A 69,750-nucleotide genomic window follows, 5' to 3' on the forward strand; every position below is an offset into this window, starting at 1 on the left:
AATGGACAATTTTGAAAAACAAGACTTCTTTATTCCAAAAATTCATCTTATACCAAAACTAAACTTAAATTTACTTTCCGTTTCTCAACTCTCGAACTATGGTTGCGATATAAAATTTTCTTCTGATAAATGTTGGATACAGGATCGCCAGTCCGGGAAGTTGATTGGGGAAGGCTCTAGGAGAGGAGACCTCTACTATGTTGATTTTCTCAAAATTCCCAAGAATCAATTTTGTAATGTTGCTCAAAACAAAGATATTCATGTATGGCATAAGAGATTGGGTCATCCCAACATTGTTAAAATCTCTTATTTGCCTTTTATTAAGCATCTTTGTAATGAAAATTTTGTTTGTAATGAATGTATTCTTAGGAAAATGAAAAGTCTTCTTTTTTCTCAAAGATCCATGTTTACAACAAAATCTTTTGAAATTGTTCACTTCGATGTATTGGGTTCGGCTCCGGTGATATCTAAGGAAGGTTTCTCATACTATGTTATCTTTGTGGACGATTTCGCTAGATTTAGTTGGATATACTTTCTTAAACATAAACATGAAGTTTTTTCAACTTTTAAAACATTTCATATGATGGTTTTAAATCAATTCAATGGAAATTTAAAAATCCTTAGAACCAATTCGGGTGGCGAATATCTTTCCAATGAATTCAAAAGTTATCTTGAAAATCATGGTATTCTTCATCAAAAGTCTTGTCCTAAAACTCCCCAACAAAATGGGTTGGCTGAACGAAAACATAGGCATATTATTGAAACAACACGAAGTTTGCTCATTTCACAAAATATTCCGAAAAAACTTTGGGTTGAGGCAGCCCTTACTTTTGTCTATCTCATAAATAGACTTTCATCTAAAAACTTGAACAAGATTTCTCCATTTGAAAAATTATACGAAAAAGAACCTGATTATAGCAGGTTAAGGGTTTTTGGATGTAAGTATTTTGTCCTTACTGATAAAAATGACAAACTCTTCCCTAAGGCCATTCCTTGTGCCTTTCTTAGTTATTCTGAAACTCAAAAAGGCTTTCGTTGCTATGATATTAAAAGTGATAAACTATATGTTTCCAGAAATGTTAGTTTCTTGGAAAATATTAGTGGTTTCGAAAAACTTGAATCTAATGACAAAAATATAGACTATTCCTTTCTGTTTGATTTATTGACAGAAGATGATGATTCTAGTGATGACGAATCAAATCAAAATGACCTAAGTAATAATGAAACCTATTCTGAGCCCTCAACGCTTCATCAACATATCAACGAAGAACCGCATACAGATCCCATAACCTACTCTCATAGAGATAGGAATACTTTCAAAAGTACCCTCGAAAGATATGATGATAGCGAGACTTCTCCTCTGAGTGAGGAAAACCTTCGTAGGACCGAAAGACCAAGAAAACCCCCTTCTAGGTTCATCTCATATGAGTCTTTTTCACCTAAATATAGAGCTTGTCTAAGCGCCATTCACTCTTACATAGAACCTAGGAACTTCGAGGAAGCACGAAAATGTCCAGAATGGATAGTCGCATTTATGATTTTTTAAATATTTAACTCTAAAATTTATGATTTTTTAAAAAATCACATTAGAATTACTTATTAAAACTTTGGTTAAATAGATTGGGCGAGTTACAGGTGATAATAGTAAATTCTATTCTATTAGACAAAATAAAAAATCAATGTCTAGCATTATTACATGAAAATCATAATTAATACAAAAATAAATGTCATCAGAGTTTCACAAGACATTCTAAGAATTATGCGATCTCATGACTCCATCCCTTGCGATACCCGCAATTGCTCCATGAAGTTTATTCACTTCCTGAAAAAGAATATAATTGAGAGGGTCAGACTACACCCAGTCTGAGTAAGCAGCATACTATCAATATGTGTGTGCGCAGTGTCAAAATATTTTTTTGGTTTGCAGACCTGATTTGCTCCCAAACCTGCCTGATTGATTTTTGTTTTCTACGTGCAACGTGTTAGTTGAATTCTTTTCTTCGTTCTTTTAGTGTTTAGATTGCATTGTAATTTAGATTTCAATTTTTTTTAGTAAATATAATTAGATTTTTTCCTGAAATTTCTATATATTTGATATTTTTTCCTGCAAACTAGTAGTTGTTATTTTGGAAATCTAGTTGGTGTGTGCGTTTTGCGTTGCTTGTTTTGTGTGTTTTGCATGTGGATTCATGTGTACGAAAAAAATGTCATCACTAGGGTCACACCCTTGAAAAGTAAAAAGATCTAGTCCGTCAAAAAAGGAGCCTTGCAAATTTTTGCTTTTCTTTATTTTTACTTTTTAGGGCCACTAGTCATTTAATTGGGTTGTAATAATTTCTAATTTCTACTCGACTATTATAATAGGGTAGAACATTTTTTTTGTTCTTTTACTTAAGGCAATAAAGATTTTGTCATTTTGTGGGATTCAAAAACTTTTAAACACATTTCCTATGCTCGACCTAGACTTCACCACTAGTGTGAACCAAAATTTTAAGATTTGGTGCACGGTTTACATAAACGATTTTCATTGAAAAATATTTTTAAAAAATTACTTTCATGAATAGTTGCATCAAATTTTTGGCATCGTTGCTGGGAACGGCGATTTAAAACTCAGTACTCACTTTATTGCCTTTTTTGTGTATATTTAGGATTATTAGTTTGCTTTTGCACTTTATTAGGATTGTGTAGTTTAATTTCCTATTGATATTTAGGATTGCTTAGTTTGCTTGTGTTTATTATTTATTATTGCCAGAACCACGCTGAGTATAAAACATAGAGCCTGTTTACTTTTTTTGCACAACCCACCTATTAGGGTATCATCTTAGGTGACTGTGCATGTAATTTGCTTTGAAGTTCTATATCTGCATTGAGTGATGGTTGTTTATTTCTAGTTTTATTTTACTTTTACTTGCTTTTGTAGTGTGCTTTGATCGCGATTGCGTGCTAGGATAATTAGAAAACTAAACTTTTAGAACGTTTGTTGCATTGGGTCTCAATTCTATGGTTTATGCAAGGGCGACGTTCTTCAGGCTCAGAGCTTATAGATGCTATCGAGAATCTTGAACTCATCCTTAAGAGAGCTCATAGGACCAGAACTATGGCAAAAAATTTGCTTTAGTTCATCCCCTAAGAGAGTACTTCGTCTCTACATAGTACAATCCAGTGTCCTGCATAGTGAGACCCACTATAAAAGCACCACAATATAAAATTAAGGCCAGCATTATCCAGAAGCTGCCCTCCTTCTATAACCTTAGCAATAAGGATCCTTAATGTCATCTCAATAAGTTTTTAGAGATCTACTCTACAATGCAGATCAATAATTTTGGAGATGATGCATTGAGGTTGACTCTTTTCCTGTTCTTCCTCAAAGATAAAGCGAAGCATTGGCTGAAGTCTTTGGATACAGTCCATATTACCACTTAGGACATAATGCAAAAGGAATTTCTGAAGAAATATTTCTCAATTTGTAAGACGAACCAATTTCATAAGGCTATCACCAGCTTTACGCAAATTGAGGGAGAATAATTTTATAAAATATGAGAGAGGATAAAAGATCTTCTCTGAAAGTGCCTCCACCACGAGGTGCTTCGATCACAACTGGTGTAATATTTCTATGATGGCCTGACTGAAAAGAATCGACAGATGGTTGATGAAGCCTGTAGAGGCACCTTCACGCTAAAGAGTGAGGATGAAGTGTGGGCCTTATTCGAGACCCTGAGTGAAAATTCTATGCACCACGCTTCAGCCTCTTGAGTAAAAAAGGCAGCACCTGCCATTGTTGGAGCAAAGAAGGCTGACATGTATGAGATAGGGATACACCTTAAGTTGCAAAACAAGGTTGGCCTACTGACCTAGAAATTGAATCAGTTGTTGTCAAATCCCTCCCAAACCATGCAGGTGTGTGCATTGTGTGCTAGCTCAACAGACCATGTACTTGATTGCTTTGCGGCACTATAATACCTTAAATTTGTGCAAGAGCAAGTTCAGGTGGCATAAGGTTTTGCCAAGTCCGCGAACAACCCATTTTTAAAGACCTATAACCCAGGTTGACGAAACCAACCCAACTTCTCGTGGAGAAATCCCTAACAACTCCATGCCCCTTCCCAAACCCAAGTCAGACCAGGTGGCTACTAATCAAGCTACCAAAGGCCTAGTTTTCCTCAGGCTCAACCCTTGTTTAGCCAACCTCAGTCCCAAGAGCCTACATCTAGTCAGACCTTTGAGGATAAAATGCTTCAGGCTTTTGCGGACATCAAGGCAAACCTGAATTCCCATACCCAATCCATAGCAAAGTTGGAAACACAGATGGGACAACTTGCCGAGACGCCAAGCAGGCAAAGTGAGGGGGACATTGCTTAGTCAACCCATGGTCAACCTTAGGAGAAAGGAATTGATTCATGGCCTGCACTTGACTGTTGCACACCAAGAGCAGGCTCAGGCTATTGCCATCTTTAGGAGTGAGAAGGAGTTCCATGGAACAAGGGAGACTGCAGAAGAATTTAAGAGACAGACTAGTGAGTAGTCGGTCCCTTTGGATATGCCACAGGAAAGTGGGAGGGCTCCTCTACCTGAGCCTTCCAGATCATATATATCCAAGGCCCCCTTTCCTGAAGCGTTAGAGAAGTCAAAGTCGTTTGACAAACAAGGGGTGAAGATGCAGGAGATGCTTAAGATTTTCAAGCACGTTCAGATTAACCTCCCCTTGTTGAATGTCATTCAACAAGTCCATGTATATACAAAGTTCTTGAAAAAACTTTATATGTAGAAAATGAAGTTGAGGGCCAATGTATCGAAGAATATTTATTTGACTAAGCAGGATAGTGTGGTGTTACAACACCAAACTCCTCCTAAGTTTAAGGACCCAGGGGCTTCGATTATCTCGTGTGTCATTGGAAAGATCACTGTCGGACATGATTTGCTTGACCTTGGGGCAAGTGTGAATATCTTATTGGGTTTCTTTTATGATGCATTCGGGCTAAAGGAGATAAAATGTACGCCAATGACCCTGCAGCTGACAAATAGATCGATCAAGGTCCCATAAGAGATTTTTGAGGACGTAGGTCAAGGTAGAGGATTTCTACTTTCTTATAGACTTTATCATTTTGGATATGGAGGGAGTTGATGAGGTTAGGCAGACACCCATCATCTTGGGATGACCCTTCTTAGCTACTATCAATACATGCATTAATTGCTGCATAGAAGTGATGGATGTATCATTCGGCAACATAAAGATGCGACTAAACATTTTCAATGCAGTGATGGGCCCTACGGGTGAAGATGCTTGCTTCCAGGTCAATTTAGTTCAGGACATGGTAGAAGTAGAGTCGTTATGGACATTGAGCGATCCACCTCAGGAGGATGATGATGAATCACTCGAGGAAGATTGTTCTAGTTTGATTGATAGATTGTTAGGTGAGTTGCAATGAACCTGGCACTTTGAGCCCCTCCCAGATTTGGCAGAGAAACCTATAAAACCTTCAATTGAGAACCCGCCTGAACTTGAGCTGAAACCTTTACCAGCTTCGCTCAAGTACGATTTCTTAGGAAAAGAATAACTCTACCTGTTATTATTTCAGCAGACCTGACGAGCACTCATGAGTGCCAGCTTCTGCAGGTTTTACATGAGCATAAAGAGGCGATCAATTGGTTTGTGGTACTTCTCAAGAGGATAGACCTATTCTTTTGCATGCATTGTATCATCATGGAAGAGGGCGCTAAACCCTTTAGAGAAATGCAAAGGAGGTTGAATCCTCACATGAAGAAGGTAGTGAAAAAGGAGGTAGTTAAGTGGTTGAATGTAAGGATCATTTATTCCATCTTGGACAGTCAATGGGTGAGTCCAACTTAGGTTGTCCCCAAGAAATCTAGGCTCACCGTCACCATCAATGATAAAGGAGAGAGCGTCCCTACAAGGATTACCACAAGGTGGGGAGTTTGTATCGACTATCAAAAACTAAACAATGTAATGTGGAAAGATCATTTTCCGTTGTCGTTCATTGACCAAATATTAGAACAACTTGCTGGCCAACACTATTTTTGTTTTCTGGATGGCTATTCAAGATATAATCAAGTGGTCGTTTACTTTGAGGATCAAAAGACTATGTTCACCTGTTTATGTGGCACCTTCGCTTTCAGGAGAATGTCGTTCGAGGTCTGTAATGCCCCGACAATATTTCAAAGGTGCATGATGGCTATTTTCTCCCATATGGTAGATGATGTTCTTAAAATTTCCATAGACGACTTCTTAGTATATGGCTCTTCATTTGATGATTATATTTAGAAGTTATTGAGGGTGCTCAAGCGATGTATGAAGACAAATATTGTGCTTAGTTGGGAGAAGAGTCATTTTATGGTTTGGCAAGGGATTGTTCAGGGACACATTGTGTCCGAGAAGAGGATCGAAGTCGATAAAGCTAAAGTGAAGTCTATTGCGAAACTCTCTCCACCGACCTTTGTACGATAAGTGTGATCATTTTTAGGGCATGCAGGATTTTATAGGCAGTTCATCAAAGACTTCAGCAAAATCTCATGACTGCTTTGTAACCTACTTTCCAAGGATCAACCCTTCTATTTTGATGATGTCTATCTGAAGGCATTTCTATCTCTAAAGGAGGCTCTCACCCCAATTAGTCAGTGTCCTTTAAAATCATGTGTGATGCATTTGATTATGCGGTTAGAGCCATTCTTGGCCAGAAGATTGAAAAGAAAGTCTTATGTTATTTATTACACTAGCAGAACCCTCTCGGATGCTCAGATGAACTACACTACAACTAAGAAGGAATTGCTAGCTGTAGTTTTTACATTAAAAAAATTTTGTTCATATTTATTTGGCTCCAAGGTCGTTGTTTACTAGGATCATACCACTCTGTAGTATTTGATGAGTAAAAAGGATACCAAACCGCATCTCATCCGTTGGATCCTTCTTCTACAAGAATTTGATCTCGAGATTCGAGACAAGAGTGAATGTGAGAATCTTGTAGAAGATCATCTATCCAGACTGACAGTGGAGTCATCTACTAATCAGGTACATATTGATGATTCATTTTTTAATGAACAACTTTTGTATGTTAAGCGTATGCCTTGGTTCGTAGACATCATTAATTATTTGGTGACAGGAAGGTTTCTTGTGCATTGGAACAAAAATGAGAAAGATTAATTTATGGCGCAGGTGAAACATTACTTCTGAGAAGATCTAGAGTTATTCAAGCTATGTTCGAATCAAATGATTAGAAAGTGCATTCAAAAGGAGGAGATTGAATCAGTTTTGGCTTTTTGTCATTCCCTGGTCTATGGAGGTCATTTTTTCAGTCGAAAGACTGCAACCAAGGTCCTCTAATTTGGATTCTGATGGATGACACTGCATAGAGATTCACATGAGTTCTGCAAGAGATGCTTGTTATGCCAGCAAATGGAGAATATTTCTAAATGCAATATGATGCCCATGCTCCCCATTTTTGTTGTTGAGATCTTTGATGTTTGGGGCATCGATTTTATGGGTCCCTTTTCACCTTCTTTCAGAAATGTTTATATCTTGGTGGTAGTATATTATGTGTCCAAGTGGGTTGAAGTTGTGGCTACCCGAACCAATGATCATAAAGCAGTGCTTAAGTTTATTAAGCACATCTTTAGCAGGTTTTGCGTTCCGAGAGCTATTATCAGTGATAAAGGCAAATATTTCAAGAATGTACATGTTGCTTCCTTACTTAAGAAGTATCTGGTATATCATCGAATAGCTACACCATAACATCCGTAGACTAGTAGCCAAGTCGAGGTTTCCAACAGAGAGATCAAACAACTTCTTGAAAAGACAGTCAGGATAGACCAAAAGGATTGGTTTCAGTGCTTAAATAATGCATTATGAGCATATAAAACTGCTTTCAAGACTTCGATTGGCATGTCCCCTTACCGGTTGCTATTCAAAAAACCATGTCATCTCCCTTTTGAATTGAAACATAGGGCCTATTGGGCGATAAAGAAATTCAATTTTGACATGGCTCAAGCTGGAACAGAATGGAAGGTTTAATTGAGCAAACTCAAGGAGTTGTGAAACAACGCTTATGAGAGTGCCAAAATTTACAATGCTTGAACTAAGAATTTTCATGATAAGCATATTTTGAGAAAGTAGTACGAGCTTGGTCATAAAGTTTAACTCTTTAATTCATGACTCCAATTGTTTCCAGGGAAGCTGAAGTCAAAATGAGATGGCCCGTTCATAGTCCAGGAAGTATTTCCACATGGTGCAGTTCATATTATGGACCCAAGAATAGGCTGGAATTTCAAGGTCAATGGGCAAAGGCTGAGGCCCTGCATTTCTGATATCGCTACAAATAGGGATATCGAGGTCATTGACCTCATGGATGTGTAAAGAAGCATGCAATGTATATTATGTAAGATTAGGATTTATTTTTAGTTACTTCATAGTTTTATGAATATTTCTTTTTTTGGTTTATGTGTACGAATGATAGATCATGTATAATACATTTTACTTCTTTGATAGTGTTTATGAGTTATAGGTGATAGGACAACTTCCAACATATACATCAGGAGATATCTATCCCTTCGCTTGTGTGTCTTTTGTTTCTTAGTGTGCATTCATTTTTTTCCATATAAGCATAGAGGAGTGCCACTGAGGACTGTGTCATTCAAGCATGGGAGAGGGTGTATACCCAATTTTTTTTTTCTGTCCATGAATTTATTCTGATAAAAACTCATAAAAATTAGGCTTTTAAGAAATGAGTTTTAAGCTTATATGAATGCTTTACATAATCTAACATTTTAGAGAATTTTTAAGCCCCCCCAAAAAAAATTCTCACACTAATCTAGAAAGCGTGGACATTTATGTGGATTTCAAAAAAAGGATGGTAGATGAATGTTAGAGTTTATTCTGAATCACAAGTATGAATATGCATAAATTTTTTTGAAAAACTAAGCAAATGAAAAATATTAAAAATAAGAGCTTAAAAGAAAAAAAGATCATACGTTTAGCGGTGTGATGTCTTCAATATTTTCTAGTAGCTGGGCTCAGACACAAGTTGAAGTGTTTGACTTTCATGTCAAAAAGGATAATGAAGAAGATCACTTCTTTGTCTAAGTCAATATCTGTGGCATATTTGGTTCAAGCAAGTAGAGCTTGAGGGGTGTTTACACCTGGTGCCCTAAAGTCATTTGGTTTGGGAGCCACCGGCCCAAAAGCTCGTTACATAGACTTTATAGAGAACCTAAGAGATGTTGACATGGCACATGACAAGAAGAAAGCTATATATAGAACTATAAAAGTATAAGGTCTAGTGACTCAAACAAACAATTAAGTCTAAGGGATACTTTGTATCTAGTGTCTTAAGGTCATCTGGCCTAGGAGTCACTGACCCAAAGCTCGTTACACGGGTCACGAAAACTTGAAAATGGATATAGTGCTCAATTGAAAAAAAAATCAAAGTGTAAAAAGTGAAAGAGAAAAAGAAAGAGAAAGTATAATGTGAGCTTAATGAAAATTTCATTGCTTAGATAGAATTATGAAAAACTGTGCAGAAAATATATAAGTGAGGATAAATAAGCAATAACATGAGTGTACTTGATTATCTGAGAATAAAGTATAAATAATTATAATTTTTAGAAAAGTAAAACAAAAGGTTTTTCTTCTATGGTGGCATGTGAAAACTCTAAATATGTTGTAAACGTGTAATTGCATGAAATGTTATTTAGATGAATTTCTTAACTGCCTAATACTTTTTAAATTTAAACTTAGATATATACATGACATAAATGTTTGTGGGTAGTATCACTACAAACCCTCACGAGACCTGACTCGTCCACTAGGGTAACTCAGGAGTTTAAAGCGTTTGTTGCATATGTTAAATGCAATCGTGATTCCTACGAAAGTGAGTTAGGTTTGATTTGCATGTTTTGTTTTATTTTTGTTAAGGGGCAGTTTGCTCGAGGACTAGAAAATGATAAGCATGGAGGAATTTGATCATGCATAATTTTATGCATATTATATACATTTTTATGTGCATGATTAATTGCAAAAATAGATTAATAACCCTTGTTTATCAACGTTTGGCAGGGCATTACTTAGTTTTGAGAAAAAGTGAAAAATCACACAAAGTGAAATCCACTTGAGTGGTTTTTGAAAATTTAATTTCTTTTAACAACCTTTTTAAAATTATTTTTCTTTAATGTAGCTCTTTTGAATTTATTAAAAATTAGTAGAGTTTTAAAAAAAAATTCTAACCCTAGTTTTAGTTATAAATAATAATAATTAAGAAGAGGGGGCGTCTTCTCTTGAAAAACACGCTAGCCCCTTCTCTCCTTCCTCTCTCTCTCTCTCTCAACCGTCAATTCTCCCTCGTCTCTTCTCTTTTCTTTCTCCTATTTCTTCTTCTCCACTTCCCCTTTCCTCGTTAACGTCTCCTTGTTTCATCGGAGTGCACGCGCAAGCTTGAAGAAAGACCATCTCTTTTCTTAACCTCTCTTTCGAAAGAACCCAAGTATGTTTCTTCTCCCCCATTTCACGTTAAATTAGTGTATATAATTGATTCTTTACTTCTGCCATTTAGTTTTAAATCTACTGAAATAAAGCTTTGTGATTAAATTCCATTCACGCATAGATCAATTTTCTTCTTTTTGTTTACTTGGTTCAATGAAAAACATAAAATAAATTTTTATATCAGGCCATTAAGCATCTATGCATCTAGATCAGTCCATCTGATCGTCCAATCAGATCTGATCAAATATTCTTTTTGAAGCCTGATCGGCTAAGGAAGTGTAACACCTGCCCTGATTCGATCTGCGGATTAGACCTGCAGTGTATATCTGATCAATAGTTCGAATCAGACACACAAGAATAGCCAAGCACTGATCTCGTCAGATCAGATCACACACCCCATGGGTTGCATTAATCTGATCTGCCCAGGCCACTGCTGCAACTACCCGATTCAGATCTATCTAGTTGCAGACTGGAGAATCCCTTGCTCACTCTGATCTAGCAGATTCGATCAGATTTATCTTTAGATCTGATTGGAACCCAGCTTTTTAGCTAAGGGTTACGTAGATCAGATAAGTCGATTTGGACCGAAGCCAACCAGATCTGTCAAATTTGCATAACTTCTTAAGTCTGGTTGAAATATTTCTTTTTGGTTCACAAACTTCCAAACCTGCCTGCATTTTCGTGCGGGCTTGTTGTTAGTAGCATTCACGTGTTAGATATTTTTTTTAACAACTAGTCGTGCTTAACCTCACTGATTCCATCTCGACTAAGGTTAAACCCGATCAACAATAGAGTTACACGAATACCAGCCTGCTGAACGATGTTAAAAAGTGAATCAGACCAAATTTGGTCAGCATTGGGTTGTAGGTTAAATTGATGCATAGCTGATCCATGATTTGGGAGTATCTCAAAGTCGGAAGCCTAAGTGATTGCTGATTGATTTCTGTTTTCTACGTGCAACGTGTTAATTGAATTCTTTCTTCGTTCTTTTAGTGTTTAGATTGCATCATAGTTTAGATTTTGATTTTTTTTGTAGTAAATGTAATTAGATTATTCCATGAAATTTATGTAGATCTAATATTTTTTCCTGCAAACTAATAGTTGTTATTTTGGAAATCTAGTTGGTGAGTGCATTTTGTGTTGCTTGTTTTGCGTGTTTTGCAGGTGGATTCATGTGTGCGAAGAAAGTGTCATCACTAGGGTAGCGCCCATGCGAAATAAAAAGAGCTAGTCCGTCAAAGAAGGAGCCCTGCAAATTTTTGCTTTTCTTTATTTTTATTTTTTAGGGGCACTGGCTATTTAATTGGGTTGTAATAATTTTTAATTTCTGCTCGACTATTGTAATAGGGTAGAATGTTTTGTTTATTCTTTTACTCAAGGCAATAAAGAGTTGTCATCTTTGTGGGATACAAAAGCTTTTAAACACGTTCTCTGTGTTTGACCCGGACTTCATCACTAGTGTGAACCAAAATTTTAAGATTTGGCGCGAGGTTTACGTAAACGATTTTCATTGAAAAATATCTTTTAAAAAAATACTTCCATGAATAGTTGCATCACTCGCCCTTCCTCTTCCCGATCGCAATCAGGTATGTCGTACGATGAGAGTTGTTTAGGGTTGGTTTTGACTTGTTTTGGTTTCATTTTTGAAAGGTTTATTGGGTTTCAATTTTGGGTTTTTCGTTTAACATGAATCTTTTTTGTAAGTTATTTGATGTGGTATAAGTAGTGGGCTATTGAATGATGGCAGTTTATCTTTTGTTTCGGTTTTGGGTTTTTAGTTTTTGAAAATATTCGCTAGTTGCTTATTATTATTTTTTTTTGCATACTATTAACCGAGAATTATAATCAACATAAAGGTACAATAATTCATTGTTTTCATGCTAAGATTAGATGCCATGATATTGTAGTTCACAGTATGTAGACATTGAACTTATGACTTTGATAATTCAGATCATACTCACAGGGCTAATGAAAAAGAAAAACTGATCTCAAAAAGAAAAAACTAAGAAAAATAAGTGAATTCTTCAGTTACTATTCTCTGTTGGATGATGGTGGTTTTTCTTTTGTTTCGGTTTTGGGTTTTTAGTTTCTGTAAATATTTGCTAGCGGGTTACTTTTTTTCAGACTATTATTCGAGGATTATAATCAATTTAAATGTATAATAATTCATTATTTTCATGCCAAGGAACTATTTTTTGTTGGATGCCATGATATTGTAGTTCACACTATGTAGACATTTAACTTGGGACTTTGATAATTCAGATCATAATCATAAGGCTATTGAAAAAGAAAAACTAATCTTAAAAAGATAAAACTAAAAAAAAAAATGAATGAATTCTTAGCTATTCTTTGTTTGGCAGATGGGTCATATATTTGAGTTAGAGTCAGTCTCTCTTTAGCTGTATAATCATTGCAACTAGGATGTAAATCTTGATTCATATTAAACGAAGGTGCATTTGAGTCCTTTGCTTTGGTTCTATCTGCAGTTTCTGCAAGAAAATTTAACCGATCCCAACTTGGATCATTACCAGCTTTTGACAATGAATCCTGAATTGAATGTTCACTACCATATTCTGCAATATGAGAATATCCATCATCACCTGTGACCCGCTGAAATAAGCAGGTAGAATCAATTTTAATAGCGCAAGTTTTCATGTAATGTTTGTGAAATTCCTTATAAATGATTTATCACATTAGGAGCCTTTTACTTACCAGAACACAGATGTAAAGATATGCTTGTATATGTTTTTGTTATCACAAGGATAAAAAACATTACACGGATCATAGCCTTGAACTAGAGCTGCCTTTGACATTGATATTATTAGCTAAGGAGGAAAATGTTTTCATGCATAAACAAAGAAGCCAAAATGTTCTCATGCTACACAAACAAGCCAAAAATTTTCTTTTGGAGAACTTTTCTTAAGCAAAACTTTCTTTTCCTATCAGAGTTTTTCTCGCTTCCAAACTTGCCCTAAGAGTGCAATATTTCTAACAACCAATACAATTTCCTTAAAATGCGATATGTTCAAAATATCCCGTATTTTGAAAATATCATGCTTTTATCATGTTACTAATGCAATATTTATCAATGTTGCCGGAATCAGTATCGACATTGAATCAACCGATCGATTCCCATTCTGAACTGAATTAAATTGAATCGACCAATTTTTAACCAGTCGATGACCCATGTCACAAAAACTATATATATTTTTATGTATTTTTTAAATTTAAATGTACCGGTATTTTTTCTGAGATGTTAGCTGCGGCGGTCTTAAATTACGCCAGAGAGGTAGTCGTCATTTTAAAAGTAAGACTGCGACCAAGCTGACGCTCGGTCCTGGCTCCAAACCTTACAGCCACCACCGTCTCCGGCCACCACTAGCGGCCAATATCCGGCCACTTCCGCCGGCTGCCGAATACGATTCCTTCCCGCACCGCCACCCCATGTAATCTCTGGTAAGTCTTCCCCTTTATTCCTCCTCTCCTTTTTCTCCCCCTCTCCCCCTTCCCTTTTCGTTACCTTAAACCATAAAGTAGTCGTCGAATCTAGGGTTAGCATCTCCCTTTAGGTCCATCTAGATCAACTCTTAAATGGTGTTCAATGATCCTTGCGTCGGAGGTTAGGGTTTGGGTTGGGAATAGGGTTTCTCTCGGGAATAGTGTTGGTGACCGCGTCCCGTGGTGGGGTTTTGAGCAGTCTGTTGCACTATATGCTTCCTAGAAGGAGGGACGGAGATGGCGATGGCGACGTCAACACGGAAAGCTTGGTAAAGAAGCACCGCGTCGACTGCTTGATCGCAACGGGGAACAACAACAGCCACAGCTTGGAGACGATGGCCTGCAACGACGGGAACCCGCCCGACATCGACGAGGATCTGCACAGCAGGCAGCTCGCCGTCTACGGGAGGGAGACGATGCGCAGGCTCGCGGCATCGAGCGTCCTCATCTCCGGGATGCAGGGCCTTGGCGCCGAAGTGGGTGCGTTCTTGAACTTCTTCTCCTCTTCTTTTGCCCTTGCCCAAATTGTTTGTGGTTGATCTGAGTGATGTGAGACACTCAGGGTTATGCCGATGCTATTTAAGGGAGGTTGTGATTGTCTATGAAATTGGCCAGATCTTGGGAAATGGATATGCATAATTGCCCCTACATTTTCTCTGTATATTCCACTTTCTTGTATATCAAAACTTTTCGAGTTGTGGTCGATCAATTCAAAATCGGAAACATGCTTCTTAGTGTATTTCCATGATCTGCGCTTTGTTTTAGAGGATTGCGATTTTGTTTAAGGGAATTTTGGTCTAAAGTTTTGGACTGGAATGAACGGTGCCGTTTTATAGGGATCTTTTTATGATTTTGGGAGCATTTGTTATCTTGGAAATTATCTTACCTTCCAAATCATTGCCAGATTGCATGATGAAATGTTGCTTCTGACACTTTTTTGTTTCATGGAACTGAAAGCCGATTCCACATGATCGATACTGTTGTTTGATTACTGAATGTGTATATTTCGTGAAAAGCGAGGTAGGGCCAATCTTAACCAGTACCTAAGGCTGCACATCTTTTGCTTTATGTGGAATATGAGTTCTATAGTTTATGTAATCCACAAAAGAAAATTTTCGGGTTGAGCTTTTAATTTCACTGCAGTTGATAACTTTTCTTTACTTCTTACTAGGATGCCTTTAAGCAGAAGAAATTTGAGAATCGGTTTGGTAGTTATCAACTTCCATGGTTGTGATTCGTGCACACACATGTGTGTGTGTGTGTGTGTGTGTGTGTGTGTGTGTGTGTGTGTGTGTGTGTGTGTGTGTGTGTGTGTTTGTTTTCTCTGTTCTCCTTCTCCTTGTGTTTATTTCAATTACACAGTTTTATATACAGTGATTGTTATATGATTTTTTGGTTGGTGCAGCAAACAACCTTATACTTCTGATTGTGTCTCTCTATTCTCCTTCTCCTTGTGTGTATTTCAACTATACAGTTTTATTTACAGTAATTGTTATATTGTTTCTTGGTTGTTGCAGCAAATAACCTTGTGAGTGTGTCTCTCTGTTCTCCTTCTCCTGGTGTTTATTTCAACAATACAGTCTATGTACAGTGATTCTTATTTTGTCTCTTGCTTGGTTCAGCAAAGAACCTTATACTTGCTGGTGTGAAGTCTATCACTTTGCACGATGAAGGATCAGTTGAGCTGTGGGATTTATCTAGCAACTTTCTGTTCTCCGAGGAAGATGTTGGCAAGAATCGTGCATTGGCCTCTGTGCAGAAGCTGCAGGAGCTGAATACTGCTGTAGTTATATATACTTTGACATCACAGATCTCTAAAAAGCAGCTATCTTGTTTTCAGGCAATTTCCATCATCCCTTGGGAAAACTCAACTTTTTCTTCTTTCCTCCTTACTCAATGCTTCTTTCTTTTTTATTTTTTAGGTTCTTGTCTTCTGCAGTTGTTTATTGCGAATTTTGGTTGTAATTCCTCATAAGATATGCTTATTCCATTATACTCTTGTGGAAATTTTTATGCTTGTAACGTTCTTTGAGAGAGAGAGAGAGAGAGAGAGAGAGAGAGAGAGAGAGAGAGAGAGAGAGAGAGAGAGAGAGAGAGAGAGAGAGATTTTTGCAGTTTTATGTTTATACAACAATATATATGGATGATATCATTAATGTTTTAGGTTTATAGAGTTTTGGAATGTATGTCAACATGTGAATTGTGATTGTATGGAGAGACCTTGAGTAAGGGAGCTAGAGATTTATTTTCTCCCTTGTTGAGAATTTGGAGCTTATTTACTTCCTTTGGTGCAACTCATTTCATGTTAATCTACAGGCTATACCATGTCTTGTGTTTTTGTCACTTTAGCTGGATTTTATGGATTTGAATGGTTGACAGTACATCACGACATATGTTTGGTAGTTTGTCCAGTGTTCTATTGTAAAATTAATTGAATTCGGCTTGACATTAAACACCCATAACAATGCATAATGTTCTGGTATGTGGTAGTTTTCTTTTAATAACATTGGATACTAGAGGAATAAGCAGTTGGTACTTTTGAGCTGGTTTCAATTAAGTGTAATAAATTGGTTTTTTATTATGTTATGGTGTAATTTTCACTTGTAATATTATTCTTATTTATCACTTGTATTAAAGGTAAAACAATAAAATACCCCTAGAGGTCATTAGATTCCTTTATATACTGAAGTAGGATGTCTCTAGTGAAGCAACCTTTTGGACTCCTTTCCACCCACTTGTGTGGTTTACCTTCTTACTTCTCTCTCTTCTTTGCATCAGTAAAGAACCAAGCCTCTTGCAGGTGAAGCATAAACCCTGATACTCCTCAATAATAAAGTATTTAGCTGTTCCAGCAGTATTATCTGTATAATAAGTGAATAATCATGCTGTGGATAGTCGACTGCATCATTCAGAATTAGCACTTAATTGAGCATTTTGATAAAGTCAATGATTATTGGATATACATGTTTAAGTTACTGTCAAGATTTTTCCTTTTTTTTAACTTAATGACGATATTTGGCCTTGGTATCAAATTTGTGGATCTATAGCATTATTATACTATTTGTGGACTTGAACATTTAACTGTATCTTCACACAATATCATCTGGACTCTTATGTTTGTAGCTTCTCTGCCTTTTCCTTTGTCATGCTATACATTAAGGTGTATTCAGTCAGATGTTCTTGGCGATTCCATGGTTATCTTTTTGCTGCATGGTTACTTGGATGTTAGTTGTGGCTGAAAATCCACAATGTCTTTTTCATGATCATTATACTGTAGCTGCATGAAATACTTCTATATTCACATGATATACATAAGATTCCATTTTCCTTTAAGCGCTGTATCTTCGAATATATTATTTGCTTCTTCACATCCTGGATCATTCCTTTTTGGTCAGAATTTTGCATCCGTCTGAAGATGTAGTCAATGGAAGTTCTTGTATGTTCCAACTCATAGGAGCAAAGCGAAGTCCATGCAAAGGTAGATTTGCTTCGATATAAGATTGTTGCATTCAGGCACTAGTGAAGGTTATATGTGTATTGTCTTGAGCAAAGAAAACTTTGTTACTTGTGTCTAATGACAATATTTTTGCGTATCATGATAAACAAAAACTGGAGGATTTGTGATTCTCATGTGAAGTGGCACCTAAAATGTCTAGTTGCAACTGATTAGGGTGGTAATGGAATGAATTTATAGAAACATTGATTAGCTATATCTTGCTTAGTTTCTGTGATATTGAGATTACTGATAGCACATGGTGTGATGATCTACAAGGATAACTTTGATAACAGAGTACAAGGAGGAAACTTTTGAATGAATCTTTTGGCGTATTCTTTAGTGGCCTGAAGCAATGCCCATATAGAGTTAGCTAAATGAAGTTAAGAAATGTAGAAAACTGGTAAAGGCTTGGAGGGAGGCTTTGAGAGTTGATGGGAATGAATGTGTAATTACTTGTGGGTTGAAATCCTGAGAATTTTATTCTTACAGATACCTCTTATGTGAAAGTGCAAGGTATAGCTGTGATGGTGGTGGTGGTGATGGCAAAGAAGAAGATGATGATGAAAACACGAGCCTGAAATTTTGTGTTTGGGAATATGTTGTGAGGGTCGGCTGTAGGATTCAAGTACATTTGGGTTTTCCTTTAGGAATAAAGTAGGGGCTCTGGTTGCATGATTGCAAGGAATGATTTAGTAATGATGGCCTCATTTACTGCTTGTGTTAGAAAGAGGTTTATTGTTTTTATTCTGAGGCCTGATAAGTTTTATGCCTTCTGACCTGTTTGCATATGCATACAAAATCATGTTCACATACTGATACTGATGTAAGTTCTGCTGTTTTATTCATTTTATAACAAAGTAATGCATATTAGTCCTCTAAGTATTTTTTATAGGAAGTTTTCTAAGTACTTATTAACCATATTTCAAATAATTGTCTTCACTAGTTGACTCTTCTAGTTCTTAGTCTTCTAAGTATTTTTTATAGGAAGTTTTCTAAATACTTATTAACCATATTTCAAATAATTGTCTTCGCTAGTTGACTCTTCTAGTTCTGCAGATGGCATTGCACAGATTCTATTAGATTCTAATGTCAACCTGGACTCTACTGTTGGCACTCTAATCTGGCTGAACCTGACCATATTGTGCCAATCTAACCTGATCTTGTGCATGATTGAGTCGGGTGTTTTTTTTTTGAAGAGAAAACACTTCAGATAAACAAAAAATGGGGACCAGGTTGACTAGGAAAAACAGGGCAAACACAACACGCAGAAGAAGAAAAAAAATAGAATGCAGCAGGTCCAATTCTTATGAGTGTCCGGAGTGAATTTTCACCATCTATCTTGTGCAATAATTCGATCTCAAAATTGATTTTCCTGACAAGAGGCTGCAGGTCTGACTTTGAGTCCTAAAAGATGCCTGAACTTTTTCTCCAGGCACTTTATCCAGCAAGCTGTATGCAGCCACCACACCACAACATAGCCGAGAGAGGCTACATCATTTTCTTTCAAATCAGCCAGAAGACGGGACACATATTATGGAAATGATGATCTTATCAATCAGTTTTAACCAAGCCCTTGAAAAGTTCTTGAAAGCTGTTTCAAGTTCAAAACAAGTGGAGATTTCTCAGCCTTTCACACATAAGAAATCTGATGGCCATGAAAATACCCCTGCTTTTAAGATTATCCCGAGTTGTTGATCCAATTATTGAGATCAGCCAAGCCAACACCCTTACATGAGGAGAGGCCTCCAGTCCCCATCTTCGGGAAGACAGGCATGCCAAGTTCCAAGCCTGCATGATAGCATGACTTAGCCATTACAAAGAATTCTCTCTGTCTAATTTTAATTTAGATAGAAGAGACATGATTGAAGCATCCCCTAAGTCTGAATCATAAGGATCTTAGCATTCAAAGAACTATTGTGTGATCAACAATCAGTAGCCTTGCAACTTTCTATATTCCAATGTTAACTAGTGCCACAAACATAGATGGCAAAGAGCGTGAATCAGCCCAAGGGACGGCCAAAAAGCAATCTTATTACCCTTGCCCAAATTAGCTTCAATACTCTTTCTGAAGGATGGCAAACATTGAGCTGACCTTTCCGAACCCTTGGCCTATTAGCACATCTATATATGGATGCCAATTCTAAGACCAATCTTGCAACTAATACTTTGGTTTTAACTATGTCACACGGACTCGGCTCCAAGGTCGCCGCACTCGCGTCGACACGCACCGACACGGGTGCGGCTCGGACTCGGTCAACCCGACCCTGGGTGTGGTCAACGCACCCAGGGTCATTTTGGTCCATTTTTTGGAAATTTTTTTTTTTGAATTTTTTTTAAAATTTTCTGGGCTACAGCTGTAAGGAAAAAAACCCATCACAACTAAAAAACCTGTACACTTTCAAGTTTTAAGTACAGAATGGGCACAACTCAAGTTTTTGTGGTTTTTTCCTGTACGAAGAAAGTGAATTATTACAGTGTATGAAGAAAGTGCCCAAAAGTGAATTATTCCTGTATGAAGAAAGTGTACAGAATGCCTTCACAACTCATCACCTGTCCCCTAATGGGCACAACTTTGACTGAGTCTTATATATATATATATATATATATTTTTTATTTTTTTTTAATATATATATAGCCGAGTCCCCGTGTCCAAAATTTTTGAAATTGCGCCGCACCCGTGTCGCACTCGCACCCGCACCCGCACCCATGTGACATAGGGTTTTAATAACTTATCCCACCAGCTATCTTTTTGATACACCCTTTTTTGTAATAATTGGTTGTTCAATAGGCCCTTTTTCTTCTTCTTTTTTTCACTCATAGCCCCCTAACTCCATCATTTAACTTGTTTTGTGCAAAACAAGTGAGAACTTACTGCCCCGCCGCATCAAATTATGAAACAACATTGATGTTCTTTCTCCATTCACTTATTGAATTTAATGGCATTATAGAGAATGTGGCTAAAATGAGATCAATTAAAGTGATCCTTCCCATTTGTGATAAATAATGAGTAGGTCAATTCTGAAGCTGTCATGGCCCGATCTTCCATTTCTGCGGGAGTAACTCCTTACAATAACCAAACTGAATGGATTTCAGTGTATTTCTGCACTATGTTACCAAGACCACATTTGAAAATACACTGCTTACATTTTTATCTGCTCTGCTGTGTTGAACAGTAGCAGTCATTTGGGCTCATGCACTGCTAGCCCATACAACTCTGGAAAAATCTTTAACAAAGCTGCTTACTATGTGCAGTTCCAAACAGAAATATGTCATCATTGAACAACTAAGTGAGATAGAGGTGATATACCATGTGCTAAAAGCCCCTGAAATGAAAACTGCTATCCACTTCATTGTTCAACAAAAGGCTAAAGTAACCTTCTTCAACAATGTTGAATAGCAATGGAGATACGGAATCTCTTCTCAAAGCCCCTTTTCTGGTCTAAAATATTCCTTAACCTTTCTGTGAAGTGAAACAATGCCAATTACTTTGGAGTGAATTTCATTATATTAGGTCTCCACCAGTGTTGTGAAAAGCGTTGAGGCGTAGTGAGGCGCTCTACCAAAATTTGAGGCGAGGCGTAAAGCGTAAGCCTCAATTTTTTTTAAACTTTAAAAAAATATAAAAAGTATCTAAAATTATAAAAAAATAAAAAATGCTTTATTGATGAAGTAACTACCAACAAGAAATAAAAAATCTCTAATAAATACTGAAAAAATATGAGATTAACATGTAAAAGTAATATTAATGCAACAACTTGATCTATGGAAGTATCTAAGAAATAAAATATGAGCATTCATTCAATAAAAAATTAACATTAACAACGAAATGCATATTAGCATTAACAACACCATGTCATAATTAGAAAATGAATGTTAGCATTAACAACAAAATATTAATATATTTGTCCAAAACTCTTCAAAATGAGTGTTAACATTCACAATTACAAATAAAAGACCCCAAAAAACATATAAATGCTCATATCTCTATGATATGAATTAGGGCTTAGGCTCTTATTGTGTCTCATCATCATCAATATTTAAGTCTTCAATGTCATCATCTGAGGAATCCATATAAATAGGTTCTCCTTCATCTTCATTGTCTGACACTTCATCATCTGCACTTGCTTCCTCCACATCCTCGATCACTTCTTTTGCTTTTTTTTTTCTTCAATAAAAAATTATGTATTAAATACTTATTTTATGTAATTAAAAAAATATATTTATATTCATAGCAAGGTAAAAGGAATATAGTTTTACCTTGATCTTTTAAAGACCTATCTTGCCTAGAACCACTTTGTGAATCATGGGGTGAAATGACTTTTTCAATAGGCACATGCTCAATGACATTTATGTCGAAGTTCGGATCCAACCATGAATCCTCCAACCAATTGGGATCACTAGGCAACACTGGATCTTTCTTCTCCACAATCCACTCATCGTCTGAGTCTATATGATCTAGACATATAGGGTCTTTGGTAGCCCTCCTCCTCATATTTCTTTCTCTTAATTTCATATTGTACATTACAAAAACCAATGCATTAATCTTCGCTTGTTCAAGTCTATTTCTCCGTTTTGTATGCAACTATATTTTTAAATCATTGATAATCAATTATAAGATAATTACACTTATAAAAATATATTTCAAAAATAAAATACAAAATCATAAACCAATGAGAAAGCACTCCAATTTCTCTCACAGCCTAATGCACTGCACGTCAAACTTAGAATTCGATTTGCAAAATTCATCAACTCACTGTCTCTCTACCAAACAACCCCTTTGCTTTTTTAAATGCATCGATTTGTGTTGTGATTTTCAACCGAACATTTGCATCAGAAACCAATTTTTTAACACAATCATAAAAGCCACTCATAACTTCTCCATCCGGGTTGAAGTTGTCAACATAATGAAAATGAGGATTTAAATAATAGGCAGCTGCACGCAAAGGCTTATGAAGTTGCAAGTCCCATCGTCTATCAATGATATCCCAAATATGTTTATATTTTTTTTCAACCTTGTTAGGGTTTGAAGCAATTTCCTCCTTTGCTCTATCCGTTGCCTCGTACAAAAATCCCATAGCAGGCTCATCTGCATCTACCAATCTACTAATCACAACACTTTCACGAGCGACAGTGTAACTTTAATTGCTTATGATATGGCAACCCAAAACTTATGATCATTAAGAACAATATAAGAAATGATCTTAACATCAGATTTCTTATAATAATTAGATGATCTAAAATTTGAAGACAAGAACATCGATTTCAACTCTTTCTTATAAATCTAATACTATGAAGTGTGAGATATGTTATAGCAAAACGAGTGACGACTGAACATATTTCTTTTTTCTTTGTGAATTTTCTCATCAAATTTAATAGCCATGCATGACTATAGATATATCTTATAATTTTTTTTGCCTTTTACACTGTATTTTTAAAAATTGATATCTTTCCAATATCTTCTAGCATAAGATCCAAGCAATGTGTCGCACATGGTATCCAAAAACATGTTTTTCCTGCTATTAACATATTTTCAGCTGCCACATAATTTGGTGCATTATCTGTAATGAATTGCACCACATTACTTTCACCAACTTCTTTAACAACTTCTTTAAATAACTTACACAAATTTGCACCAGTTTTTTCCATGTCGCTGATGTCAGCGGACTTAAAAAATACTGTTTCAGATGAACTGTTCACAAGAAAATTAATTAAGTTTCTTCCTTTTTCATCTATCCAACCATCTGCTATAATGCTGCAACCAACCTTTGGTTATTTCTTTTTGAACTCTTTTAAAATTTCGTTAGTACAATATATCTCGTCTTTCAAAATCCATGTTCTGATCTCGTGATAAGAAGGCGGTTTGAACCCTCGCCCATAATTTGCAATAGCTTCTACCATTGCATCAAAATATGGAGTGTTGCAAAGATTAAATGATAAGGCATTTACATAAAAAAATCTACCAATGGTACGACATACATTTTTTCTTTCGTCCCCTTTGAAAGTAGTGTTTATTATGGTTTGTCGTGCTTCTTTATTCACAAAGAGGTCTATAGGACCACCTGTGTTTGTTTTTGCATCACTACATGATCCACTGGTTTCTTTGTGCATATTATCGTTTGATGATGATCCAAAATAAACACTCCTCCCGATATCCAACTTGTTTTGTTTTTCCTCTTGTTTCTTTTGCTTCTGATCCTTTAGATGATTCTGAAAAAATCTTTTCACATCAGGTGGAATCGCTTCGCACATGCTTACACCATGTTTTGTGTGAGATAAGTGATGCTTTAACCTATAAATGCCTCATGTAGTCTGTTTATCACAGTAATTGCAAATTACATGTCCTACGAGTTTGGGTTCTTTAGTGAGATTTGAAACTTTAACTCTATGATCCCATCCTACGTCTTTTCCCATTGTTCCACTGCAAAAATACATATAAGAAAATATATATTAACACAAAAAATTAGATTACAAGTACCATTCTTTGATAAAAGATACATTCAAAATAATAGAAGAAGATTTTGCTGCATTTTATAATTCAATAATTCAATAGTCAACAAATGCACAAACAAACAATAAACTAATAGTAGTTGCAATCTGAATAATGAATACAAACATGCTTGTGTATATGAGAAACCAATAAGTGCACAAGATCCTCTTTAACCAAAAAACGTGAACTAAGCAGAGATCATACAAAAGGAATCACAAAAGCGTGGCTCATGTAAAAAGCTTGACCTTAGCCAAATCTTTGAGTTGTTCATGATGAGTTGTGGAGCCTGATTCAGAGTTTTTGCCCTTGCAGGAAGGGGGGTCCGGGGGCTCCCCCCAGCGCGGGTTCCAGAAGAATTTTTTTTGGGCTTATGTTTGAGACCCGATTTCTTATGGATCAGAACCAACTTGTTTAGGTTTAGGGCTGTCGCCCTTTTCTTATATAAATTCTTTTTTTTCTTTCTAAAGAAATGAAGTGAATGATGACTTAGAGGATCAATCAAATTCTAAAATGTGCATTTAATACTTAAAATTTATAATAACAAACATATATCATAATTATCACAAAATATTAAAAACAAAAACAAAAACCGATTCAGGCCGATTTTCAACAAATCAGTGAAGTGTCGATTTGACTAAAATTATGCTGATTCGATTTTGTTTTAACAAAAAAAAATGATCCCACCCATGTCAATGTCATCACAAGGATGGATGATGCTCAACAAGTTGCCCTCCTATACAGACAAACTGGAAAAGAGACATGAAGAGCATCAGTATGTCAAGGAAAAACATATAATAGAATGTGATAATTCTTCATATATATAAACAAAATATGGTGCATTGAACATGGTTTTTATGTCGACCAAAACATCATATACAGAAATGCGCACTGTCAACAAAGTCTTAAGATTTGACATAGCCAATTGACTGGATGAAAATAATTTTTTTTTGGAAAGGACTCTAGTAGGATATAAGAGCAACTCAGAGCTAGATGAGCATTTGGAAATGAGTGATAAAGGTAGCCTGAGACTTACCTGCGCAAGCTACCTTGAGGAAGACGTGTAAATGGGCTGAGAATGAGAAGAAGAAGAAGAAGAAGAAGAAGAAGAAGAGGAGGAGAATGAGAGAGAAAGAGAAAAAACTAGAAACAAGAGAGAGAGCATACCTATTTCGGGGCTCCACCATGAGAGAGCGAGAGAATGCTGTGAGAGCCGAGAGCGAGACTGCTGTGAGAGCTGCTGTGAGAGAGACTGCTGTGAAAAAAAAAGAGGGGCTTAAAAATAAAGGCCCCCGACCCCTTTATGTTTAAGCCCTAATTTTGGTCAAAACCCTCATTTGACCAAAATTATTGAGGCATATGCGCCTCATCCTGAGGCGCGCCTCACCTCGAGGCGTGCACCTCAAGGCGTATGAGGCGCACGCCTCGGGCCTTTTACGCTTTACCCATACGCCTCAAGGCATAAAGCCCCTCACCTTGAGGCGAGGCACATTTTTTGCGCCTTGAGGCGCGTTTTTAATAACACTGGTCTCCACTTATACCATACACCATTTCCAGCATGCGGAGAACAAGAAACAACCACCTGATTGTGCAGAAGGCTTCCTCCATAGCTACCTTTAAAATGAAATCTTCATCCATGGGCACCTTGGTGGAGTAAATGATTTTTATTTGCAGTCATGGCAGATTCTTGAATTTTCCCTCCTAAAAATGAATTTTGTTTGAGTGGAGATGTTACATTGCTGATCACTTATTCAAGTCTATGTGTTAGGATCTTCAACGGTATCTTGTAGACTGATCCAAGACTGATCAAGGCAATAAAATTGGTTGAAATCTGGTTACATTCTATGTGTTGATTTTCTTTTGAATAAATAAATCAGGTTTTATTTTTATTGATTTCTTTTATAATCTTTTCATTTGCATGTTCTTCATCCATCATTCACCGCATCTACTTTGCTTTCATCCCACATGAAGCGAGAGAACTGAACTGGAAATCTGTTTGAATCAAGAACTTTATCAGCAGTTAAATGCTGCATTTCTGTGTTCAATTCTCCTTTTCAACATGGTGCCTCAAGCATGGTAGTCTGAGCAGTCAATAAATGGTAAATGACAACCCTTCCAAGTGACAATTACCTGCTGTATCCTTTCCAAACTAAGCGTTGAAGTATAGATACACTTTATTATGTAGAAACCTTGAAACCTTCTTCCTCCAATGACAATGGATTGCTGTGATTGATGCATATCCTTTCTGATGATGCTAAGTTGAAGAATTTTGTGCTTTGGTCCTCATTCTTCAGCCAAGATACTCGAGAAGTTGGTTCAATCGGATTTTGTCTCATTTACCATTCTTGAATGTCCTCTACTTTCTGTTGGATCTTCTCCTTCAAAGCTCCCCAGCTGGTTCTGAAATTTTATTTCCAATGATCAGATATTAGTTGATTTCTCCTAGCCTTCCAACTTAGCCCACTCTTTGCTTCTCCCTCCTATTTTCCAAATCTTCCTCATGATTCTAAATGTTGCCCAACTATATGTAAAGAAATGGAAGCCTCCAACAAGATGCTAAAGTGAACACACCAAAAGCCACAAATGGGCTCCATCACAAAACACACCAAAAGCCACAAATAGACTCACTCACAAAACCCACACAAGAGGCAACAACAAGAAGCTAAAATAAATAATATTTTATTGATAACCTTTATGCAAGAAACATACAAATGGGAAGGGGTTTCACCCCTATATATACACAAGCAGGAGGAGCTTCCAAAGAGACATTGGGAAAGACCCAACAACTCTAAATAGAGTCGTTGGACCTCCCCAATGTCTCTTTTGGTTGACTAGTTCAATTTAAACAAAAAAGAGAAAAATAAAGAAGAAAAATATATATTTATATATATAAATATAAATATAAATATAAATATATGTACAATTTTAACACTCTCCCTCAAACTTATAGTATAATAACCGAAAGTTTGTCTAATAGAAAGTGGAAACAGAGAGCAACAAGAGGTTTGGTGAAGAAATTTGCTAATTGGTATTCTAATGTAACATAAGGCAGATCGATGGTCCCATGTAGATACTCCTCTCGAACATTGTGACGATCCATTTCAATATATTTAGTACGTTAAGGAAAAGTACGATTGCTGGCAATGTAGATCGCACTCTTGTTGTCACAACACATGCAGGAGGCTCTGTCACTTGAGCTCCCATATCAGCCAACAACCTTCTGAGCTCGACTACCTCCATCGTTTTTGTTGTCATGGCCCGATATTTAACCTCAGTTGATGAAAGTGAAACATTCTGTTGCTTTTTGCATTGCCATGAAATTAGAGATTCACCTAAGAAAACATAAAAACCTTGGTTGAGTGTCTATCATTGGGATCACCTCCTCAGTCAGCATCAGTATAAGCAATTAAATCTAAAAAAGATAAAACAAACAAAAAGAGGCATAAAAAATGAAATTTTAATATATCTAATAATGTGCAAAACTGCTCCCATATGAAGAGAAGTGGGAGCATGCTGAAATTGACTAGCTGTATGTACAACGTGTGTTCTGTCAGGTCTAGTAATTGAAAGATGAGTGTTCCCTTAAGCTGTATGCTATGTCACAGGGATTCGGCTAGCAGGGTGCCGCACCCGTGTTGACGCGACTCGACGCGGGTGCGGGTGCGACACCGGGTGCGGTCAACCCGACCCTGGGTGCGTTGACCGCACCCAGGGCTATTTCGGCACACAAAAAGGCCCGCAGTTGCATCCACACGAAACCCCTCTAAAACTTCAAAATCTTTTCGATTTGGGTGTATTACAACCCATTGCAACTTGAAACAGAATACACCCTCAACAATCGTAATAAACCCTACCCTAAATCCCAAATTTTTGATTTGGGGATTCACGGCAAACCCAAACCCCCAATTTTTCGAGTTGAGAGTTACATCAAATCCAAAGCATGCTTGAAAACTCAGCAGTTGTGTGAAATCACAGTAAAACCTACCTTAACCGGCGAGGAGGCTGTTGTCGTGAGAGTGGAGGTCTGTCGGTGCCGCTACTGTCGAGCTCGGGCCGAGAAGGAGAACGAAAAAACAGAGGAAGATGAGAGGCAGGGGGAAAAAGAGATAGAGGGAAATGTAGAGGGCATCGATTGCTCCTGTTGGTGTGCGCAAGAACGAGAGCGTGGGAGGCAGAGAGTGGAATAGAAGGGGTTTGGGACCCCTATTTGAGGACGGTGGTCCATGAAAAGGTAGGAGCGATCCGTCCTCCTGGTGGCTATGCTCCGGCCCCCTCCCCCTTTGCGATTTCACCGTGCGGGAACCACCCTCGTTTTATCGAGCAACCCGTATCAGGTTGCCTTAAATTATACTTTTTTTTCCTCGTAGGGTACGGGCCGAGACCAAGACCCGGGATCCAGCAGCGAGGTGGATCCGCGGTTCTCTTGCGGTGTGGATCCGCATGTTGGATCCAACTGTGGATCCATACATTAAAATTATTTCTAGATTTTTAATATATGTTTATTATTACATTACTATTATTATTATTATTCCCTTTTCTAATATATATATATATATATATATATATATATTTATTTTTACATTTTTTGCCCCTACCGCACCCCCGCACCCAGGTTTTTTGGAAGTGCCGAATCCCCGCACCCGCACCCGCACCCATGTGACATAGGCTGTATGTAAGGAGTAGGATCTTTAAGTTCTCCATCATCAATTCACATCTTGATGTTGGCAATCTCAGAGGTATCAACTCTCCTACAGACCTAGAGACAATGTCAAAAACAAATTTAGACTGAGATAATAAATATCATCTAGGTGAGTAAGCAAATTCGATTCCTAAGAAATATTTTAAAAAGCCTAAATCTGTCATTTCAAAATGTTTTTTGAAAAGTTTTTTAATATTTTCAACTCTATGTTCATTTCTTCTAGTGATGATCATGTCGTCCACATAGAGAATAATAATAATAATAATAATACCTGTATCATAAATCTTAACAAACAGTGCAGTGTTAGTCAAACAAGTTCTAAATCCAATAGCAAGCATAACTCAACTAAACCAGTCATATCAAGCTTTTGGGACTTGTTTAAGTCCATAGATAGTCTTTTCCAAACGAAGAGCTTTACTTTAGGAATACTTATACCTGGTGGTGCCTCTATATAAACTTCTTTAACTAGGCTTCCATTAAGAAAAACATTTTTAACATCCATTTAAAATATAGGTCATTTTCGAACAAAGGCTAATGCTACTAGAGTTCTAACAATGGTCATTCTAGCGACTGGAGCAAATGTTTTCTCGTAATCAATGTCATATTCTTAAGAATATCCTTTGGCAACTAATTTGGCTTTATATCTTTCAAGAGTTTCATGACTCTTTGTTTAATATTGTATACCACCTACAACCTATATGTTTCTTTTCTTTTGGAACATCTTGAATGGTCCAAGTATTAGCCTTTTCTAAAGTTTCAAACTCTATTCTCATGGCTTCTACCAATTCAAAATGTTCTTTAGCTTGAGTATAGATTGAAGGTTCCACGTATGAATGAATTAATACAATAAATGCCTTGTATTTTGGAGAAAAAGAATCATAAGACACAAACTTTCCAGGTGGTTCAACATATTTCTCCAGTGCACATGGTTGGTTAAGGTCCCCATGCCTAGAATATTGTAAATAGTTTTTGTTCCTATGAGGTTGCTCTTCAGTAATTATATCATCATAACCATTATCAAGATTACATTCAGCTACTAGATTAAGACCACTATCCAGGTCACATTTATAATCACATTTTTCATGACTTGAACTTAAATCAAATAAAAAAGGATACTCATCTATTTCCTTCACCTTTTCAAAGTCAAAGAAGATTTCTTTTTGTAAAAAGGTCACATTACGTGAAAAATATAATTTTTTATTTTTAGGATCAAAGTACCCATAGCCTTTTTGGTTATCTGTATAACCCCAAAAGGCACAAAGAATAACACAAGGAGAGTGTTTATTATTTTTGTTAGTAAAAACAAAACATTTGCACCAAAAAATTCTTAGTGTATCATAATCAGGAGATACTGAAGGAGTTTTTCAATTGGTGTTATATTTTGCAAAGAAGAAAAAAGCATTCTATTTATGAGATACATAGCAGTTAGGGTTGCTTCAACCCAAAATTCTTTTGACACTTGATTTGCTATTAGTTGAGTTCTGGTTGTTTTCATAATATGTCTGTATTTTTGTTTAGCCAAACCATTTTGTTGTTGTGTATGAGGGCAAGATCTTTGACGTGTGATACCATGCAAATTTAGATAATCTTTAAATTCCTTTGATAAAAATTCTCCCCTGAATCTGTGTGGAAAATAGAAATATCATTTTCAAACTTATTTTTTACCAGGTTCTGAAATATTTGAAAATTTAAAAGACCTCGTATTTATGTTTGAGAAAGTAGATCCAGGTATATATAGAAAAATCATCAACAAAAATCACATAATATGCATATCCACCCTTTAATATAACTGGTGTTGACCCCCAAACATCTTAATGTATTTTAGATAATTTTTAAATTCCTTTGATAAAAATTCTTCCGCTGAATCTGTGTGGAAAATATAAATATCATTTTCAAACTTATTTTTGACCAGGTTGTGAAATATTTGAAAATGTGATAAGGCCTCATATTTATGTTTGAGAAAGTAGATCCAAGTATACATAGAAAATTCGTCAACAAAAATCACATAGTATGCATATCCACCCTTTGATATAACTGGTGTTGGCCCCTAAACATCTGAATGTATTAGCTCAAGTGGTCTAGAAGAAAAAAAGTGCTTTCTTAAAATGGTAATGTCTTCATTTTACCAAGAATACAGTCTTTACATGTAAAATTTTCAGAGTTACAATTTTTTTTAAACTTGAAAAGTGTTGAATTTTGGATACATTAGGATGAACACGTTATTTGTGCCATATATCCAACTCTAATTTCTTAACATTATAACAAAATATACCTTTGGGTATTTTCAAAAAATCCATTCAATATAGACCTTCTCTATGGCCTTCCCCAATCAACTTCTCTGACTTACGATCCTGTACCCAACATCCATCAGAAGAGGAGACATGATATCCATGGTTAGATATTTGTGAAACTATAAGAAAATTAAATTTAACTGAGGAATATATCTAACTTTTGAAATGGTAAATTGTTTGGACTTTTGTAAAATCTTTTCAAAATTCAGATAAAATTTTACTACTAGGGTACGAAGGGAAGCACCAGAATTAAGAAGTAAAGGAGTTTTACCAGGATCGGAGAAGGTTGAAACTACTTCTCCTGCTGAGGCTTTATTTGAAGAAGATACCCCTTTGAGAAGTTATTGGGGAATCTCCATAAATTGTAACATTGATACGAGTGCATCATTAGTTTCTTGTGAAGCGCCAACTGAAGCCACCTTATTTCCTCAATTTTTCTAAACTTTGGGCATTGAGGTTTAGTGTGCTCGGGTTCATGATTGTTATAACAAATAATTTTCTTCCTGTCATAATCATTGTCTTATTTTCAATAAGGCTTGTTATTATGCTCATTTCCTTATTTCCAATGAGGTGGCTTGTAGGACCTCATGTAGTTTCTTGGTCTAGAGACTGTCAAAACGAAGTTGTCTTCATGTTTCAAAGAGTGACCTTTTAGCTTATTCTCTTCCATACTCAATTCTTCAATAGTGTCAACAATAGAATGTACTTTTCCTCTATGAAGAAGAGCTGATTTTGTGCTTTCAAACTCCGGTCTCAAGCCATTTATAAATTGATAGACATGTTTCGTATTAAGTTGCTTTTGCCGGAGCTCTATATCCTCCGCGCAATGCTACTTAGGCTAAAAAATAGATAATTCTTATCAAAGTTCAGACAATTTATTGCAGTATTCCGTAATACTTTTGTCTTTTTGAGTCATTGTCCGAACTTTATTTTGAAGATTGCACAAATTAAGAATATCCTTAACAGAATACATATTCTTAAGGTATTCTCAAGCTTTGTTGACATCCTCAAATTTTGTGAGACTAGAGCATTTTTTACGCTATTGATTAACCAAGACATGATCTTGACATATCCCATTCTCCAATCTTTTCACTTTTTTTAAAAAGTGGTTAGTGCCTTGGTCTTCTCATCATCCGCAAGAAGCACTTTTTTTTCGTTTTCTACCGTTGTAAGGACTAGTCTAGGCTCCATATCGGAATCATCAATTAATCTCCATAATCCTTTTCACCATATGTGGTGTTTCATTATTGAAGACCACATTACAAAATTAATATCATTGAGTTTCATGGGTAGGATGGTGACTTTCTCATTATCATCCATCCTTACAAAGTAGAGAGAGAGAAGAAAAAAAAAGATAATAGATGAAAAAGAAAAGCGTAGTAGTACGAGCATACCACCACGAATGTACGAGCACTTGAATCATCAAGAAATTCTTTATTTCTCCCATGAGCACAAAAAATGAGGCAATACGCAATCCTTGAGAGTCAAGAGCGAACCTTGCTCTGATACCATGTAAAGAAATAGAAGCCTCCAACAAGATCCACCACAATGCTAAAGTGAGCACACCAAAAGCCACAAATGGGCTCACTCACAAAACCCACACAAGGGGCAAAAACAAGAAGCTAAAATAGATAATATTTTATTGATAACCTTTATGCAAGAAGCATACAAATTGGAAGGTGTTTCACCCTTATATATATGCAAGTAAGAGGAGATTTCAAAGCGACGTTGGGAGAGGCCCAACAGCTCTAAATAGATTCATTGGACCTCCCCAACATCTCTTTTGGTTGACTAGTCAACAAATGTTGGCTAGTTCAATTTAAACAAAAAGAGAAAAATAAAGGAGAAAAATATATATTTATATAAATAAATATATATATATATATTTATATAAGTAAATAAATAAATAAATATATATATATATATATATACAATTTTTAACACTATCTTCTTGGTTTTCCTACCACCAGTTAGCAACCAAAGTCCTCTAAGGACATGTGTTCCAATTTTGCATCTGAATAGTCGTTCCCAGACACAAGCTCCTCCCATTCTTAACAGGTGACACCATGAAGTGGTTCCAGCTGCGTCCAACCAAAAGGCAGTGAGAGATTTCTAGCATATTGATAAATGTATGAAATTTCTTCAAGCATGGTATAGAATGATTATTCAACCAAGAAAATTGTGGCCCCTCCCCCCAACCAACTAGTTCATGTTCCTCGATATTTTAGTATCCCTTCTATTTCTATATGATAATCTGTTTCACATCTTCGGAGGTAAGGATTGTGTTGAAGTCCCCACTCACATCAAGGGAGATGATAAGAACTGGTCACTAAACCATATACATCGATCATTGTAAAAGGTTTGCCCCTACATCAGAAAAAGTGCATATTGACAGAAAATTCTCTGACCAGTAAACATTTACCTTGTCATCCTTTCTTCCATGGTACTAGGTTTCCCTTGAAACTAACCACTTTCATGCCGTCTCTCTTACTCCAGTGCTAAGGTCCTAAGCTCAACTCATTCTTGAAGTGCAAACTACACTCTGTCAACATAAGTGGGCAGCTCCCCTTAAATGGTTCGAAAGCCTACTATTCTCCCTCCAAATTAGATTTAGGGCCTGTTTAGAATCTGTAGATGGGATAGGTGTTTATAGAGTTTATGCATTTGAAGAAGTGGCAGCTGCCAAATCCATGATTTAGTGTAAATACAAAGGAGAAAGGGCCTCACTTCCCATCCCAAATGCATAAACGCCCATCCCAGCGCTAAGATTCCAAAGAGGACCACCAAGGTAGTTTGACCAAGATTTTACCTCATGACCACCAAATGCATAAACACCCATCCAGTGTTGTGAAAAGTGTTGAGGCGTAGCGAGGTGCTCCACCAAAATCTAAGGCGAGGTGTAAGCCTCAAATTTTTTTAAACTTAAAAAAGCTATAAAAAATATCTAAAATTATAAATAAAAAAAATGCTTTATTGATGAAGCAACAACCAACAAGAAATAAAAAATCTCAAATAAATACTAAAAAATATGAGATTAACATGTTAAAGTAAAATTAATACAACAACATCTATCTAAGTATCTAAGAAATAAAATATGAGCATTCGTTCAATAAAAAATTAACATTAACAACGAAATGCATATTAGCATTAACATCATGCCCTAATTAGAAAATAAATGTTAGCATTAACAACCAAAACTCTTCAAAATGAGAGTGTGAACATTTACAATTACAAATGAAAGACCCCAAAAAACATATAAATGACCATATCTCTATGATATAAATTAGGGTCTAGGCTCTTCTTGTGTCTCGTCATCATCAATATTTAAGTCTTCAATGTCATCATCTGAGGAATCCATATAAATAGGTTCTCCTTTATCTTCATTCTCTGACACTTTATCGTCTGCACTTGCTTCCTCCACATTCTTGATCACTTTTTTTGCTTTTTTTTCCTTCAATAAATAATTATGTATTAAATACTTATTTTATGTAATTAAAAAAATATATTTATATTTATAGCAAGGTAAAAAGAATATAGCTTTACCTCGATCTCTTGAAGACCTGTCATGCCTAGAACCACTTTGTGAATCATGAGGTGAAGTGACTTTTTCAATAGGCACATGCTCAATGGCATTTATGTCGAAGTTCGGATCTAACCATGAATCCTCCAACCAATTGGGATCACTAGGCAACACTGGATCTTTCTTCTCCACAATCCACTCATCGTCTGAGTCTATATGATCTAGACATATAGGGTCTTTGGTAGCCCTCCTCATATTTCTTTCTCTTAATTTCATATTGTACATTACAAAAACCAATGCATTTATCTTCGCTTGTTCAAGTCTATTTTTCCGTTTTGTATGCAACTATAATTTTAAATCATTGATAATCAATTATAAGATAATTACACTTATAAAAATATATTTCAAAAATAAAATACAAAGTCATAAACCAATGAGAAAATACTCCAATTCCTCTCATAGCCCGATGCACTGCACGTCAACTCAAGATTTTTGTGCCCAAATGAACTCCACCAATCAACTGCATTCAAATAAAACCGTAAAAATTTGATAAAAACATTAAGAATGCCATAATTAATAAAAACATAAAAAATATTAACAAATAATAATATAATTTCTAACTTACTAGGACTTTTAAATTTTCTTGTTGTAACAGTTGTCTTTCTACCAAACAACCCCTTTGGCTTTTTAAATGCATCGATTTATGTTGTAATTTTCAACCGAACATTTGCATCAGAAACCAATTTTTCAACACAATTATAAAAGCCACTCATAACTTCTCCATCCGGGTTGAAGTTGTCAGCATAATGAAAATGAAGATTTAAATAATAGGCAGCTGCATGCAAAGGCTTATGAAGTTAAAAGTCCCATCGTCTATCAATGATATCCCAAATATGTTTATATTTTTTTTCAACTTTGTCAAGGTTTGAAGCAATTTCCTTTTTTGCTCTATCTATTGCCTCGTACAAAAATCCCACAGCAGGATCATCTGCATTCACTAATCGCAACACTTTCACGAGCGGCAGTGTAACTTTAATTGCATATGATATGACAACCAAAAACTTAATGATCATTAAGAACATTATAAGAAATGTTCTTAGCATCAGATTTTTTATAATAATTAGATGATCTAAAATTTGACGACAAAAACATCGACTTCAACTCTTTCTTATAACATCCAATATTATGAAGTGTGAGATATGTTATAGCAAAACGAGTGACGACTGGACGTAGAAGTTCTTTCTTCTTTGTGAACTTTCTAATCAAATTTAATACTCATACATGACTATAAATATATCTTGTAATTTTTTTTGCCTTTTCCACTGTATCTTTAAAAATCGATATCTTTCCAATATCTTCTAACATAAGATCTAAGCAATGCACCGCACATGGTGTTCAAAAACATGTTTTTCCTGCTATTAACATATTTTCAGCTGCCACATAATTTGGTGCATTATCTGTAATGAATTGCACATTACTTTCATCGACTTCTTTAACAACTTCTTTAAACAATTTACACAAATTTGCACAAGTTTTTTCCATGTCGCTGAAGTCAATGGACTTCAAAAATACTGTCTCAGATGAGCCGTTCACAAGAAAATTAATTAAGTTTCTTCCTTTTTCATCTGTCCATCCATCTGCTATAATGCTGCAACCAACCTTTGGCCATTCATTTTTGAACTCTTTTAAAATTTTGTGAGTACAATGTACCTCGTCCTTCAAAATCCAGGTTCTGATCTCGTGATATGAAGGTGGTTTGAACCCTCGCCCATAATTTGCAATAGCTTCTACCATTGCACTAAAATATGGACTATTGCGAAGATTAAATGATAAGGCATTTACATAAAAAAATCTACCAATGGTACGACATACATTTTTTTCTTTCGTCCCCTTTGAAAGTAGTGTTTATTGTGGTTTGTCGTGCTTCTTTATTCACAAAGAGGTCTATAGGACCACCTGTGATTGTTTTTGCATCACTACATGATCCATTGGTTTTCTTGTGCACATTATCGCCTGTTGATGATCCAAAATAAACACTCATTCCGATATCCAACTTGTTTTGTTCTTCCTCTTGTTTCTTTTGCTTCTGATCCTTTAGATGATTCTGAAAAAATCATTTCACATCAGGTGGAATCGCTTCGCACATGCTTACACCATGTTTTGTGCTAGATAAGTGATGCTTTAACCTATAAATGCCTCTTGTAGTCTATTTATGACAGTAATTGCAAATTACATGTCCTACAAGTTTGGGATCTTTAGTGAGATTTAGAACTTTAACTCTATGATCTCATCCTACATCTTTTTCCATTGTTCAAATGCAAAAATACATATAAAAAAATATATATTAACACAAAAAATTAGATTCAATAAGAATCAACATATATAAATTGAAAACTATCAATTACCTCTCTAGTCAAGATGCCTATCATACAGTGAATTCTACTTTCCTGATAACAGAAAATTAATGACTTTGTCTCCTATTATAAAACATGTAATCATACCCATTAGATGTGAAAACCATGCAGGCTTTAATCACTGTCTGTCCATATGGTAGAAGAAATTAAAATCCAAGTTGGGATCCAAGCATACAAATGTGTTTAACATTATATAATATCTTTAGGTTTAATCATATATGATATGCCATGCATTTAATTATTAGGATGGTGAAAAATCATACAGATCGATGAAGTTGCAAGAGTTGCCCAATCGTGTATTTCTTTTGCATGCAATTTGATGCAGTTTTGGATTTGGATGCAAGCCTTCAAATCAAAATGAACCTGATCATTAGCCAATCGTGACGGAATCCTACTAAATAAATTCAGATACGGTTGGTATCTGATCTCATATTCGAACTATTGACATCCCCACTTTAAACAAGACTATATATATATATATATATATATATATATATATATATATATATATATATATATATATTCTGGACTGTGTCATGTTTTACTCATATATTAATGGAAACAGAAAGGTGATTTATGAATATAGAACCAGGCACCCAAGTTTCAAAATCCTTTTCCTGGATCTGGTGTGAACCGGAAAGGGTTTCGTCCAATGATCCAGTCAAACTTAGATTTACATATTATTAGGGGCGTTGCAATCCGAAACAAGTTTCAAATTAATAAATGCAGCCGACTCAGATCTAAACCGCCCCCAACCGGCACCCTATTGTGTGTATCCAAAAAACTTGTGGTTCCTTGTTCAGACCAAAAGTTCAAATCCGTGGGTCAACTATGATCAGCCGAAGTGAGTCTTGAGTCATCAAAACACATTTCACGACACGTCTGTTTCAAGTGACCTGCCTTTCGTATGAAAGCCATACTCTTCGGAAAGCTCTCACGGTCGGTGGGATTACCGTGGGAAAGCCGTTTTCCCTATGGAGGAGCCATCCTAATCTCCAACCAAAAAAAAGTATAGAGACTGACAAAAGATGAAGTTGCAAGAGTTGCCCATGGGGGACTAAAACATCATACAGATCGATGGAAAACAGAGTCCTCATGTGTGAACATGAGAGAATGGATCCTCCCTCCTCTAGTGACCGTCCTGCCGGGCCTCCTTCCCTACCCGTCAAGGTGGTGGCATCACTCGAGCCCCACCGCCCAATCAAAGGTGGCTGCGCCACCATCGCCGGCTCCGTTCGATATCACCGCGGGGGGCTCGTTGGGCAGGGCCACAACCGACCGAAAGCAGCAGGAGGTCGCCGTCACGCTTGTTGTGCAACACGTGCTGAGAGAGAAGAGAGAACGAAAGGGAAAAGAGCATACCTGACCTTCGGGAGAGGGAGAGCGAGCGGGCGCAACGGTGGAAGTGGTGGCGACGTGGGTGACGTGGGCGAAGGAGGAGCGTGAAGAGAGGGAGAGCGAGTGGGAGAGGAGAGGGAGCGCGTGCGTGAAGGAGGAATGTGGGCCTCGGCTAGGTTAAAATTGCTTTTTAAGCAATGCTTAAAAAAACCCTATTTTGTGGTCAAATGAGTGCTTTGACCCTCATTTGACTATGAAAATTGAAGGCGTGTATGCCTCAGCGTGAGGCGCGCCTCAAGGCGTATGAGGCGCGCCTCAAGGCGTATGAGGCGCATGCCTCGGGGCTTTTGCGCTTTGTACGTGCGCCTCCAGGCATAAAGCCCCTCGCCTTGAGGCGAGGTGCACTTTTTGCACCTTGAGGCACATTTTTAATAACACTGTGTCCATCCTAGCACTAAGATTCCAAACATGCCCTTAATTAATAATGGCTCTCCCTCAAAATAGAATTGATCAATCTATTGTGAACAATGTTATTAAAAACGCGCCTCAAGGCGCAAAAACCGCGCCTCGTCTCAAGGCGAGGGGCTTTATGCCTTGAGGCGCATGAATAAAACGCAAAAACTCCAAGGCGTGCGCCTCATACGTCTTGAGGCGCACGCCTCGACGCGAGGCGCGCCTCAAAATGAGGCGTATACATACTGCTTTTGGTCAAATTAGGGTCAAAGCCCAGATTTGATTAAAAGTTAGGGTATAAACAAAGAGCGCCCGACCCTAATTAGGGTTTTATTTTTGCATTTTGTTTCTCTCTCTCTCTCTCACGCAACTTCTCTCTCTCTCTCTCGTCGTTCACACGCAGACTCTCTCTCATGGTTGAGCCCTGAAAATAGGTATGTTCTCTCTCACATGCCTGTTCTCTCTCTCTCTCTCTCGTCTCGTCTCGTCTCTCACATGCCTGTACTCTCTCTCGTCTCTCATGTATGTGACTGTGTGTATCACGTAGCTTCTCTCTCTCGTCGTTCACACTCGGGCTCTCTCTCTCGTGGTTGAGCCCAGAAAATAGGTACGTTGTCTCTCTCTCTCGTCTCTCACAAAAAAAATCTACGATATGCCAACATAATGATGGTAGCCACTAGCCAGCATTACGGAAACAATTATAAATTCTGAGAAAAATGTTGGCAAGCAACCAACAATTAGACAGCCCCATGCCAAGAAATCAGCTACCAGTTCGTAAATATTTTGGCGGTGTATAAGCAAGGTTCGTGCTATAATTCTTTCCATCTCTGCTGTTTTTCATAAGACCAAAGCAAGAAAGTCTTGGATCACCATCTTGCAAGTACAAATAAGAATATAAGCTGAAACACAACCACAACCATGTGTGCGTGCATGTGTGCATGCCCCACTAATGTTCTCAGGAAATTCTTGACAGGATAGTATTTAGGGGTAAAACTCATTTCTCCTGGAAAATATTGTGAGCAAGTCGTGAAGCTGTCTGTGCACCTGTGCATGCTCCACTGGTCTCAAGAAATTCTTAGGGAGATTTTAAAATTCACTTCTCCTAGAGAAAAAAATTGCGAACAAATCAATGATGCTATACAGGGACTCTGCAAGCTATAAACAAAGTCCAAAATTTCCAGCTATTTCCAGCCTCTTCCAGTTGAGAGAAGGGCACGTTCTCTCAATTAAACAACTCCGACTAAATGGGACCAACAAACTTTTCTAATACAGGATTCTTGCTGCACTTGAGACAAGCATATGTTATTACCTGATCAAAGAGAACTCTCTATGCATTGAGATCATGATACAATGGATGACCTTCACTACTACAATAGTCCAAAGCCTCGGCCATATAAAGAGCAACTCGTAGGTGCATAGCCCACTCAATTGTCTGTGTTTCCCCTAAAACAAAACAAACAAACATGAGAGAGCATTAGAGATGAAAACCATCTTGAAGATAAACTCATTCATAGAGTTCTAAAACTAAGAGAATACAACAAATATCACACACATACATACACAAAATTAACATTGCAGTGCCTAAAATCTGTGTACTTTTGTATAGTCCTGCAGTACACAAATATTGAAATTTATGCTTGACATCACAAGTGGGAAAAGATCACTGAGTATACAAACCAAATTGACATGGATTTATAATAGGGATAAAAAATAAACATGAAATTTTGAAATTAATTAAATATCCTAATACACACTTTTAATCATGGTTATTTAAGCCATTGAATTTATCAAAGCACATTAATCATTGAAATATAAAAAACTATGGGAACATAAAAAGAAGCAACAGAAGTTGCTGCAGGAAGAAATATGCTCTTTAAAATGACTGACTTCTTCATGTAAGATTCTAACCCGACATCTAGGTTTCCTTCCAATGATGGTAAGAGAACAAATAAACAGACATCAGTTTGCTTATTTGTAGGAAACTTGATCAGCATATTGTTACTCTGTTTCAAGTTTGCATTATGTTACTCTGTTTTATTATTTAAATATGTTGATTCATGTTGGACTGTTACTCCCGCTGATCTTTTAAGCTGATTTTTATATTCAATTTAGATGGGAGATAAATACTTTCTGTCTCCCCTTTTTAGTTTTTCCATGGGTTCTTTCTTTCTTCTTACTTCTTTTCTTGATGCTATTTTTTACATTTTAATTTGTCCATCGGAAGCCATTGATTTTATAAAATCTGTGTGTATGTGACTGTGTGTCATGCATGGTTGCATGCTACGAAGGAATTTGAACTTTGCAAGTGTGTTATCTTTTTAGTGGCAAGTAATTCAAATTGGTTCCTAAATAAAAAAAATTTAAACTAACAATTTTCTAGTTCTCACTGACTTTGTTTGTTTGTGTTTCCATTAGTTTTCAATTTATATATATTGATTCTTATTGTATTTTTGCAGTTGAACAATGGGAAGAGATGTAGGATGGGATCATGGAGTTAAAGTTCCAAATCTCACTAAAGATCCTAAACTCGTAGGACATGTAATTTGCAATTACTGTCATAAACAGACTACGAGAGGCATCTATAGGTTAAAAAATTACTTAGCTGGTACAAAACATGGTGTAAGCATGTGCGAAACCGTTCCACCTGATGTGAAGAGATTTTTTCAGAATCATTTAAAGGATCAGAAGCAAAAGAAACAAGAGGAAGAACAAAACAAGTTGGATATCGAGAGAAGTGTTTATTTTGGATCATCAACCGACGATAATGTGAATAAAGAAACCAGTGGATCATGTAGTGATGCAAAAACAAGCACAGGTGGTCCTATGGACCTCTTTGTAAATAAAGAAACACGACAAACCACAATAAACACTGCTTTCAAAAGGGATGAAAGAAAAAATGTATGTCGTGCCATTGGTAGATTTTTTTATGCAAATGCCTTATCATTTAATCTTCGCAATAGTCCATATTTTGGTGCAATGGTAGAAGCTATTGCAAATTATGGGCGAGGGTTCAAACCACCTTTTTATCACGAGATCAGAACGTGGATTTTGAATGACGATGTTGATTGTACTCACGAAATTTTAAAAGAGTTAAAAAAAGAATGACCAATGGTTGGTTGCAGCATTATGGCAGATGGTTGAACATATGGAAAAAGAAGAATCTTAATTAATTTTCTTGTGAACAACTCATCTGGAAAAGTATTTTTGAAGTCTGTTGACATAAGCGACATAGAAAAAACTGGTGCAAATTTGTGTAAGTTATTTGAAGAAGTTGTTAAAGAAGTTGGTGAAAGTAACGTAGTGCAATTCATTACAGATAATGCACCAAATTATGTTGCAGCTGGAAATATGCTAACAACAGGAAAAACATGTTTTTGGACACCATGTGCAGCACATTGCTTGGATCTTATGTTAGAAGATATTGGAAAGATATCAATTTTTAAAGATACAGTGGAAAAGGCAAAAAAAATTACAAGATACATTTATAGTCATGCACGAGTATTAAATTTAATGAGAAAGTTCACAAAGAAGAAAGAACTTCTACGTCCTGCCGTCACTCGTTTTGCCACAACATATCTCACACTTCATAGTATTGGATGTTATAAGAAAGAGTTAAAGTCGATGTTCTTATCTTCAAATTTTAGATTATCTAATTACTATAAGAAATCTGATGCTAAAAACATTTCTTATATTGTTCTTAATAATCATAAGTTTTGGACTGCCATATCATATGCAATTAAAGCTACACTGCCTCTTATGAAAGTGTTGCGATTAGTTGATGCAGATGAACCTTCTATGGGATTTTTGTATGAGGCAATGGATAGAGCAAATGAAGAAATTGCTTCAAACCTTGACAAAGTTGAAAAAAAATAAATGCCATTGAGCATGTGCCTATTGAAAATGGATAGAGCAAAGGGGTTGTTTGGTAGAGAGACAACTGTTACAACAAGAAAATTAAAAAGTTCTGGTAAGTTTGCAATTATGTTGTTATTTGTCAATATTTTTTTTATGTTTTTGTTAATTATGACATTCTTAATGTTTTTATTATTTTTTATTGTTTTATTTGAATGCAGCTGATTGATGGAGTTCATTTCGACACGAAAATCTTGAGTTCATGAATTTTGCAATTCGAATTCTAAGTTTGACGTGCAGTGCATCGGGCTGTGAGAGAAATTAGAGTACTTTCTCATTGGTTTGTGACTTTGTATTTTTTTTTGAAATACATTTTTATAAGTTTAATTATCTTATAATTGATTATCAATGATTTGAAATTATAGGTACATACAAAATGAACGAATAGACTTGAACAAGAGAAGATGAATGCATTGGTTTTTGTAATGTACAATATGAACTTAAGAGAGAGAAATATGAGAAGGAGGGCTACCAAAGACCCTATATGTCTAGATCATATAGACTCAGACGATGAGTGGATTGTGGAGAAGGAAGATCCAGTGTTTCCTAGTGATCCCAATTGGTTGGAGGATTCATGGTTGGATCCAAACTTCAACATAAATGCCATTGAGCATGTGCCTATTAAAAATGTCACTTCACCTCATAATTTACAAAGTGGTTCTAGGCAAGAAAGGTCTTCAAGAGATCGAGGTAATGCTATATTCCTTTTACCTTGTTATGAATATAAGTGTATTTTTATAATTACATAAGTATTTAATACATAATTTTTTATTGAAGGAAAAAGAAAAGCAAAAGAAGTTACCGAGGACGTGGAGAAAGAAAGTGCAGACGATGAAGAGTCAGAGAATGAAGATGAAGGAGAACGTATTTATATGGATTTCTCAGATAATGACATTGAAGACTTAGATATTGATGATGACGAAACACAAGGAGCGTCTAGGCCCTAATTCATATTATAGAGCTATGTCTATTTATATGTTTTTTGGGTCTTTGAGTTGTAATTATGAATGTTAACACTTTCATTTTGAAGTGTTTTGGATAAATATATTAACATTTGGTTGTTAATGTTAACATGCATTTTCTAATTATGACATGATATTGTCAGTGCTAATATGCATTTTGTTGTTAATGTTAATTTTTTATTGAATGATTGCTCATATTTTATTTCTTAGATACTTACATAGATCAAGTTGTTGCATTAATATTACTTTTACATGTTAATCTCATATTTTTTATGTATTTATTTGAGATTTTTTATTTTTCGTTGGTTGTTGCTTCATCAATAAAGCATTTTTTATTTATTTATATTGTTAGATAATTTTATAGTTTTTTTAAGTTTTAATAATTTTTTTTTTGAGGCTTACGCTTTGCGCCTCGAGGCTTACGCCTCGCTACGCCTCAACGCTTTTCACAACACTGATTGTGAATTATCTCAATTTTCATTTATGACACAATGAAGATATCAAACCCCTAACACTGGACATTTGATAACTGATGATCATGGGCATTGAGCCCTCTATTATTCCAAGCTTCAATCTTCATGTCAGTGAATTTCATTTCCTCCTTTGCTATGTCACATGGGTGCGGGTGCGGGGGTGCGGCACTTTTAGAAAACCTGGGTGCGGGTGTGCGACACTTTCAGAAAACCTGGGTGCGGGGGTGCCGCAAAAATATAAAAAAATTATATATATAAAGTCCAAAAGTTGGACATAAATGACCCTGGGTGCATTGGCTGCACCCAGGGTCAGGTTGACCGCATCGGGTGCGGGTGCGACACCTAGTTGGAGAATCCCTGTGACATATAGGGCAAAAAAAAATTCTTGGCAATTTTTTTTAAGTCTGAGAATTGGACCAAAATGACCCTGGGTGCGTTGACCGCACCCAGGGTCAGGTTGACCGCACCCACACCCGCGTCGAGTCACGTCGACGCGGGTGCGGCACCCTGCTAGCCGAATCCCTGTGACTTAGCTCCTTTGTAAAAGTGAATTCCATTGCCTTTGCAATTCATTTCCTCCTTTGTAAAAGTGAATTCCATTGCCTCCTTTGCAAGGTGTTCATCTCGCAATAGATTGCGTATAAGATCCACAACCCTATATAGGCCACTGTTCTTCTTGCTTTCTAACTTTGCAATCTCCTTGGCCAGCAACTTTTTTCATCTGTGATCAGTTGAAATTCCATCTTTGTTATAATCTCTTGGCTAACAGAGAAACCCAACAACTTCACGGCCCTGAATAACATCCCAAGTAGACAGGCCTCATTTTGATTTGTCTCTAGTGCTTGGTCTGTGAAGAGAGGAGGGAAGGATCACACTTTTGACATCATCAAACTCAAAAGGGGAAAGGAGCACAATTTTGACATCATCAAAGAAAGATTTTTGGATCTCCACTGCATATCATATGGTGCCTGACTGGGCTGATGGGGGTCAGTGATTTGTACAGGGGAGATGAAGAACCATAAAATATTCATCTTGCAAATGGCAAGGCTTCTCACTATGGATGCAAACATCTCCTTTGCGACAAGTGATCTGGCAATCACGAACACCCAAATGCAAGAATAAAATGGCCGGAATCCACCAAGCAATGGTAAACCATGCCTCCCATTCTGTAGAGGCCAAATATGTCAACATATAGTCCTTGCTTTGCTCACTCGGACCACTACAAGTTCATTGTTACATTTCCATATCCTTAATTTTGTAGCCAAATGTCACATCAATTCACTTGTATTTTGAGTCATTTTGTTTGATCATTGAAATTGAGTTTTGATCCTCTGGATTTAGGGGTTGAGCTTCAGAAAAATACTCCATCTTTACTCTGTGATATTGAAAACTCCATACAAGTAGTTGCATCCTTGCATCCTATTGGCGTCTTCATATAACATGGAGCCAACATCCTTTTTTTTCCCCTCCTCAAGTAGTCTTTAAAGTGCTTATAAAAAGCATGGTGGCTTGCCAACGCAAGATGTTCCTATAGTTTTTTTGGATAATCCAAGTTGGTACACCCTGCTTCGAACCTTGAGACAAGGGACGTCACCCAAGATGTTCCTATAGTTGACCATATGATGTCATGGGTTGTTTGTCTCCCACAATAAATTCTTAATCCCTATGGTTTGCTTTTCATTCATGCTTCCGACTAGATTGGAACATGATCGTATGGAACAAAAAAAACATGCATTTTTTATATATTCTTATTATGCCTGCAGAATGATTCCTCATCATTCACATTTCTTAATGCAATTAAACTTCATTTTTACCTCGAAAGAAAAGTCTTAACATGAAAAGATAATGCACTCTAACCAAAGATAAGGATAGACTTTTAAGGCAATAGTCGCGTTGAAATTAATGTAAACTTGTATGTATAGTGTAGATGAATGTCAAGTTGCGCAAGTAGAAGAAACCTGTTGAGATACATGTCTATGCTTATCCACAGAATCTGTATGCACTGTAAGGAAATGAGGATCTTCCATGAAAGCATGAATGCTTGTAATAAGTGTGTATTAAAGACACTTTAATCATAACCCACAAAAGGGTATAAATGAGAGAACTCAAAAGGAAAAAATAATAAACTTTATTTCATTCATGTAAAATGCTTAAGAAGCATTGTTACAATGAGAGCGGAGTTACCCCTATTTATATACATTGAGAGAGGGAGATAGAGGAGCTTTTAGAGGACTCAAGAGAGTCGTTGGAGCTAGTCCAACGGCTCTATTTGTAGCCGTTGGACTAGCTCCAACAACTATTTCAAAACTAGTCAAATCTTGACTAGTTTTGAGTCTAGTTCAATATGAACTAGACAATCCAAAAAATACATAAAATAAAGAGAAAAAGAAAAAGAATAAGGAAAAATAAATAAATAAAATATATTATATTATATATAATTATATTTATATCTATATACACTTTTTAACACTCCCTCTCAAACTTACGATACAATGAGCGAAAGTTTGTTTAAAAGAAAATGAAATCTAGGAGCAACGAGAGGTTTGGGTAATAAATCCGCTAATTGGTATTGTGATGTAACATAAGGCAGATCTATGGTTCCATGTAGATACTCCTCTATGGCATAGTGATAATCCATTTAAATATGTTTGGTGCGTTCATGAAATGTTTGGTTGCTGGTAATGTAGATTGCACTCTTGTTGTCACATTATATGCATGAGGCTTTTGTCAATTCAACTCCCATGTTGGCCAACAGTCTTCTGAGCTAGACTACCTCCATTGTTGTGGTGGTCATGACTCGGTATTCAGCTTTGGTTGACGAAAGAGCGACCTTCTGCTGCTTCTTGCACCGCCATGAAAGAGAGGTTAAAGCTATCAAGGTCCTAACTGTAGTCATTCTGGCAACTGGAGCAAAAGTTTCTTCGTAGTTTATGCTATACTCTTGGGAATACCCTTGGCCACTAATCTGTCTTTATATTTTTTAAGAGTTTCATCACTCTTGATTTTAACCTTATAAACCCACCTACAACCTATAGGTTTTTTTCCTTGTGGAATATCTTGGATAGTCCAAGTGTTAGCCCTTTTTAAGGCTTCTAATTCTTCCCTCCTGGCTTCTACCCATTCTATATGTCCTTTGGCTTGAGTATAGGATAAAGGTTCTATATACGAGTGTATCAATGCAATAGATGCCTTAAATGTGGATAAAAAGGATTCATAGGACACAAATTTACTGGGAGGTTTAGAGATTGTTTGACCTGGTTTGTGCTTCTGAATATTTTTCCAATGCACATGGAAGATTGGATTCTCTACGTCTTGAGTACTGTAAACAATTGGTGTCCGTATGAGTTTGCTCTTCATTAATAATATTATGTTTAGTATCAATAATACCTTGACCATCATCAAGGTCACATTCATAGTCACATCCATCAGATTTTGAAGTCAAATCTATCAAAAATGAATATTTGGTTACTTCTTTGACTTTTTTAAAATAAAAAAACTTTTATTTTCCAAAAAGATACATTTTTTGATACATACAATTTTTTATTTTTAATATCACAATACCTATAGCCTTTTTTATTATTTGCATAACCGAAGAAGGCACAAGGAATGACACAGGGAGAGAGTTTATCATTTTTGTTAGTGATGACAAAAATTTGCATAAAAAAACTCTTAACCTGAAGTAATCAGGAGGTAATTTAACAAAATTTTCAATTGGAGTTATATTTTTCAAAGAAGAAGATGGGATTCGGTTAATGAGATAGGTAGCAGTTAGGGCTGCTTTATCCCAAAATTCTTTTATAACGTGGTTTGCTATCAATAAAGTTGTATTAGTTTTCATAATGTACTGATGTTTTTGTTCGGCCAAACCATTTTGTTGTGGTGTGTGAGGGCAAGATCTTTGATGTGTGATGCCATGTAAATTGAGATAATCTTTAAATTCTTTTGACAAAAATTCTTCCCCCGAGTCGGTGCGAAAAATGAAAATATCATTTTAAAATTTAATTTTAGCCATTTTGTGAAATGTTTGAAAATGCAAAAAGACCTTTGATTTATGTTTAAGGAAGTAGATCCAAGTATGCCTTGAGAAGTCATCAACAAAAATTACATAATATATGTATCCACCAGTGTTGTGAAAAGCGTTGAGGCGTAGTGAGGCGCTCCACCAAAAATCGAGGCATAAGCCTTAAATTTTTTTTGAAAACTTTAAAAAAATTATAAAAAATATCTAAAAATACAAATAAATAAAGAAATGCTTTATTGATAAAATAACAACCAATAAAAAATAGAAAATCTCAAATAAGTACTAAAAATATGAGATTAACATAAAAGTAACTAAAAAATGATTATATAACTGAAAATTATATGAGATTAACCAACGAAAGTTAAAATATACTAAGAAACTGATTACATAACTGAAATAACTGGAAAATATATGAGATTAACCTACAAAAGTTAAAATATATGAGATTATTCTAAAAAATATGAGATTAACTTATAAAAGTAACTAAAAAACTGATTACATAACTGAAATAACGGGAAAATATATGAGATTAACCTACAAAAGTTAAAATATATGAAATTATTCTAAAAAATCTGAGATCAACATATAAAAGTAAGTTACTTTTATATGTTACTTTAAGCAACATATAAAAACTGATTACATAACTGAAAAATATATGAGATTAACCAACAAAAATTAAAATATACTAAGAAACTGATTACATAACTAAAATAACTAGAAACTATATGAGATTAACCTACAAAAATCTTGTTGATTATGTCTTAGAAATCTTAATTTTTTTGCGCCTTGAGGCACAGAGGGCCGCGCCTCAAGATGAGGTGCACCTTTTGTGCCTCAAGACGAGGCACGCCTTTTGTGCCTCAAGACGAGGTACACCTTTTGCGCCTCAAGGCGTGTTTTTGATAACACTGGTATCCACATTTTGATGACTGGTGCGAGACTCCAAACGTTCGAATGTATTAACTCAAGTGGTCTAGATGAAACAAAAGTTCTATCATGAAATGGTAATCTCTTCATTTTACCAATAATACAATCTTTATAAGCAAAATTTTCATAATTGCAAAATTTTTCTAAACTTGGTCATATTGATATTTGGACATTCAGACAAAATATTGATATTTGGAGTCATATTAAAGGAAGCACCAGAGTCAAGAAGTCAAGGAAAGTTATTGGGATCGGAGAATGACGAAACAACTGCTTTGGTTGAGGCTTCAGTTGAGGAAGATGCTCCTTTGAGAAAAGGTTGAAAAATTTCCATTAGTTGTGCCATAGACACTGGTTTAACCTGATCGGCTTGATCTTTTGATTCTTGTGTTGAATCGACAAATGTAACTTTCTTTTCATCTATTCTCTTTAATTTAGGACATTGAGGCTTATAATGTCCTGGTTCATGACAATGGTGACAAATGACTTTTTTTTTTATCATAATCATTGCCTTGTCTACCGAAATGAGGCGGCCTATAAGTGCACATATAATTTCCTAGTCTAGATACGGTTAGAACTGAATCCTCTTCGTTCTTTGGAGTATTCTTTTTGAACATGTTTTCCTCTATAGTTAGTTCTTCATTAGTGTCAACAATAGAGGAAATTTTTCCTCTACGTTTTTACGGCCGATTTGGTTGTTTCAAATTTCGGCCTTAAACCATTTACAAATTGGTAAAAATGTTTCATATCGAGTTGTTTTTTGCGAAGCTCGATATCTTCAGGACAATGCCACTTTGGCTAAGAAGATTCAACTCTTCTCAAAGTTCAAACAACTCATTATAATATTTTTTGATACTTTTGTCCCTTTGGATCATAGTTCGCACCTTATATTGTAAATTGCACACATGTGCAATGTCTTTAAGGGAATACACATTTCTAAGATATTCTCAAGCCTTATTGTCATGCTCAAATTTTGAAAGACTAGAGCATTTCTTGATGTCTACGCTATTAATTAGCCTAAACATGATCTTGGCATGCCCCATTCTTCATTCTTTTCATTTTTTCTCATAGGTAGCTAATGCTTTAGTTTTCTCTCCTTTCATGAGAGATACTTCTTTCTCATTTTCAATCTTTGTGATAATTAGTTTTGGTTCCGAATCGGAACCATCTAGTAACCCCCACAACTCTTTTCCCCCAAATGTGATGCTTCATAATTGAAGCTCACATCACATAATTGGTATCATTTAGTTTTACGGGTATGATGGTGACTTTATCATTGCCATCTATTCTTACAAGGGTGAAGAAGAAAGAGAGAAGATTAGAAGAAAAAAAGAAAATATGAGAGAAAAAGGAAGGAGCAAGAGCACAATCACGATCTATGAGTAGTCAACAATCCTTCAAATGACTTCTTTCTTCAACTATGTTGGCACAAGAGCACTTGAGTCACGAACAATGGGACAAATCAACTTTTGCTAGAATGACACGGAAAATGAGGTGAAAACCCTCCAAGATCTAAAAGCTTCCAAGCTCTGATACCATGTAAGGAAATGAGGATGTCACAAAAGAACAAATGTTTGTAATAAGTGTCTATTAAAGACACTTTAATCATAACCCACAAAAGGGTATAAATGAGAGAACTCAAAAGAAAAAATAATAAACTTTATTTGGATTAGCTCCAACGGCTATTTCAAAACTAGTCAAATCTTGATTAGTTTTTGTCTAGTTCAATATGAACTAGACAATCCTAAAAATACAGAAAATAAAGAGAAAAAGGAAAAATAAATAAATAATGTGTATATGCACTTTTTAACACGCACAACCATGTTCACTGAATATTTTGAGTGGTGTTTTTTTTCAAGTTCACAATGAATAAGGACATACATGCTCAAGAAAGATGACACAGTTAGATACCTTTGTGTTTTCCTTTCAGAGTTAATAGGTTCATAATTTTTTTATTATTAAGATGCTCCAGGAAAATTATGTAACAGTTCATGTATCAGATTATACAGTTCAAATTTTGGCTACATGTTAGACACTGTAAAATGAAGGAAAAGATAAATACTGAATTTTGATAAGAGTTTCTCATATTAAAAAACTAGTATGCGTGCATATATTCCTGCTCTGAAAAGTTTGGTGATGGATTCCAAGTTTCACACGTTCATGAAGGTTGTACACTATTTTTGTATAAGTTACAACAATCAGAGCAAGTGATTTCATTGTAAAATTTAATTTTTTACACCTTAACAAGATTTCCTTCCATGTCACCTGGGTACGGATACAGAGGGTAGGCAATTTCAAAAAATATGGGTACGGGGACACGACTATATATATATTGTATAGGTCCAATGCAAGATCCATATAATGGTTTGTAGGTCCAATGCAGTTTTTAGTAAAAGAGGGAGAGATTTTAGTAAAAAGGGGAGTTGTGGGATGAAATTTTGAATAAAGGAGGGAGGTGTAGGTAAAAAGTGAATAAAGGAGGGGGTGTCCAAAAATTTTAAAAAATGAATAAAGGAGAGGGGGGTGCGTTTATGGTAAAAAAGGAGTCTCTCCCACCGCCTCTTCGCCTCCCTCTCTCTGTCTCTCTCGGGCAGATTGGAAGAAGAAAAAGATTAAGAGGAGGTTTAATAAGAACCTCGGTATGCTCTCTCTCTCTCTTTCATCTTTCTCCTCTCTCTCGATTTGCCTCTTTGTCTCCCTCTCTCTCGTCTTTCCCATCTCGTCCCCCCCCATTCTCTCTCTCATCTTTCCCCCTAGAGAGAAGGGGAAGACGAGTGCCAGAGAGGGGGGGGGGGAAGCACGAGCGAGAGCGAGAGTCAAGGGTTTCAAGGGAGAGCAGTGAGAGTGAGGGAGAGCAGTCAGTTTCGGCTTCGGGGTTTCGAGAAAGAGAGGGAGGGGGGGGGGGTAGTATCGGGTGGGGTGGGACCAAAATGGTCCTGCCCCTTTGACTTTCGTTTGACCAAGGTAAAGAAGGTCGAGTCTGTTGAAGCCGACCCGGTGCAGTGCGGGACCCAGTACCCATACCCGTACTGCACCCGGTACCCGTACCTGTGTCAACACAGGTATGGCTAGTGATTAGCTGTGTTGCGGTTACATAGATTTCCTTGCTTTTTGTGTTTTATATGGATCTACTTATGTGCGTCTTCATTGTTAATTTAGACTGTTTGATTTTTGCTCATTTTCAATCTTTCAACAGTTGTCAGAATATAGCCTGCTCTGCTTGCACTTTGGTTCTTTTTTATGTAACTTCTTTTTGTTTGGAGGGGCTTTATATGTTTACACCATGATAGTTCTTGAATGTCAAACCTTGTGGTTTCTTTAGATGCAGATCTGTATCATGTGTAACAGCACTCATGTCATTTTTCTTTCTTCACTGCAGGCTGTAGTTTTCACTAACATCAGCCTGGATAAAGCAATTGAATTTGATGATTATTGTCATAATCATCAGCCTCCAATCGCTTTTATCAAATCTGAAGTCCGAGGCTTGTTTGGAAGCGTATTTTGTGACTTTGGTCCTGAATTTACTGTTTTAGATGTTGATGGTATGGAACCACACACGGGCATCATTGCTTCCATCAGCAATGATAATCCTGCACTTGTTTCATTTGTTGATGATGAGCAGCTTGAGTTCCAAGATGGAGATCTGGTTGTATTTTCTGAAGTCAAGGGTATGACTGAGCTGAATGATGGGAAACCTAGAAAGATTAAAAGCACAAGACCATTTTCATTTCTCCTGGAAGAAGACACGACGAAGTTTGGTGAATATGAGAAAGGTGGCATAGTAACCCAGGTTAAGCAGCCTAAGAACTTAAATTTCAAACCTCTAAGGGTTTCCCTTAAGGATCCTGGCTATTTTCTTCTTAGTGACTTTGCAAAGTCCTTCCATCCACCTCTGCTGCATTTGGCATTTCAAGCTCTTGACAAGTTCATCTCCAAGTTTGGGCGCTTCCCTGTTGCTGGATCAGATGAGGATGTTCACTGGCTGATAGCCATGGTTACTTTAATGAATGAGGAGTTGGCTGGTGATGCTAAACTGGGAGAAATTGATGAGAAGGTTCTTCGACATTTTGCTAATGGTTCAAGGGCAGTGCTTAGTCCTATGGCTGCTATGTTTGGTGGAATTGTTGGACAAGAGGTTGTGAAAGCTTGCTCTGGAAAGTTTCATCCCCTTTTCCAGGTAGGGTTTCATAATGAATTATTCAAGGGAATTGAAAGCTTTGTTTGTCTATTGTGTCTACACTTTTTTTTATCTTATCTCGTAGCTATTTGTTAGATGACTTGTATCTGACGGGTTTGGTGGACTTTTGTCAGTTCTTTTACTTTGACTCTGTAGAGTCGCTCCCTGCCGAACCACTGGAGCCTGGTGATTTGATGCCTCTAAATAGTCGTTATGATCCACAAATATCAGTCTTTGGTTCCAAGCTGCAGAGACGACTCAAGGAAGCCAAAGTGTTCGTGGTTGGAGCCGGTGCGCTGGGATGTGAGTTTTTGAAAAATTTAGGCCTGATGGGTGTCTCCTGTGGTACCCAAGGCAAGCTTGTTATTACAGATGATGATATTATTGAGAAGAGTAACCTCAGCAGACAGTTTCTATTTAGAGATTGGAACATTGGCCAAGCAAAATCTACTGTTGCTGCAGCAGCTGCTGTATTGATCAACCCTTCCCTTCGGATAGAAGCTCTGCAAAACCGTGCTAATCCTGAAACTGAGAATGTGTTTGATGATGTATTTTGGGAGAGTTTAGATGTTGTTATCAATGCATTGGATAATGTGAATGCGAGACTTTATATTGATAGTAGGTGCCTATATTATCAGAAGCCACTTTTGGAGTCTGGAACTCTGGGAACCAAGTGTAATACTCAGATGGTAATCCCTCATCTCACAGAGAACTATGGGGCTTCTAGGGATCCTCCTGAGAAACAAGCACCTATGTGCACAGTGCACTCCTTCCCACACAACATTGATCACTGCCTAACCTGGGCTCGATCCGAGTTTGAAGGTTTGCTTGAGAAAACACCAAATGAAGTAAAGTCCTTCCTCTCCAACCAAACCGAATACAAGGCTGCTATGAGATCAGCAGGGGATGCTCAGGCTAGGGAACTTTTAGAGCGTGTTATTGAATGTCTCAGTGCTGAACGTTGCGAAACATTCCAAGACTGTGTTGCTTGGGCACGACTGAAGTAATTCTTACATTTCTTCTTTTATTTTGTGCTTGAAGTAGTTCTTTCATCTGTTTTCCTCGGGCTCATTGGTAAAGTTTTGCAGGTTTGAGGACTACTTTTCAGATCGTGTGAAGCAGCTGACTTTCACTTTTCCGGAAGATGCTGCTACTAGTACCGGAGCTCCATTCTGGTCTGCTCCTAAGCGGTTTCCTAAACCATTGGAGTTTTCAGTTGAGGACCTTGATCATCGTCACTTCATCATGGCTGCTTCCATCCTACGAGCCGAAACATTTGGGATAAATGTTCCAGATTGGTCTAAAAGGCCTGATAGCATTGAGTTGGCTGAAGCAATCAAGAGAGTAATAGTCCCTGAATTTGAGCCCAAGAAGGACCTGAAAATTGTGACTGATGAGAAAGCTACCACTCTCACCACAGCCTCCATTGATGATGATGCTGTTATTGATGCTCTAATACTGAAACTGGAAGAGCATGCTGCTGTGCTGCCACCTGGGTTCAGAATGAACCCCATACAGTTTGAAAAGGTTTTGAACTGCTCTACAACTCAACCATATCTTTTTTCTTCTCATCTGTCCTGGTTTCATCGTGTACTTCTTTGCAGGATGATGATACAAATTACCATATAGACTTTATCTCAGGGCTTGCTAACATGCGGGCAAGAAACTATGGTATCCTTGAAGTTGATAAGCTGAAGGCCAAGTTCATTGCAGGAAGAATCATCCCAGCAATTGCTACAACAACTGCGATGGCTACGGGGTTGGTGTGCTTGGAGTTGTACAAGGCATTGAGTGGTGGTCATAAACTAGATGATTACAGGAATACGTTCGCCAACTTGGCACTGCCCCTGTTTATCATGGCCGAGCCGGTTCCACCCAAGGTGATTAAACATCAGGATCTGAGCTGGACTGTGTGGGACCGCTGGATAATAAAGGAGAATCTGACCTTGAGAGAATTACTGCAATGGTTCCGAGCCAAAGGACTAACTGCTTACAGCATTTCATGTGGGCAGAGCCTGCTTTACAACAGCATATTTCCCAGGCACAGAGAGCGGATGGATCGGAAGGTTGTGGATTTGGCTAGGGAGATTGCTAAGTTGGAGGTGCCACCCAACCGTCACCATTTTGACATCGTGGTGGCTTGTGAGGATGAGGAAGAAAATGACATCGACATCCCATTGGTTTCCATATACTTCAGGTAAACAAGAATGAGTACAAGTGCTCCACCGTGTGTGGAACGAGTTAAAGAAACAGTTCCCTTTCAATTGAATTACATTTTACATTGTCACGTTTTGTGATGATATTGAGATGTTAACCGGATGCTTCTGCTATTTCCTTTGTCAAGGGGACTAAATGAGAGTACAAAAACGTCTACCATGTGGCAAGAGAAAAAAAAAGGCTTAGCTTACGTCTTATGATGATAACCAGGTGCTTTTAGTATATCCTTTATAAAGGGGACTAAGTGTTTGTTTCTCTTCGTTTCCTTGCTCTTGTAGCCATGGTTTTGCATGTATGTGTATGTCTATGCTGCCTTACACCGGTGTTCATACCGGACATTGATGAAATCCATGGGTGTTCCTCACTGACCTCCTATGTTGACAGTCTTGAAAGGGTAGAATGGCTTCTATTAAAGCCATTTGGCCGGTCTCTAAGTGGATTTTTCTTGGAGACTGATTCGTCCGTCTCTGGCTTTAATGCACCTGAGCTGTTATGTATGCAACTAGGGCTGGGAAATAGATGAGCCGCTCATGGCTTGGCCCATGTTCACCTGGTAAAGAGCTCATTTGAACTCGTGAAATAGGCTTGACAAGCTCGAGCATGAAAAATCAATGTTTATCTTGGCTCGTTTATTAATAATAAATGCATTTTTACATATATATTATTGAATTAAGATGTTTGAAGTGTTTAGCTTGCATGCGACAAGTTTAGTGTTAAAATCTTATTGCTTACAAGTTTGAAACAGTTTATTTTGTAAATGAGCTAGTTTGGGCTTGGCTTAGTAGGTATAAGGTCTAAATTCTATTCTTTTCAACTTAAAAAAAACATAATATTTTTTTGTAAATGAGCTTGCTCCTGCTCGGTTCGTTTAGCTCTCATGAGCTGCAGCTCAGTTTGGCTCAACACAGGAAACAAGCCAAGCTTGACCACCCTTTGTTGGGTTCGGCTCGTTTATCAGCCCTATATGAGACCAACGCTCAAGTTATTTTCGTGCTGTTACTGAGATAACTAAAGTACCTAAACATATGTTAGTCATTTGACATAGCGCATATACCATTTAGAAGTTTGGTGATGCCAGTAACATTTGCGTAGGATAACTGCTCAGACCACCGATTGAGTGTAGCACACGCTATAGTTCAGTGGAAAAAACCTCATCTTCCTTCTCAGAGGTCTGGAAGTTAGTGCTCCTTTCCTACATAATTTTATGAGAAATGTTCTTCCAAGTAGCATGAAGCTTTACATTTGAATTTACATGAAGTTGGGAATGCATTTCATGTCAAAAAGTTTTAAGATTTTCACTGTAGAAGCTAATTACATTGTTGGTTTTTGTCAAGAGGCTTAAACATGATTTCAACAAAAGTGCAGGTTTATCTACTTTTTAGTGCAGCTTCTTACGTGCTTCTGTTGTTACTTGCTCTCCTTATGCTTTCTGAACACTTAAAGCTTCATGTTCCAAGGTACTTTTTAGATACTTCCTCTTGCTTCCCACGTGGCTTGTTGCACCAACTTCTTGGTTTGATATTTGTTGCTGTGGGTGTTCTCCAAATGTGTGTTGTGCAATAATGCCCGTTTGGATTCAGATCTGTATTTTAAGTTGGATCTAATTCAATTTTCAAGCAAAATCCCATATATTATTATTATTATTATTATTATTATTATTATTATTATTATTATTAATGATAAGGTGCTCCCGGAGCACCTACGCCCACCTAATAGTTTTTTCGTTGATCAGACCCTATAGATACGATCTACAATCATTATTTAGTGGAAACCAAGTTTTGAATCATGTGATTATGACATACATGTAGAATTTTTATGATCTTAAAAAATCAACAGCTTACAATGTACCAAAATTTCATGACTTGAAAAACCTATTTTGATGCCCAAAAATCATGATCCAAAACATGATTCCTATAAAATAAACTGTGTTAAGTACATCTATAAGGTCTGATTGAGAAGATGCAACTTACAACTATGATTTCTTGTAGGTCAGAGTAGGTGCTCCCGGATCACGGGAGCATTACTATATATATATATTTACATGTAAAGAGCTTTTTTTTTATCATTTTTTTCTCCAATGGGTCTAGTACTACCACATATCTTTCCAACCCATATGCAAACCTATCTCATTGGATCTAATTCAAGTCTGGACTTAGATCCTGATCTACTGTTTGCATTTTGAAATTGGATTTAGATTCAGATATAATCTAGCCCATGTCTGATCGGTTTGCACCCCACCTCATGGAGAATTTGGGCATCTACTTGGCTACTTCTATGGATAAGGCCTCATTTTTATCTCATTTTCTCGTTAAACTTTTTGGCCTTTTTCTCATACTTAGCCCGGTTTATCATGATCAACATGTGTAGAGAAGAGGGCCTTCTTCATAGTCCGATTTATCATGTCAAAGAAGCCTTTGGCAATTTCATGTGAAAATTGTTGCAAGGGCTCACCAAAGATGCTAGGTGCCTTTAAGTGGTGGGCACCATAAGGGCTTGGGTGCCTCAAACGATCAAACAATAGGGGCAACAACTATTGACACTTGTAATCACTTGGTGCACTCAATGAGCGTTTTAGAGAGATACGGTGCTCAAAATAAAAAACATGAGCATGAAAGATGACCATATATATATATATATATATATATATATATATATATATATATATATATATATATATATATATATATATATATATATATATGCCACCTATTTATACGGGATAGCATTTGCTACCCTCATGGGTAAGGAACCCCTTAGTTGGAACTCATACAAGGAGGTTGTTTTTACAAGATCTGACCTTATGGATGTGTTCAGTGTGGTCAAAATATCTGGAATAGGCCCTTGGATCATAGCTTTTTGATGTAAAATTATATTTTTTTGAGGTTTGAAAATTTGGTATATTTTGTAGGCCGTTGATTTTTCAACCAGTTTCTACTAAACTTAGTATATAGATAACACCTGGAGGGTCAGATGTGAAAAAAAGTAAAAAATACAAATATTAGAATTTTTTCACTAAGGAGTTCCTTACCGGGTAGCAAACATTAGCCATATTTATACAAAGTGTAAGAGTGAAATATGAATGTACAGTGAAATTAAGCAAATGAATAAATAAGAATAAATGAGCCTATGGAGGATGCGTGCATATTGTGGTGAATAGAAAGATCATTCATGCACGGAAATCCCTCAAAGCCGTTTCTTTCTGCTCTCTTTAATTACCATTTACTAAAAGCCATCACCATAGACAAAGAACGTTGCAATCTTTACTCTAATTAAGCAAATTAAGAAATAATATGCAATATACCAAACACCAACTGGCCATGATAAAGTCTCCATTTTGGGTTACACTGACGAGGAGACCTGACCAAACCCACATTGGCCTAGCAATTGGAAGTTGGCACCACTTAGTCAAGCTCACAAGCAGTTAATTTCCCCCTCATAGGTTGAGTCATGAAGAAAAATATAATACAAGTAATAAAAGATTAAATTGATTTAGTAACTGTAAAGAATTCATGGTTATGGAATCAATTAACTAAATGATCATTAAGAACGTAATTGTCACAATATTCCAACGCTCCTCTTTCACTCCTTTCCGTATCTGAAAAATTTGCCACTGTGACTCCCTGACACCCAAAAAACATGACTCAGAACTCTCTTCAACAAACACACACACTCTCCAAATAGACTACTGTAAGACCAATTCTCTTTAAACAAAGAACACCCAACAGAAAAAACAAGAAAGAAAGTTTCAAACATAAAGTGATGAGGATTGCTCCATGAAGAAGAATTGATGGTCTTCATCAATGGGAGGAGGCTGGTTTAGATCAAAGAGAAGGATGGGACTGCTTTTAGTTCTATTTGTTGTGTCCTTTCTCTTCTCCCAATGGCACCTCTTGTGCCCACCCAATGCTTGTCCTGTTGGGAAGAGCTTCTTGCAAATGGAACACTCATGGTGAGAGGAAGGCCTCCTCTTCCTGTTGGAGATAACTCTATCACTGTCCTTTGCTTCTTTATCGTCGAAACTGAGGGGGTCTAAGCGTCCCATCATCAATTCCACCACAGTTTTCTCCCTCTTGCTCTTCTTATTACAGTCTTCATGCTTCAGGCCGGTAGCAAAGCAGCAGCCTTTGATCTTTCTGTGGCTAGCTCGGTGACCACCTAAGGCTTGGTGAGAGATGAATGACTTACCACACTTATTGCATTGGTGCTTAGCCTGTGCTGCAGAAGCATGATCAGAATCTTCTTCATTGTTGGTAGTCATGATTGTAGAAGCAATGTTTGTGGTGGTGTTGGAATTACCACCAGATGAAAGCATCACAAGCAAGTGGGCAGTGTAATATTCTTGAGAGAGAAAGGATGGAGGAGAGAGAATCTGTGAATGCAGTCTCTTTCTACCCCGTTTGCCAGTGAGAGACCAGGAGAGAATGGTGGAGTTGTGGTTGTTGGGCATTGGGGGAGATGGCTTTTTGGTGCAGTGAGGTGGAGTGTGGGTGTGATGAGGAGGGGAGGGCGAGGGAGAGGGAGAGAGAGAAGGTGGGGAGGGGTTTGTTGGGGAAGAAAGGGAAGGAGTGGTGGGAGGAGTGAGGGTCTTCATGAAAGAGCGATGAGGGGGCGTAGGAGAGCAGGAGGAAGAGGAGAATGTCCCACTCCTCTCCTTGACAGTAGTAGCATCCCTGCCCATCTTTGCTCCCAAGTTTTTGTACTTCATTCCTGTTTAACCGTCTCTCGCTCTCGTATTTGGGGCCAAGGTATAACCCGCGCACTCCTGTACGTGCATGACCTTAAATCCTTAGGGGGGGACTCTCTCTCTCTATGTGGGGGTAGTGGGGACCTGTCCCATTCAGCTTTTAATTCTCTCTATTTTGGCTTATTACATTTAGCTTCGAGTGCGTTTTTACACCTGAACGGAAGCTGAATAGGTTCAGTCTTTTTTAAGAAAGATGTATAGTTTTGATGTCAGAAATGAAAAGAAATACTTGGCTAATCTCTCTCTCTCTCTCTCATTCATCTGCCCTATGTGCATGTGGCTCAATCGTCCAGGTTGACTAGGATCCATCTTCATCACAAACCGTGGTACTGACAGTAAGTAGCCATGACCTTGGGGAAGAAGTTGATTTACTGGGTCACAGTAGGCTTCAAATTAATTGGGAGATATGGATCACTTGGGACTCAGTCAAAGGTCAAAATAGAGTCCACACGGTGGCTAAGACATGGATATTAACCAGATGAGGCTCAAGCCGAGTCTGAAGTCAACCCGAGTTCCCACCATTCACTTAGAGTGTTAGTTTCACCACTTTTCATACGAAAGAGACCCACTTTCATATGAAAAGAGGGCAATTTCTCACAGGGGTGCTGGGCTTATATGGATGCTCGGCGAAAAAGCGGATGTGGTGCTCACATTCTTTCAAGTGAAACACAATGTCTTGTATGAAAGTGGCATCGCAACCCACCAAACCACCCATGGGGAAACAATTTCCCAAAGGAGAGGGCATTTAGTGGGACCCTGCTTTCTCGCAGCCGGGCGTGTAACAAATGGCCCGTATGTGATTTAATTTATCCATTGTGGAATTGACTCAAGTCATTGAAATCCTATTAAGAGAGGGAGGTTCATGTGCAATGTGAATGCACACTTTTAGTGTACTGCTGCACCTCTTCGTCGTCCATCATTTCTTGGGCCCCACAACTGACAAGCCCTATCTCCAAGATGGAAGGTGATCAAGTGTTGCGACAAACTAAATGTGTGCAATCACATTTCACCTGATCCTTTTTCTACTCAATATGCCCATGAAATCCGTAGGACTGCCCTAGCAAAGAAAGTTTCCTTCTGAAAGCAGCCTTTCGTGTGGATCCCACTTCTCATTGTAGCTTGTCCACCGAGTTAAGGGAAGAAAGGCAAAACGAATCCCATTAAAACGTTCATTGATCCTGTAAATCTGTACCAAGCAAATTTCCTAAAACTGTGGTTTCCTTCTTTATCGGTTCATTGCTTCCGCATGACATGGGTGCACATAAAAAGAAAAAGAAAATCACGAACTCCAACATAATGTCAACATGACCAAGTTTGTCAAAATCCAAAATTCTAGCAGTAGCCTTGCGGTTCATGAACTTGGTCACGTTTAACATTATCTATAGTGTAACTTATTTGTGATTCAATAGTTAAGATGACTTTAGGCATTACTTTTTTTTGGATGATGAAGTCCCCACCAAAGCAGCAGGTAATCTCCGAGTGGGGTCATCAATACCCCAGCATTTATGGATCCCACTAATTAAAGACACCATCCCACCGGTAGGGGTCAATCGAATCTGGAATAGATGTAGAAAAAATTATATTGAAGAAAAAAACATAGTGGAGAAGGATTTTATTTTTTTTATTGGTCTTTTACAAATTACGAAATGTATACAGTGCAAAATAAAAGATAATGATAATAAGTCATTGATCTCTATCATGTCCCTAACTCAAGGGATTCGATATTATCCCTCTTCTATCTCCTTGAATTAAGCAATTCCAAAATTGAAACTTACTTAAGTTAAAAAAGAAAATTTTCATTTTTTCATATTTACCATACTGTAAATAGTAAACATGAGATAAATTTAACAAATTTAACACTCTCTCAAGTTGGAGTGTGTGAATTTAGCACACCCAACTTGCCTTTTAGTCTAATGAACTGATCCGACTCAAAGCCTTAGTGAAAATATCAACACAGATTTTTGGTGTGGACATATTGGGTCTGGATCATTCTCTTCTAAATTTTTTCGTGAACCACATAACAATCCACCTCTATGTATTTTGTACGTTCATGGTAAACATGTTTTCAACTATGTGAATTGTCGCTTGATTGTCATAATATAGAACTATTGGTTTTGGATGAAGGAGATGTCCTATCCATGTCATCTTGCATGTGGTTAATGTCATGGATCTATACTCTGCTTCTGTGCGAGAGATGATTATTTGTTTCATTATTTTTCATGATATTGAGTTGTCACTCATCATAATGCAATAACCTGACATGGATCTTCTGTTCATGGGACAAGCTGCCTAGTCCGAATCACAGTAGTCTATTACTTGGATCTTACTTGATGTTGACGTTAAAATGCCTTATTCGGAAGTTGATTTGATGTTCCTTAATACACATAAAGCAGCTTCTAAATGTGAATTTTGTGGTTGGCTCATAAACTGGTTGAAGATATTGATTGGATAAACAATATCCGGATGAATGATGGTAAGATATATAAGGTGACCAACAAGTCTTCGATGCAATGTCTCATCATTTAGAATTTCTTCGTCCTCAATATTTAATCTCAATTGTTTCTCCATTGGAAAATCACTTGAGGGTGCTCCTAGATATCCAATGTCATTCAAGATATCAAGAGTGTACTTTGGGATAAGAATATTCCTTGGCATATATCCCAATTCTGTCAAATATGAGGTTAATTTAGAAAACCAATTTCATAAAGATTGTTTTAGTTCATAAATTGACTTATTTAACTGGCAAATAGTATGCTCCTCCTGATTATCGAGGCCTAGTGACAAATGCATATATATTTTTTCATCTAGATCACTATAGAGGAAGTATCAACTTAGTAAATATGTTAATTTTGAATAGTTGTGATTGCCAAAAGGCATCTAACCATGATAAATTTGATGACAAAGGAAAATATTTTATTGTAGTCAAGTCTCTAACTTATGTATATCCTTTTGCAACATGGCAAACTTTGTGCCTCTCAACAAATCCATTTGATCTTTACTTGGTCTTGTAGACTTATTTGCACATGATAGCCTTTTTTTCTTCTAAAAAATTTGTAATCGTTCAGGTACCATTCACTTCTAGTGCTTGAATTTCCATGGTCATTGCATGGTCTTGTAGACTGATTTGCACTTGATAGCCTTTTTTTCTTCCAAAAAAATTGTAATCGTCCATGTATCATTCTCTTCTAGTGCTTGAATTTCCGTGGTCATTGCATCTTGCCAATACTTGTGCTTCATGACTTGGTTAAAAGACTCGAGTTCAGTGACTTGAGTAATGACTGTGAGAAAAAACCCCGTGTTATTGAAAAAGACTCATAATTCAAATATTGAGACGGAGGATATCATGAGCTCTTAACCACATCACTCGAATAATCCAATTGGAGAAGAGAGGCTGCAACATGGCATTGATAATCTTGAAGATAGGTTGGATGAGTGAGAATCTATTGGGATTTTTTGTGGGTCTCACAAAGTGATGTTGAGATTCTTGGCTTGGTTGGATTTGATTGTCATGTTCAGGATTTGTGATTTCTAAGATGTGTTCATTCTCAAGTTCTAGGAAAAAAAATTGGACTAATTCTACGTTCAGATCCATCATAACTAATTCATAGGTGGCCATGAGAATGACATTATTCTCATCATTGTCCTTGTTGCATTGACCTTAAAAAGTAAATTGATTTTCATAAAAATGCACATTTCTGCTAAAAATTATTTCTTGTTTTTCATTGTGAAAACCTTTATAGGTGGCTTGACCACTTCTTCAAGCACCAGAGGACGCCCCTTGATGACTTGAAAAACTGTGGAGGTAGAAGCACTTTGCCTTAATATGCCTGATCTTCCCCACAATATTTGCACTTGGGGTGGTTTTGAGCTTGATGTCCCTTTCAAAAATCTCCCTTAACATGCTCGAGCTTCCCAAGTGCAGTATGGTTGAACATAACTTCACTTCTAAGATACAACCAAGTCTACACCTCATATGCAATGTCAATCACTCCTAGCACTTAGTAGACCGGTCACTGCAACATGACAACCTTGAACAACTTCGAAAAGGAAACAAAAAAATGGAGTGAATGAAAAGAGATATTCTAAATGCATTCATTTTTTGATTAAAAAGGATATATCTTTTAATAAAAAAACATGATCCAAGGATTGTTTTCTAGGTCTACAAGGTTAGATTAAGTCAAAACAACTTGCTTCATGATGAGATTCTAACTACATTGTACCTACAATCGTCTGTATTGAATATAAACATATATATACATGAGTAATGTATAAGTTTCAAACCATTTCTCTTGGACCATCTCGAACTCCTTTAAAAAATATATTTGCATGTATTTTTTACTTAATCTAAATGTGTAGATGTGATCTTGATGCTTTATTTAGTAGAAAACATGTATTGGTTTAAACATTTCACGTTTTGATGTGTATTTAACTGCCCCCAAAAAAATCAATGGTTCATATTATACCAAAAAATTAACTAAAATTAAAATTTTTTGTTAAATTGATTCTGGTTCTTAGTGAATAAGCAATAATAAACACATCTATAGGTTTGAATTAAACATTAAATACATGCATGTACATTTTTTTTGAAAGGCATGCTCGGGTTAGGCAGACCCATACACAACTATACCATTGGGTTTTGAACCTGCAATGTCCTAACATGACTTGCACTACTCCTACCAAACAAGTAGAGCCTTGTTGGTATGTATGTATATTTTTTAATATATAGGATATATATATATATATAAAGAGAGAGAGAGTAATGGGTTTTTCTGCTCTTTAGGTATTTTTTTCTTAGTTCTGACCCCATAAATGTGTTGGGCGTGGTTGATTTAAGAGGAAGCCAGACTTGGATCATGTGTTTTCGTTAAAAAAATGATATTTGGAGCCTAAAAAATTTACAAAGATTTTAGAAAGTTGATTTTTTTAATGTTATAAAAACCCACCTGTGTCAGAATCGAACACTTCAAGAGCTGATTCCTATAAAATCAAGTACATGGATCACATCTATATGGTTATATATATATATATATATATATATATATATATATATATATATATATATATATATAGTCCTCTCAGACTACCCACACTTGTCTACTAGAAACCATGTATGTAGGAATATATAGACATGCTTTTTTACTAAGAAATGTATGCCGATCATATCTGTAATGCTTGATCAACAAAGAAAAACTAAAAAACTTATGAAAATTATAGTATCTAAGCAAGTGGACATAGGTGCTTCGAACATTTGGCATTACATGAAATGTAACCAAAGTTGTGGATCTCTAAAAGTTTATGCTACTAACGTCTAGGAAAGATTTTTTAATTTATGATGAGTTAAATATCGGCATTACATGAAATGCAATCAAAGTTCAGGATCTCGAAAAGTTTCTGCTAGTAACATTTGGGCAGGATTGTTTACATTGTATAACGAGTTAAATATTTGAGGCATTACATGAAATGTAACCGAAGTTCAGGATCTCCAAAAGTTTCTGCTGGTAACATCTGGGCAAGATTACCAACGAGGTCTCCGCTTGGTTGGTAGGAGCTGTCATTGCACCTCTCCTTGTGGAGGGACGTTGCAGGTTCAAAACTCAGTGGTACAGTTGAATAACTGGTCGGGGTCTGCTAACCTCAGCTTGCCTTTCAAAAAAAAAAAAAAATCTGGGCAAGATTGTTTACTTTATGGTGAGTTAAATATTTGCACTCATGATGGTAGGATAACTTTTCTAAATGTTTTTTTCCCCACTAGTGCTCGTACAAACATAGAAACATTTTGCAGGTCCATGTTGCCGTCAATTTCCAGACGTACAACTCCTCTTGTCTGGCAAGAACAGTTAGTGCACGTCACCTTGTTTTGGGGCGTTGCAAGTTCGAATCCCAATGGTATGGTTGTATAACTGATAACCCCAGCTTTCTCTGTGAAAAATAAATTTCCAGACGTACGAAGGGTTCTTGCAAACAAGTTAATTGCCACAGAATATTGTACTGATTGACTGTGGATCCATGACCATGAACATAAAGGCAACCGAATTAACTTGATGGCCCTTTTGACTGGAAACAAGCATGCAATTGCTGCCACAATGAGTGTGTCCTTAGTATTTGGATAAAAAACTGTGGCAGCAAGGAGACCTAGATGGCCCCTACAAGTGCCCTAAGCGCCTGGCTGGGTGGGGTCAGTTTAAGTCCTCCAAGTTGAAGTACCTCGCAAGTTTGATAGCATCACCTGCCGAAAAGTTGAAGCCAATGGAAAACTATCACCGGCGGGTAACCGATTACTCGTGGAGTTTTACACTGCAGATATCGAAACCGATCTTTGTCAAATGTAGGACCTAGTGGAGACACCAACAAGCTTGAGGAAGGATGATGTGAATAGCTGGGATGTGGCAAATACCAGATTCGACTAATCGGATGTTGCCTAAACAGATTCAGATTCGGATGGTGAAAATCTCATACCAAATCTGCCTTTTGCATGTAATCGGATTAGGATATCCATCAAATTTGGATATTTGTCGGATTCGGTGGCAAAAAACCAAAACCATGTCCGGATATCCGATTATAATTGGATGTAGTTTCGGCCCACTGAATCTAACTAAATAAAGCTGGATTCAGTCAGATATTGGATAAAATCCAATCCATTGACATCCCTAGTACGGAGGCTATTATCTTGAGAGATTGACAAAGGTGAGTGCGCAGCTTCATTAAATGGCTCGGTGATTGCTGCAATGAGCTGTGTGGAATTGGATGGATGAGGTTGGTCATGGTGCTGGGTTAGGTTTGCTGCACAGGGACTGGAGAAGCACCATGTGGGTCCCGCACACACGCACAGATCTCATTCACGTCGGCTTCATGTCCACAGATTGAGAACGGGCCCCACTCCATTCAGGTGGTGAAAGCAGTACTTGCCTAAGTCACAAAGACACGGATTATGAACCTGACACGAGTTCGAATGGCGAGTTCACAATTTGTATTGTTTTCAAATTCTTTAATTAATATAAAAAATACTTTTTAATTGATAGAAATTCTAATATATATAGGATGAGAGTGCAAGGCAAATGAGCTGAGCTTGACCTGTTCAAGCCCGTTCATTAAAGCTGAAAACAAGCTCAAGCTCATGATGTGCCTAGGCTCATAGGATGAGAGTGCAAGGCAAACCGAACTTGAGTTGGCTTGTTTAAGTAAATATATATTTTTCTCAATCTGATAACTGTAGAATTTGAACACCCAACATCTTCTTTCCAAGCCACACATCTCAACCAACTATTATTCTGCGATTATGACATTCTTGGTGTATATATATAGTATTTTTAATTATAGCCTAGAAAATTCAGCACTAATCAAGCTGAGTACCCCGTAATCTTCACAAAGCAGTTCATGGTTGGGCTCACTCAGCGTATGAGCCTTAACGATGCATTACAAGAAAAACGGTTTTGCTGGCGCACTTCAGCGGTAACGCCAGTGTAAAGCTACTTTTACTGGCGCCGAAATGGTCCGTGTCACAGAAAGTTTTTTTGCTGGTGCAGATATTACAGAGCCAGTGAACACTTTTTTTGCTGGCGCAAAATAATGTGGCGCTAGCAAAAACGTCTGGAGCACGTAAAAACCTATTTACATAAGACTTGGTTTTGGCGGGCTCCTTTTTTCCTTTTCGTTTCCTCCCGAAAACCCTCCTCCCTTTTTTCTACTTTAATTTCCTACTTTTACACGCTGCTCATCTCATCTAATTTCCTACTTTTATAGTTTACAAATTCTGGTAAGCTGTAACTGAGTCGAGAAAGTGTGCCCATAAAAAAGGGTATTAGAGGGAATCCTTGTGGTATTCGGTGTAATGGGAGCGGGTATACATGAGCCGGACCAAGTTCAAGCTTGGTCGTGAGCTCATGCATGGTGTTCTACTTTTCTGCTGTCTTTTTTTGTTGTTGAGAAGAATGATTGTTGAGCTACTTTGGCAGTTTGTGTAGGTATGCATGAGCTCATGCCCAATTGAGTTGAGCTAACTCGTGTTTTATTAATGTCCAAGGAGTAATATAGGAAGGATGAGAATAGAGCTTGATCACCTCTCTCATGCAATTGCACATAGTGCTGGGAAACAAGCCAAACCACTAGCTCAGCTAAAGTTCAGCTCGTAAAGAGCTTATTCAAACTTGTAAAATAGGCTAGACACGCTGAATATGAACAATAGGTATAAGCTCGTTAGGTAATAAGAAATATATTTTAGATGTATTTTACGAAAAATGATTATACTGTACGACAACAATGATGTGCTTATCAATTTTTGAAATCTACCCGATGTTCAAATTCGCAAATTTTTTATTGTAAAAAGACTTTTTTATCCTTTACACAAGTGAATTTTTTTCAGATATGTTCCAAATATTCAAATATGAAAATTTTCTCTCAAATATGCTAATTTTAGACTCCTCCAAATAAAGAGGGTTGAGATAAGCCATACAAAGTAGATGTAGCTTAAGTCCTATGGGGAGAACAAAACATTATTAATCACAGTTGTTTGCACTATTTTTTTTATTACCCAGAGAAACCACACCTGGGATCGAAAACCTGGTCGCGTAGGTCTTAGTCTGCCATTCCTGCTGCTGCAATCCCGACAGCGTAAAACTCCATGGAAATCAAACGAAAGCCTGTATGACAGAGTAGATGTAGCTGATAGTGTAGTGGCTAAAAGCAGCTTCATTGAGTATCCTGTGCCATTGTTCAACTGTCTTCTCATTTTCCCCACTGGCGGAGCCAAGGGTGGGCATGGGTGGGCGGTCGCCCACCCCAGAATTAGAAACCAGATTTTTTTTTTCTGACTATGTTAAAGAAAGAATATGCGTCCATGTGTGTTTTATTCTGACGATGGTAGTGCTAATCTTTTCCCTTAATTTTTTCACTGAATTGTGTAAAAACCGCAGAAGAGAAGAGACAGGTTATTAGTTCGTGAGAGTTGGAGTTCTCTCTTTGTGAATATTCAACGAAGATCTGTGTGTTTTTCTTCCAGCTTCTTCTTTTGTAGTTTGTTCTTTGTGAAACCGTGTAACCTACGTTTATGGGGAACCCGACTCCACTCGTCCCTATATCATCCTCTGTGGTCATAACTCCCTCTGGGATCTCATTAGTACTAAGTCATTTTGATCAAGATGGCCCTATCGATGGATTTAGCACGGTTGATTTAATAGAAATCAATCTTTTAATAGTGTTCTTTAAAAAAAAAAACATGATTTTCAATTTATTTTGGCAGTGTTCTTTAACAAAAAAAACCATGTTTTTTTTATTAATGGTTATTGATTTTTGAATTCTATTCAAATGCTGATCTTCACTAAATGGATGATGTAGATCACATACACAGGGTCCAATTTGATGAAAACAACTTGCATCGATGAGATTTGAATGACAGGAATGGTGATATGGATGACTGGAACTTAAATGTGGTTATGGGTGCCATGCAAAATGCTTGCTTCACTAAATGGAGGAAAAGAGGGATTGAAAGTGTGTTGTTATAGCCTAGCCAAGGGCAGGCAGATGCCATGAAGGCCCTCAGAATGATGAAACCAGGTGGTACCATCATCTTGATGGCCATCGCCTTCTCCGGCCAGGGAGGCCGCTTCTAGAAGAGCATGTCAGATCTACCATGCACAACCAAAATT

At 36.9% G+C, this 69,750-nt stretch overlaps 2 protein-coding genes across 4 annotated transcripts; one reads left to right on the forward strand and one right to left on the reverse strand.

The window, feature by feature from the left end:
• The first annotated feature begins 14,065 nt into the window (after window positions 1–14,065).
• On the forward strand, window positions 14,066–56,973 carry LOC149843932 (ubiquitin-activating enzyme E1 1-like). 3 transcript variants are annotated; one of them, XM_090000173.1, is made up of 8 exons: window positions 14,066–14,464; window positions 15,607–15,824; window positions 52,351–53,148; window positions 53,283–54,151; window positions 54,237–54,675; window positions 54,753–55,345; window positions 55,493–55,575; window positions 56,731–56,973. In XM_090000173.1, the coding sequence occupies exons 1-7, from the start codon at window positions 14,197–14,199 to the stop codon at window positions 55,563–55,565; spliced, it is 3,258 nt and encodes a 1,085-aa protein (XP_089856299.1). In that variant the 5' UTR covers window positions 14,066–14,196; the 3' UTR covers window positions 55,566–55,575; window positions 56,731–56,973. The 3 variants fall into 3 exon arrangements, with proteins under 3 accessions (XP_089856299.1, XP_089856298.1, XP_089856300.1); XM_090000172.1 differs by lacking the exon at window positions 56,731–56,973 and having other exon boundaries at window positions 55,493–55,621; XM_090000174.1 differs by lacking the exon at window positions 56,731–56,973 and having other exon boundaries at window positions 54,753–55,621.
• Window positions 56,974–59,110: 2,137 nt separating this feature from the next.
• On the reverse strand, window positions 59,111–59,623 carry LOC149843933 (zinc finger protein ZAT3-like). The gene has a single exon (XM_090000994.1). The coding sequence runs from the start codon at window positions 59,621–59,623 to the stop codon at window positions 59,111–59,113; it is 513 nt and encodes a 170-aa protein (XP_089857120.1).
• Window positions 59,624–69,750: the final 10,127 nt, after the last annotated feature.

The sequence above is a fragment of the Nuphar pumila genome, chromosome 3 (genome assembly GCF_984573655.1).
Source record: "Nuphar pumila chromosome 3, dmNupPumi1.hap1.1, whole genome shotgun sequence".
Classification (NCBI taxonomy): Eukaryota; Viridiplantae; Streptophyta; class Magnoliopsida; order Nymphaeales; family Nymphaeaceae; genus Nuphar; species Nuphar pumila.

Bases quoted from the DNA above. Each gene is read 5' to 3' on its own strand.
- LOC149843933 (XM_090000994.1), bottom strand. From the start codon at position 59,623: ATGACTACCAACAATGAAGAAGATTCTGATCATGCTTCTGCAGCACAG.
- LOC149843932 (XM_090000173.1), top strand. From the start codon at position 14,197: ATGCTTCCTAGAAGGAGGGACGGAGATGGCGATGGCGACGTCAACACG. The intron at 54,152-54,236 runs GTAATTCTTACA...AAAGTTTTGCAG, and splicing joins GTTGCTTGGGCACGACTGAA to GTTTGAGGACTACTTTTCAG. The intron at 55,346-55,492 runs GTAAACAAGAAT...TCCTTTGTCAAG, and splicing joins TTGGTTTCCATATACTTCAG to GGGACTAAATGAGAGTACAA.